This window comes from Myxocyprinus asiaticus, chromosome 6 (genome assembly GCF_019703515.2).
Source record: "Myxocyprinus asiaticus isolate MX2 ecotype Aquarium Trade chromosome 6, UBuf_Myxa_2, whole genome shotgun sequence".
NCBI lineage: Eukaryota > Metazoa > Chordata > Actinopteri > Cypriniformes > Catostomidae > Myxocyprinus > Myxocyprinus asiaticus.
The window spans coordinates 31,987,625-32,059,713 of NC_059349.1; the positions used below are offsets into that span (position 1 = coordinate 31,987,625).

At 37.9% G+C, this 72,089-nt stretch overlaps 4 protein-coding genes across 5 annotated transcripts in view; all 4 read left to right on the forward strand.

The window, feature by feature from the left end:
• Window positions 1-7,325: 7,325 nt before the first annotated feature.
• Window positions 7,326-20,518, forward strand: LOC127442314 (neuropilin and tolloid-like protein 1). The gene is made up of 9 exons (XM_051700238.1): window positions 7,326-7,540; window positions 9,233-9,298; window positions 9,428-9,562; window positions 9,650-9,898; window positions 12,692-12,733; window positions 12,825-12,952; window positions 15,401-15,629; window positions 15,832-15,945; window positions 19,267-20,518. The coding sequence occupies exons 1-9, from the start codon at window positions 7,513-7,515 to the stop codon at window positions 19,845-19,847; spliced, it is 1,572 nt and encodes a 523-aa protein (XP_051556198.1). The 5' UTR covers window positions 7,326-7,512; the 3' UTR covers window positions 19,848-20,518.
• A 1,216-nt stretch (window positions 20,519-21,734) lies between these two features.
• Window positions 21,735-23,320, forward strand: atpsckmt (fATP synthase c subunit lysine N-methyltransferase). The gene is made up of 4 exons (XM_051700239.1): window positions 21,735-22,256; window positions 22,556-22,693; window positions 22,819-22,869; window positions 22,988-23,320. The coding sequence occupies exons 1-4, from the start codon at window positions 21,969-21,971 to the stop codon at window positions 23,165-23,167; spliced, it is 657 nt and encodes a 218-aa protein (XP_051556199.1). The 5' UTR covers window positions 21,735-21,968; the 3' UTR covers window positions 23,168-23,320.
• Window positions 23,321-26,167: 2,847 nt separating this feature from the next.
• On the forward strand, window positions 26,168-56,629 carry marchf6 (membrane-associated ring finger (C3HC4) 6). 2 transcript variants are annotated; one of them, XM_051701596.1, is made up of 27 exons: window positions 26,168-26,423; window positions 27,240-27,339; window positions 28,737-28,880; window positions 29,685-29,758; window positions 31,361-31,504; window positions 31,617-31,689; window positions 31,882-32,050; window positions 33,350-33,542; window positions 33,699-33,760; window positions 33,849-33,881; window positions 34,289-34,340; window positions 34,486-34,544; window positions 34,673-34,753; window positions 34,941-35,009; window positions 35,859-35,933; window positions 36,054-36,188; window positions 36,282-36,401; window positions 36,850-36,950; window positions 42,978-43,115; window positions 43,342-43,546; window positions 43,668-43,737; window positions 46,373-46,554; window positions 46,933-47,067; window positions 47,668-47,757; window positions 47,868-48,000; window positions 55,975-56,110; window positions 56,212-56,629. In XM_051701596.1, the coding sequence occupies exons 5-27, from the start codon at window positions 31,375-31,377 to the stop codon at window positions 56,297-56,299; spliced, it is 2,529 nt and encodes an 842-aa protein (XP_051557556.1). In that variant the 5' UTR covers window positions 26,168-26,423; window positions 27,240-27,339; window positions 28,737-28,880; window positions 29,685-29,758; window positions 31,361-31,374; the 3' UTR covers window positions 56,300-56,629. The 2 variants fall into 2 exon arrangements, with proteins under 2 accessions (XP_051557556.1, XP_051557555.1); XM_051701595.1 differs by lacking the exon at window positions 28,737-28,880.
• A 1,862-nt stretch (window positions 56,630-58,491) lies between these two features.
• LOC127443095 (ankyrin repeat domain-containing protein 33B-like) overlaps window positions 58,492-72,089 on the forward strand; it is a 19,454-nt gene continuing 5,856 nt past the window's right edge. The window contains exons 1-2 of the mRNA XM_051701601.1: window positions 58,492-61,620; window positions 68,815-68,944. Of these exons, the coding sequence (XP_051557561.1) occupies window positions 61,171-61,620; window positions 68,815-68,944 (580 nt within the window). The 5' untranslated portion in view covers window positions 58,492-61,170. The remainder of the gene's footprint in view (window positions 61,621-68,814; window positions 68,945-72,089) is intronic.

Sequence of the window (72,089 nt, forward strand, 5' to 3'; positions counted from 1 at the left end):
TTAACAACTGGAGTCGTATGGATTACTTTTATGTGGTCTTTATGTGATTTCTGGAGCTTCAAAGTTCTGGCCACCATTCACTTGCATTGTACACTCAGGTTTGCAGGTTGTTCAAGTAATTAAAATGAACTAAAGCAACACAATTCTAGAACATTTTGTCTTAAATTCATTATGCTAAAGTCAATTAAATTTGTAAAATTTAAGTTTACTTAATCCATTTGAGTAACATGAATATTTTTTGGTATTTCGATTTTTCCCAGGGTATTTCGATTTCCCAGTATGCTTCGCAGGGGACAATTGGACTACAAATCCCACAACCCACATATCTGGTCTGATTACACACACACCTGTTCCCCATTTCAAGGACTATTTAAGCACTGAGCAGTATCCATGAGAAGTCTTGTTTTGCCACAGCTACATTACTGAGTGTTTGCCCACTGTCTACTGCCTGCTTTCTGACCCTGGTTTGTTTATCGGGATATTGTTGTTACCTGCCTAACCTGACCTTTTGCCTGTTACTGACCACGATTATTGCCCTGTCTTCATTGCTGTTGCTGTTCCTGGTATTTCAAACCACACCTGTTTTCACTCTGATAATTCTGTTGTCTAATAAACCGCACATGGATCTTCATTCCAGTTCTTCCGAGTTATTGTTACAAAGACACAAATGCTGTCGATTGTGCTTATCTTGTACTGAATCCGGAATATTCCTTTAAGTCTAATCAGTGGAAAAACTGTGTTAATTTGTGCATTGAATGAATAATACTCCCAACAAAATCCAAAGTGTAATGCACTAGACTGTAGATCTAATGTAGCCTACTGTAATGTAACTGAATTAACAGTTACACTGCTTTATTTATTTGGAAAAGCAGCTAACATGTCTGTTTAGCATTTATTGATGTCAAAATGAAATGTAACTGGTCAATGGCTTTCCACTGGTGACATTCTATTGTTTGGGGTTGAGGTGTCTCAGCAAAGAATATGATGTGCTATTGCTCCATCCAGTGGTTGTGACGTGATATTAAGCATTCTGTCAAAAAACAAAACGGGAGGAAGATTTAAGAATAATTAAAACAATACCATATATTTTTTTTTATTTTTATTTTTAAATCCATTATTTACTCACTGCAGGGGCGGACTGGGACAAAAAAGTGGCCCTGGACTTTCTGGCCCAGAGCGGCCCACCAAACCCGGCCAGCAACACACCGGCTAACTGATTTAATTTTCTGGCTCAATTTAAAATTTTTGTGTTAAAAGAAGACATTTCTATTGACTGCTAGTCATGACAATGGGCCCCACAGTGCAAAAATTGTCATAACTTTAAAACATGTAAAACCACTGTAAATGTGATGAGTGGATTTTTTTTTTAGAGAAAGCACTAAAATAAGCACTTTATAGCTCAGACAAATAACATGTCCGAAAACTCTTTTCCCAACATACAGATGTTAGGTAGTGTGTATTTTAGGTGCTGTGACATGTCAGCATTTCTTCAAAGTTTTAAAGATCTTAATCACCTTTCAACTTTTTTCTAGAAGTGCAAATAAACTATTGTCTTAGTTAATATGAGGTTGTGGTATATATATATATATATATATATATATATATATATATACACACACACACACACACACACGCACACACACGATCATAAAATGTTGTTTAAAATAGTTAGACGAAGAAAGTGTCACACAGCAGGACACTGATGACAATGCTTAAAATGTAATGTAAATTACTCACATAAATGTGTAAATGTTTATTTAAAAAAAAAATCAATGAAAACAAATTTGGCCAGAAAATGTACATATATAAATATATGTAAAACAAAATAAACCTACCTCTTAAAGTGTAGAATTTTGCAGGTATTTTGCAGATTAATTGCTCATATTTTCACTGTATGTGAGTTTGTTGCGTCTTTATCTCTGCAGTGTTTTAATTCCTTCCCCAGATTATTCTTGAGAAAAAGTGAAAAGCCCTATGCTTTGATAAGCACTGTTTCTGCTGTCCTTTAAACAATGTAAGCCTCAAAGACTCAATTAGCCACAAAGTAATATTTTTCATGACTTATTTTCAACATTTTTATCAGGCGTGAGCATTATTCAGCAAGCCACACTTCAGCTCTCTGCGGTATGAATAAATTATGCAAATGACTATTTACTGGTCATAGCTTTACTGTTTGCAGATTTTATCCACCCTTTTCCTGGGGGTCTTACAGGGGAAACAAATGTGGGTGGGACTTCCGCTGGAAGTCATTCTATAGCATTCCCTAGCTCTGGCTGCAATCATTTTAGACTCTGTTTACAGCTGGTAATAAGACGAGTTTCGGATGATCCGATCACAAAATGGTCATTGCTAAATATATTCGTAAACGGGTTGCAAAGTGTTTTGTGATTGGATAACAAAAACACATACAGAGGTAGTCAAAAACCACATCGCATTTGAGGTTTAAAATGCCGTCCTGCTGCATCCCGGATGTCAGCGAAGCACCACCTCTCACCAATCAAACACCCACCAAACAAAAGTTTAAACTTACTTGTAGATTTAAAAGGAAATAACCATCCAATCAGAAAAATTGAAAAAGCAATTACATACCCAAGGATGAGAACTTCACGGCTCTTCCTCAGTGTGTCTGTCTGATTGGAACATGCAGGGTGACATGATAACAAGTACACACATCTGAAGCTGAACTAACACAGGTACTACACTGAAACAATCGATAATTTTGCTTGAAATGTTGCGTTTGTGCTTAGATTAAATCTCAACTGCATCTGGGAGAAACAGCGTGCCGGTTTTGTTCGCGCTTTGTTTTTCTGACTTTTTGCAGTTTATTATCATTCAGTAACACACTGATATAGTGATTGATATATGTCGTCACGAGATCAGACACACTTTCCTCAAAATTCCAACACTGCAATGAAAGAATGAATGGATGTATGCCGCAACAACAGCTGTGTTTACTTGACAACAGAAGTAACGCCCATATTTTTCGCTAAGCATCATGGGATTTTAGGAAAAAGGTGGATATATGCTGCTGTTATTGTATTTGTTCTAACTTGCAGTTATTTGTCATTTTGTGATTATTCAGAGCTCATCTTATACTTAATATGTTGTCTTTGGTTGTCACCATTATTGTGATTTATAGATATGTCAAATAATGTCAAATAATGCAGTCCATGCTAGGTACGGAGTTATTGCATATGTGTGGAAATGTACTACGATGTGTAAGTACTTTCAAAATAAAAGTAATTTCAGTTCTTCGAATTAAAAGCCATTGTATTGGCTTTACCTTGCATAATATTTTGAATGTTCACTCTGTAAGGGTCCACGCGGGCATGTTGGAGCCCAGGGCGGCTATCTATATCGCCTGTAGAACCTAGGATGGGCCGGTACTTGTTCAGCAATGAGTCCGCCCAAATTACCCAGCGGCCCACCGGGAAAACACCTGGTGCTTCCGACGGCCAGTCCGCCCCGACCCACTGTCATGTTGTTCCAACCCTGTATGGCTGAAAACATTCTGAATTATGTAAAAATGCACATGTTGCAGAATATCAAAGAAATGTAGTATGGTTAATGAAATTGACAATACCAGGGTCAGAAATTAACCTTTTTATGATGGGGCAATATTTGCCCCCACAATCTGATTCTTAGTGGCATTTTTGATCAATATAGAGGCATTAAAAAACTGTATTTCATCCTTTTATGTAAAATACTTTATCAATTTATATAATTCCAAATTAATTCCATAAGGCTGTTACCTAGAAATGTAAATTAGCATTATGTTTTGTGCCCCCATTAATTTCTGACCCTGGACAATACGTTATTACATTTCTGCATGCAGCTACACTTGCATAAAATTCTGTACACTTGCGTTGTTGTCAATCTCGTCCTTGAACCTAAATAACGTGTATTGGTAATAGACTAAATTATAAAAAGTGTAACAGTTTGCACAGATTTGTAGAACTATGCTGCAAGTTGTTCAGAATAGTCAGATGACACTTTGGCATTTAATTTCAATTGATACATGACTCGTATGATCTGGCAGGGACTAAAAACGAAATATTTTTCATTTCGTTTCATCCTGAGCAGAAACTGTTTTTTTGTTTTTGTTTTTTTTTCTCTCATTCATGCTTCCTTTCCAGTTGGTAACCGGTTAGAACAAAATAAAAGAACGGTTAATAACTTTCTTTTTAAAATGACAGTACTCTGTGCTAAGGGTGGGTGATACATATGCAGTGTTGCCTGATCTCGCAAGAAAAAACAAGCTCAAAATAAGCAAAAAATTTATATTTTTCCCCCATGTGGGGGAATTAACAGCATAGAAATTATAAAAAGCAATTTATACAGTAGCCTATATAAAATAACCTGAATCTCTCTTTCCTGCATACACGCACACACTGTGTGGGCACATTTGGACTAAAAGTCTCTTATGCAAATTATTTTACTTTAATTATTTTTTATTTTTTTATTTTAATGATTTGTTGTAGTTGCAGATCTGCTTCACCTTCAAAACCCAATAGCATCACATCTGTATCAGTGCACCATAGCTAACAAAAATTCAGTTATGACTTGGAAACAACTGAGAAATATACTTTTTACCTCAATATTTTTCCGTGCATCTGGATTAATTGGGCATGTACAGGTGCATCTCAATAAATTAGAATGTCGTGGAAAAGTTCATTTATTTCAGTAATTCAACTCAAATTGTGAAACTCGTGTATTAAATAAATTCAATGCACAGACTGAAGTAGTTTAAGTCTTTGGTTCTTTTAATTGTGATGATTTTGGCTCACATTTAACAAAAACCCACCAATTTACTATCTCAAAAAATTAGAATACATCATAAGACCAATAAAAAAAACATTTTTAGTGAATTGTTGGCCTTCTGGAAAGTATGTTCATTTACTGTATATGTACTCAATACTTGGTAGGGGCTCCTTTTGCTTTAATTACTGCCTCAATTCGGCATGACATGGAGGTGATCAGTTTGTGGCACTGCTGAGGTGGTATGGAAGCCCAGGTTTCTTTGACAGTGGCCTTCAGCTCATCTGCATTTTTTGGTCTCTTGATTCTCATTTTCCTCTTGACAATACCCCATAGATTCTCTATGGGGTTCAGGTTTGGTGAGTTTGCTGGCCAGTCAAGCACACCAACACCATGATCATTTAACCAACTTTTGGTGCTTTTGGCAGTGTGGGCAGGTGCCAAATCCTGCTGGAAAATGAAATCAGCATCTTTAAAAAGCTGGTCAGCAGAAGGAAGCATGAAGTGCTCCAAAATTTCTTGGTAAACGGGTGCAGTGACTTTGGTTTTCAAAAAACACAATGGACCAACACCAGCAGATGACATTGCACCCCAAATCATCACAGACTGTGGAAACTTAACACTGGACTTCAAGCAACTTGGGCTATGAGCTTCTCCACCCTTCCTCCAGACTCTAGGACCTTGGTTTCCAAATGAAATACAAAACTTGCTCTCATCTGAAAAGAGGACTTTGGACCACTGGGCAACAGTCCAGTTTTTCCTTCTCCTTAGCCCAGGTAAGATGCCTCTGATGTTGTCTGTGGTTCAGGAGTGGCTTAACAAGAGGAATACGACAACTGTAGTCAAATTCCTTGACATGTCTGTGTGTGGTTGATGCCTTGACACCAGCCTCAGTCCATTCCTTGTGAAGTTCACCCAAATTCTTGAATTGATTTTGCTTGACAATCCTCATAAGGCTGCGGTTCTCTCGGTTGGTTGTGCATCTTTTTCTTCCACACTTTTTCCTTCCACTCAACTTTCTGTTAACATGCTTGAATACAGCACTCTGTGAACAGCCAGCTTCTTTGGCAATGAATGTTTGTGGCTTACCCTCCTTGTGAAGGGTGTCAATGATTGTCTTCTGGACAACTGTCAGATCAGCAGTCTTCCCCATGATTGTGTAGCCTAGTGAACCAAACTGAGAGACCATTTTGAAGGCTCAGGAAACCTTTACAGGTGTTTTGAGTTGATTAGCTGATTGGCATGTCACCATATTCTAATTTTTTGAGATAGTGAATTGGTGGGTTTTTGTTAAATGTGAGCCAAAATCATCACAATTAAAAGAACCAAAGACTTAAACTACGTCAGTCTGTGTGCATTGAATTTATTTAATACACAAGTTTCACAATTTGAGTTGAATTACTGAAATAAATGAACTTTTCCACGACATTCTAATTTATTGAGATGCACCTGTATATGTAGTTATTATATATAGTTGCCAAAAAGGTCTTAAGCATGTCTTGGAAGGCTACATCTTTAAGGCAAAGACCTGTGTGATGCAGCAGTTTCCTTCAGAATCAAAGCACATGCTTATCTTCTACTAAACGAGTGAAGCCTGTTTGGGCAACAAGAAGTGGTGTTATTCTGAAAATGTATTGTAATAAACCAATTAGTCTTTGGTTTCCATGAAAAAAAAAAAAAATTATCGGAACAAAATTAACCGGTTATTAACCGGTTACCAGCATTTAAAAATAAAATTTTATACACCGGAACTATTAAAAGGGACTTTGTTCTTGTTTTCGGTTTTCGTTTTCATTCCTTGAACTGTTTTCTGTCCTTGGTTATAGGACAGTGCCCTCATTGGATCAATGTCCTGCTCCCAACTTTTTTAGCTCACTGCAGCATGTTCTCTTGCAGAATTTCCCTGTTTTTGTTTTGTTTTTTCCATTTTTCTTCCTTGTATATTAACAAGATGCTGATGAAAAGCAGCCCCATAGAGAATGTCTGTAAAGCAGAATACACCTGGGATCATATTAGTGTCTTATTTTTTGCTTTTTTCCTCCCAATTTCTCTGCATCTTGTTTCTAGTTTAAACACTGTATTGTTATTAGGTGCATCTAATGTGCTGCAATACAGTGAAAAGCTCAACAAAACATGGAAAAGGAACATTTTCTCCAGTTGCTACAGAACAAGTGGCAAATAAAAATCCATGTCTGTTCTAGTATCATAAACAGGAGGGAAACAATGAAGTAGGTATGCCCAATGACTAACTTTTAAACTTAGATTAACAGGATGCATGTTGTCAGACCATAAAGCTAATGACAAACACTTAAGAAAACAGTGCATGATAGTCACACATTTTTATTGTAGTTATGTTAAGTCAAACTAGCCTACACTGCTTAAGCATTAAACAAACTTCATCTACGGCATGGTATTACATTTAACGAATATTCACTATGATGGCTGACCAAATATGAGAGAAGAGATCCTCTAATCCACTCTTCGTTTCTGCAGGTCTTCAATTCGCTGAGGCGGATTACGCAGCTGAGTCAACCTGTTCAGTCAATCTACTCTGCAACTAGCAACGTTAGTTTGGGGACTCGCTGCAACAATCGTTTAAATGAACCTCACCAGATCTTCCTCTAACAGCCTCTTTAGCAGTCAAGATGGACTCTTGTTTAGATAGCAGTTACATATTCTCTCAAATTAATTGATCTCTTCACCACTCCAATCCGCATTTCATGGAATTCAAACTTGAAACCCTTGTGGAGAATCATGGTGCCGCGGGTGAAACTGCTTATTGGTGAGAAAATATCGTATTTTAGAAACCTAATGGGAATAATACATACTTGATTTACCTTAAAGTGTAAGGCTTTTATATCCTTCATGTTTATGCTTTGGCAGTGTTTTCAGGTTAAGATAAGTGTGTTAGTGACAATTACCTACTGTAAGCAGAAAAGGATAGCCTACAAATCAAATATATCGCTAAACCCTCAAGTGAAAGTTAGGCAGTACATTTGTAAACATGGCGGTGATAGAGTTGCAGTGCAAAAATTGTGTAGTCAACCTATTGTTTTTGATAAACAAGTGAATGCTTTTTCACTCTTTATTTATTTACACTTCAGTTCACATTGTATCCATAATGTCATAATTGGGGAACACTTCGCACTAATACTCTATATCTTTCATGAAGTAACAAAGAATAATGACTTTTCAAAGCATTTATTAACTTAGTGTTAATTGATCAAAATACTATAATTTGTTGTTTATGGAAGTTCATATTGCATTAACTAATGTCAACATGTACAACTTTTATACACATGTTGATTAATGATATTAAAGTGTTGTTCACTTTTATAACTGTGTCTATCCCCAGGGTTGGGAGGGTTACTTTTGAAATGTATTCCACTACAGATTACAGAATATATGCCGTAAAATGTCATTTGTAACATATTCCTTTAGATTACTCAAGGTCAGTAACTTATTCTAAATACTTTGGATTACTTCTTCAGCACTGGTAGATTTTTTCACTTGTTTTGACTATAAAAACTCTGCCAGTACAGTAAGACAAAATACACATTAAAAATACATTCTCTGAAAAACATAAATATCTTATGCAGTGTTGTTTCTAAAACAAGAAATCAAATTGATCTTGTTTTAAGGATTTTTAGATATTTTTACAGGAAAACAATACAAAAAATTATCATCAAGAATAAGATTTTTGCCCTAATATTAAAGGTCTTACTAGAAAGAGAAATTATGATCCAACATGAATTTTCTTGATAAAAAAAATATGGTATCGTGCATGTAAAATGGCTAGAAATAACATTTTATCTTCGCATAAAGCTGACAATTTACACAAGGTTTATTTCTATTTCTTCTGCCCCAAACTTACTTCAAACTTACTTCTCTGTCTGCTCGTATGAATGTAACACATCATAAGAAAGTGTTTCACCGCTGTTCAAACGCTCTTTGGATCGCACAATTTATATGTATAAAGGTTTTCCATCTGAAAGGACTAAATATTAAATTAAACAAATGACAAAATGCAAAGTAATCTCTTCAGTTATCAAAATACTTTTTGAATGTAACTGTATTCTAATTACCAATGATTTAAATTATAACTGTAGTGGAATACAGTTACTTATATTTTGTATTTTAAATACGTAATCCCATTACATGTATTCATTACTCCCAAACCCTGTCTATCCCTGGGATGGGAATGGTTGCAAAGGTACATCATTTCCTAATTGAATAGACCACTCTTAAATACACTGAAATAATAAAAAAAAATTCTTAACAACTTTCCCTTTGTTAAGGGTTTATATAAAGGAATTCGATAATGACTAGTAAGTAATTTTCAAATGCATTTATAAGTAATTTATATGCAAGTATCACAAGTGTTGAAATTGAGAAAACACCAAAAGCGTATGTTGGGTACAAATTTAACATGATGCATTAATTCAAGGCATAACTTCCCTATTCATTTTAAAAGTTGTTTCAAGTCTTATCAATCTTGGATTTTCTGGAGCACCAACAGCACCACCCAAGAGAGCTACAGGTAATTATATCTCCTCTTAAGTGGGCAAGAAGAGCATTGTGATAGTGTAATCTATATAGTGACCTCATAGTGATCTTCCTGTCTGTTTTCTGATGAAGTAATGCTGTATCTCTGGCACTTGAACTTCAGTTAAAAACAACTCAGGTGTAACCCCAGCGGGGCTGTGCGGTACCTGGGTCAAGGAACATGATGGAGGGCTTTTCACGTCTCCTAACTATCCTGAGAAATATCCTCCCGACCGAGAATGCATATACATAATTGAAGGTTAGCGAACTAAATTTTTGTCCATTGTTAATCAGTTTACATTTGCATATCTAACTAGAGGTGTTTGTGCATTTATTTGTGTCATAGCATCTCCGAGGCAATGCATCGACCTGTATTTTGATGAAAAGTATGCTATTGAGCCCTCGTGGGAGTGTAAGTTTGATCACATTGAAGTTAGGGATGGCCCCTTCAGCTTTTCTCCTATCATTGGCCGGTACTGTGGACAAAAGAGCCCGACCTATGTGAGGTCCAGTGGACGATACCTTTGGATAAAATTTGTAGCAGATGGTGAATTAGAGGCCACTGGATTTTCAGCTCGGTACAATTTCACCCAAGGTAAGGATTCTAATTTTATCAATAAACACATTACACTTACATATTTACAATGAATTCATTAGACGTCATTGCCATGTCTGCGATTCAGTGTTGTGACAAATTTTTTGGTTCTAAAAGTATATCATACATAGATCACTGTGCAGTTTCAGTCATTCCATTCATTTGTCTGCATCCACCAAGTATCAAAAAGTATACACCGTTTTATTTTTAGTTTCGTGCTGGGGATTTATTCTTAGTAAAATCCTCAGAACTCTATCCACATTTTGCTAAATGCCATGTTCTGTGCTCAGGTCAAATGGCCCTGCATTTGTAGTGCAAGCACACATGCTGCAGCTGAGTGGGGGAGATTTGTGATGTCTCTGATCCCAGTTAATGAAAGCTTGTCTTCAGAGGAGCACACTCTGTCTGCTCCATGTCCCGAGCTCTGTCCTCCTGCTTCAGCTTCACCAAATCTTATTGGGATTCAATGGAATGGCCAAAATAATTGCCAATGGTTGCAAAAAAGACGAAAGTCTTTAGTCACAATGTTATCGAATTCCTATTTCATCCAATTAATGTGAAAATGAAAAAGGAAATGAGTGTTGTCTGATCACTTGACTGAGGTTTGAGACAGGTGTGATGCCCATCTTGACTAAAGATGGCTGGAGTCCATGATTACGTGATGTTAGGGTAAACCTAAATTCTGATTACACCAGCCTTTACCACAGCTGCCTAATAAACACTGAGCAGGAATGCTAATCTCCTCTCAGCTCTAAATCCACTCAGTAGCGAAGGCATCCAGCATCACTACCATCCATGCATCACTACTAAAACTATGAGCACTGCATACTGCTGAAACCAAAACAGATTTTTAATTTACATTTATTTACTTGCCCTATACACTAACTGAGTACTTTATTAGGAACACTATGGTCCAAATAAAGTGCCCGACGTGGCCTTCTGCTGTTGTAACCCATCTGCCTCAAGTTTCAACGTGTTGTGCATTCTGAGATGCTATTCTGCTCACTACAATTGTACAGAGTGGTTATCAGAGTTACCGTAGCCTTTCTGTCAGCTCGAACCAGTCTGGCCATTCTCTGTTGACCTCTCTCATCAACAAGGCATTTCCTTCCGCAGAACTGCCGCTCACTGGATGTTTTTTGTTTTTGGCACCATTCTGAGTAAACTCTAGAGGCTGTTGTGTGTGAAAATCCCAGGAGATCAGCAGTTACAGAAATACTCAAACCAGCCCGTCTGGCACCAACAATCATGCCATGGTCTAAATCACTGAGATCACATTTTTTGAAGCTACTTCAGTAAAACTGAAATCTGCATGATTTTATGCATTTCACTGCTGCCACACGATTGGCTGATTAGATAATCAATGAATAAGTAGGTGTACAGGTGTTCCTAATAAAGTGTTAAGTGAGTGTATATTTCTAAACAAAATCTTTAACTTGAACCTCAAAAACCGAAAACTCGTGTTCATTGCATTACAATGAATGCTTCAGAGATTAAATATCTGTCTGAAATATTGTAAAATCTTTTGCACATCATAAATCCAATTAATCAGAGATCTACATACATACATGTTGTTATATCAGGGTAGAGAATATCTAAGCCAAACTGCACCAGAGGTAAGAAAACACGAGAGGATTACTAAGAATCCCTGACTGATTTTAGATTGAACCCTTAAAGGGCTCTGACATGTCCTAGAGAAAATTTGGGAAATTATAGATTAGAACTAGATAGATAGATAATCTGGCAATAGCCTACCAACTGTTTAAAATCAAAATACGATGCAAAATTTTAGGAAATACAAACAGGCTCCTGTAAACACACCTTAAAGTCCCACAATTTATTACTTTGCATCCTGTCGCACTGGACAGCCTAATCTATGTAAGGCTGGTACAGGGATTATTAATCCACGCACAATCATGACTTAAGCTTTGGGACATCATTCTTGTTCCCTAATCCTGTGTGGTTCAGATATTATTTAAAAGAAAATAAATGGTTGTTCTGGGACATTGGCAGAAGTTCTTCAAGGTCAGGGAGAAAAGTCAACCATGTGTTTGTTTTATCAGTGCTTGTTTTTTAAATCATCACAGAAATAAAATGCAATTTGCTTTTGAAATATTTCATATGTTCTCAGAAAAAGATGACGCAGTGTAAAGCTGACCCTTTTGATATTCAGAATCATATTTTATGTAAAGCATTACTGGGTTACTGTATATCAGTAGTTCTCAACTGGTTTTACTCTGAACATTAAGAGGCGACCCAACACTGTTCCAAAATTGTTTATCGTACAAAAGTAAACAAAAATGTCCTTAATATCAAACACTGAAATTTCTTACCATGAGTATAAGCCCAAAAATATGCAAATATGAGAATTTGCAAGTGAACCTGTATGTAATGTAGTCTGGGCTTCATTTTTTATTACCTAGCAAAGTTGAGTTTTTCAGAGAATGACAGCAGCATGTTATGCAACCTGTCCATTGACATATGCCTAATTTGGCCAGCTTCTACCAAGTGACAGATGAATGTGTGCCAAAAATACCATAGAGTTTGATAGGACGCACAGCCTTTGACGTCAACAGCAGAAGATATTTTAAAAGTGGATACGCCTGTCTATTTTGCCATCCTTACAATAGTTATATAGTTGGATTTTATTATTTACATTTAGTATTGTTGTTGTTTTTCACATGCTGTCATATATGACCTATTTTTGGGTTATATGACCTTGTAAGCTTGTAAATGAAACAGATTAAGACACATAGATCCTTAATCACTCACTCTCCTCTGTTTATCTTGCAGATCCTGAATTCAAAGACCTCAAAGCTCCACCAACTCTTCCAAGTGAGCGAAGTGTTATTTAATTACCTACAGATACCTACCAATCAAATCCAGTACACAATGACGATTACTGTTCTGTGTTTTCTTGGTGCAGTTTGTGAGTTTGATATGAGTGGGCCAGAGGGATTTGTGGAGTCTGTAATGGTTGCGAAGGAGGGAAAGGCGCTGCAGTCAGAGGCTGTAGACTGCTGGTGGTACATAAGGGCTCCGCCTGGCTTTAAGGTAAACTTTATTCAGAAGATACCTGCTGTTGGTTATGCCATTCTTTTTCTAGGTGACATGTAAATTCTGCACTACTAAGAGCACCAAAAGGAATTACAAACATCATGATTGTTTCCAAAAAGGTTTCCCAAACACTACTACCACCCCTTTCGCCCTGCCTCCCATTTTCCAATGTTCAAAAACAGGTAGTCCCACACAAAACTCTCGCAGAAGTCCGAAACTGACATGTCGAATAACTTATAGTTGGAATAGTTTACACAAAAATGAAAAATTGGTCATCATTTACTCACCCTTGTGTCATTCCGAACCAGTATAACTTTCTTTCTTCTATGGAACACAAAAAGAGATGTTAGGCAGAATGACTCAGTCACCATTCACTTTCATTGTATGGAAGAAAGATGCAATGAAAGTGAATGGCGACTGAGACTGATATCTCCTTTTGTTTATTACACGTACCGCGCCAGTTCCGAGGTGAAATGTGCACTGTTGGGCACTAACAGTGAGTTAAATTTTCTCCCAAACAGGTTTTTAATGTTAATGAGTTTAAACAAACATAACCTACCTCCCAACCCTAAATTTGAACCTAAACCTAACTGAAAGTGTCATAAAAAGCAAACGTGACATGAAAAATAGATGAGGTTTTGAAAGTTAATGCTCTGTCCAGTTTTAAATCAACAAAACCGAACTCCCTATAGGCCTTAAACCTAAACCCTTTCAGCTCATGTGTCGACTTGCATGCTCTACAAGATTCGTACCTTGGTCCTTTGCATTAAAAAAGCAATGTGAAATCTAATTGTTTGTGGTTGAACAACCTTATACACTCACTGAGCACTTTATTAGGAACACTATGGTCCTAATAAAGTTCCTGACTTGGTCTTCTGCTTTTGTAGCCCATTCACCTCAAGGTTCAACGTGTTGTGCATTCTGAGATGCTATTCTGCTCACTGCAATTGTAATGAGTTGTTATCAATTGTAAAGAGTGGTTACCATAGTCTTTCTGTCAGCTCTGGACATTCTCCGTTGACCTCTCTCTTCAACAAGGCATTTCCATCTAGAGAAAAGTTTTTTTGTTTTTGGCACCATTCGGAGTAAACTCTAGAGACTGTTGTGTGTGAAAAATCCCAGGAGATCAGCAGTTACAGAAATACTCAAACCAGCCCATCTGCCACCAATTATGCCACGGTCAAAATCACTGATATAACATTAGTTACACCATTCTGATGGTTGATGTGAACATTAACTGAAGCTCCTGACCCGTATCTGCATGATTTTATGCATTGCAGTGCTGCCGCTCAATTGGCTGATTAAATAATCGCATGAATAAGTAGGTGTACAGGTCTTCCTAATAAAGTTCTCAGTGAGTGTAAATGTAGTTATGTAAAGCAAACTTTAAAATGTAATGTCTTACAAGTCATGCACTAAAGTAAATATGTTTAGATGCCCTAAAATAGCATTGTGTGAGGAAAAGGTCAAAAAGTAAGAGTTTATGAACTGATAATCTGCCCTTTAACTCATGATTAGTGTGAAAGGGAATAAAAGTCATTGTTGTTGATGTTTCATCAGGAAAGTGCCACGATTGGTACAACGAGCTGTGTAAAAATCAGTTTGCAGAAATGTAGGTATAGTAACATGATTCTATGAGTCCAGTTTGGAATTACCTAGAGTAGTTGTCTCTGCACATTAAAGATTTTAACATTGAAAAAAAAACAAACAAAAAAAACTTTTAAGTGAAATTAAAATTAATAAAAATGTTTGTAATAATTCCCATACTATTTCATTCTTTCACCGCTCTGTGCACTATACTGTGCGTCACTTTGTTGAGATGTTGGACGAAGCACTCATGTGGATGTTCAAATCTGGCCTGTGATGTACCTAGAATCTAGATCCCATTCCCCCTTTCTCTCCCCAATAATATACAGTAATAATGTTAATATACAGTACTGTGCAAAAGTTTTAGGCACTTAAGATGTTTCACAAAAACATTTGTCTTAAGATGGTTATTTTTATCTTCAGCTTTAGTGTGTCAATAGGATAAATACACTTTAGACTCCCAAACATTACTTCTGCAAACAGGGCATTGCCCCCACAGAGCCCCCCACTGAACATCGGGTCAGTCTGGGATTACATGAAGAGACAGAAGCAATTGAGACTAAATAGATAGAAGAACTGTGGCAAATTCTCCAAGAAGCTTGGAACATCCTATCTGCTAACAAACAAGAAAAACTGTGTCCAGGTGTACCTAGGAGAATTGGGGCTGTTTTAAAGGCAAAGGTGGCCACACCAAATATTGATTTAGCTTTTTTATGTTTACTGGACTTTGTATGATGTTAATTGATAAATTAAAACTACTTATGGCATTATTTTTGAAGACATCCTCACTATGCAACATTTTCCACAAGTGCCTAAAACTTTTGCACAGTGCTGTAATTATGGCTCTACTTGCCACAGATCTACTTGCGTTTCCTGGATTATGAGATGCAGAACTCAAATGAGTGCAAGCGGAACTTTGTGGCAGTGTATGATGGGAGCAGCTCGGTGGAGCACCTGAAGAATAAATTCTGCAGCACAGTGGCCAACGACGTGATGCTGGTGACTTCATTAGGTGTAATTCGCATGTGGGCTGATGAGACCAGTCGAAGGAGCCGATTCCGCATCCTCTTCACCACCTTCCAAGAGCGTGAGTCATTCAACCATTTTTTTCCCCCCGTCTTGACACATTTCAGTAGCACATAGAGCCTGCTTACAGTATAGTATTACAGTCATCCTTAGTGCCTCACTTAGTCACTTTGGTATTTTAAACCAAGTGGTCTGGAAGCATCTCATTTTGTAGCATTGTGTGTGTTCTTTTATAATTATTATCATTTCGCTCTGTTCTGCAGCTCCATGTTTAGGAGACACGTTCTTCTGTCATAGCAACATGTGCATCAACCACACACTGGTGTGCAATGGAATTCAAAACTGCGTCTATCCCTGGGATGAGAATGGTTGTAAAGGTACATAATTTCCTGACTGTATAGAATACTCTAAAATACAATTTAAATAAAAATGTTGCAAAAAAATTGGTAACAGTTTACATCAATGTCCCCTTTGTTAAGGGTTTATAAAGGTATTCATCAATGACTAATAAGTCATTTACAAATGCATTTATAAATAATGTATGTGCCGTTATAGCAACATGCATAAAAAGGCCAACTTTTATCCAATACTTGCCGAAAAGGGAGCATTTAAATTACATGTTATAAATGCTTAATTAATACATTTATATTAAAGAAGTCATGAAATGCTGTTTTTTTTATAGTTTCATTATCTTCCCTGTGGTCCAATGATAATGTTAGTAAAGTTTTTTTTTTTTCACCAAAACAGTCATAATTTAGTAATATATGATCATTTTCCACTCTGTTTTTGGCCCTCTGTCTGAAATGCTCGATTTTAGCCGAAGCGCCTCCTTAAAACTTCAACATAAACACCCACTGTTATGATTGGCTAACATCAGCCATTTTTGAAACTCATTCAGAAGAGAATGAACAAGCACCAAAACATTATACATTTCACGATTTACATATAATGCACATCCAACACATTGCATCAGAATATATCAAACTGTTCGTCTGAAGCACAACTGTTAACACTCACACCCTGTCTACACTGGATGCGAGAGTCACATCTAAAGCAATAGAAGAACCCATTATAATCAATGATGCTGTCTACCATGGAAGCATCCTTTGCGGCACGTCACGGCAACAGTAAACAGGTGTCCCATTCCATTTTGTGTTGGCGCTACTACAGCCGTTCCCAACAACACAAAGAAACATTTTATGTTAACGAGCCCGGTGTAGACAGCCTCAAGCCATTGTGTTACGTCGCATCAACGGACACGCCCGGTGTCAACAACCATGACATTTGAAATATTAATGAATGGAACTGTTTACTTACATTTTTGATCTGGTTCAATAGTGTATTTAACTGCCCTATATCCTTCAGTGACAATTCCTTGGCAAAGCTTGACTTGTTTTATGACTGCTTCACAAACGCAGTTGAAGCAACAAAACAACAAGCGGCAGAAGCTGATGAAACCTCGTCTTCTCTTCAGAGTTGAAACTTGACATTGCGTCTTTTAAAAGCATGCCAGAGACATGACAACAGTCAAAGTCTGTATAGGGTATGCTCATATACAAAAATAACTCAAAAAAGTCCAGATGGGTCCCATTTGGCGTTCAGGAGTAGTGAGGCCACAGTAGGCCTTTTGTCCTTCTCCCTGTCTCTCTGTTTACGAAGTGAGCACCAGTGGGCGGGGCCATGGGTGTGATGATTTTAAAGTAGGCGTTGATATTGTTGCTGTAGAGGTGGTCATGAATTAATGAGTACCCTTTGTGACATCACTAATATACGGATGTAGAGAACAAGGCGTTTTGGCAGTTTGGTTTCTTTTATTGCATTGGGGATTACGTTTTGAATTCTGAAATTTACAGTATGTTTTTATAGTATAAAGACCACTTTTATGTCAAAATATCAAGGAAAATTTGTTTCCTCATGACATGAACCCTTTTATAAAAAATGAAAATAATGCCCTAATTCAAGGTCTATATCACAATGTAGTAAAATAGACTATGATATTGATATTAAAATGAGAGATCATATAATTGTTTTTAGTCCGTTTTGTGTTTATATTAATTACCATGATGTCTTAACTCACTTGTGTTGTCACTTTAAAGCTAAAAGAATGGTGCTATTCTAATTAGTGGCCTAACTTACCCAATCTTAGTTACCTGAAGTCCTCTGCAAAAACACTTTTCAGGTCTCTATGCTCATTCACAGCATATATTATAAAATAAGCCTGATGACCATTAAACCATACTGAACATTTATGTACAGGTTTCTAATGTTGGCAACACCTTATAGGGATACTTCACCCAAAAATGAAAATTCTTTCATCATTTACTCACCCTCATGCCATTCCAGATGTGTATGACTTTGTTTCTTCTGCTGAACACAAACAAAGATTTTTAGAAGAATATCTCAGCTCTGAAGGTTCATAAAATGCAAGTGAATGGTGACCAGAACTCCAAAAGCTCCAAAAAGCACATAAAGTCAGCATAAACATAATCCATCAGACTCCAGTGGTTTAATAAATGTCTTCTGAAGCGATCCAGTTGGTTTTGGGTGAGAACAGACCAGAATGTAACTCCTTTTTCACTGTACATCTTGACAGCAGTCTCCTTGATGATCGTGATTTCAAGCTCGATTACACTTCCTATAGCGCCATCTAGCGCTCTGTGCATGCATCAAGCACTAGGAAGTTTAATCGAGCTTGAAATCATGATCGCCAAGGAGACACAAGTAATCTTGTGGATTACTTTTATGCTGACTTTATGTGATTTTTGGAGCTTTTAGAGTTCTGGTCACCATTCACTTGTATTGTATGTACCTACAGAGCTGAGATATTCTTCTAAAAATCGTTTGTGTTTAGCAGAAGAAAGAAAGTCATACACATCTGGGATGGCATGTGGGTGAGTTAATGATGATGGGAATTTTCATTTTTGGGTGAACTATCCCTTTATGAAATGCTTCACATGTTTCCACTTTACATTAAGGTACATTATCATAAGTTACTAATGTTGAATAAGTGTATATGCAGTTATATCATGTGAGGTAAAATTGCTTAATGTTTGGCAGGTGTTGCTTGAAAGTCACTCAATGATTTATAATGCAATTGTTAATGAATTATGTGTCATTAATGAACTCCTTTATAATCCTTTAACAAAGGGAACATTAATGTAGAGTGTTACCAAAATTGCTTTCCAAAGCTATACAAATGTATTCACTTATTAAAAGTACTGTGAGCAATTTTATTTATTTTTTCGGACACACATGATTTCTGCTTGCCAGTCATTGTAAGTGTTTGGGTTTGTTGATATTGGGTTGCTGACATGTTTTTGGAGGGTGAAGTTTTGAGAGAGGGCATGTGTTTGAATGGATCAAGGTGGTATAATTTAGTGTCTGGTCATTTAAAGTCTGGCAGAAGCAAACAAAATGGCTGAAATCGCTTACAGTACCTTTTAGTGTAAAGTTAAGGACATAAAGTACCTTACTCAAGGTCAGGATAATGAAAAACAATATAGAGATCTCAGAAAGTCTTCTGAGTTTCAATTCTGGGATTTTGTCTACTTAGGATGGAACCTGCAACTATTACAGTAGGCTACCTCACTCCATGTATTTGCCATATTTGCCTTTTGTAAATTCAGTATTAGCTCTTTAGTTTTGTAAATTAAGAACAGTGTGCCTTAATATTTATGCTCCTGTTGATATTCTTACAGAAAAACGAAAAACAACTATCCTGGACAACCTTGACAATACCAATGTGACCATTATTGGTGTGACCTGTGGATTGGTGATTATCCTGCTCACTGTGTCAATAATCATTCAGATAAAACAGCCCCGCAAGAAGTACATAAGTCGCAGGGACGACTTTGACCCCACCTTGCTGCATGAGGCCTTTGAACCCCCCCACTATGAGCTGTGCACAATACGGCAAGTGGCCTCAACTGATGAGGTTTTACCAGAGGACTTCCCCAGACTGCAACGTACCTCTTCCAAATGCATCCATGGCCACCACTGTGGCTCCCAGGTGTCCAGCACTCGAGGGAGTCACAGTGATCTCAGCATGCGAGAAGCAGCAGACATTCTCTCGGAAATGCAGGTGGCTGCACAACCACCGTTCCCCCGGCAAGCTACCCCCACTGGCCACAGGAATATTCTAGTGATGAAGCACAGCTACTCACATGATGGGGCTGAAGAGTGCGATCTGGATGATGAACTAGATTATGGACCCACTACCAGTCATGGGCGAGCTGCATTGGAGAGAACTGTGCATCGGTCAATATCTAATGACTTTTAATGGTTTTCCATGCATGTGAGACTCACATATCAGCCCAGCTTTTGGATAAGTTGTTTCTTTACTGTTTAAAGTCTCTGTGTTGTATTTGTGGTAGTCATGCACTATGTTTATTTTGTATGTTCTAAGTTTGTTAACAGACTAAATTTCCTTGTCTAGTCACTTCATACATATGTTGACTGTTTTGCATGTATGGTTACAAATCTATAAAGGAATATCAATAAAAATGGATGTACATACTACATACAGTATATGTATACATGAACCATTACACTGAATTACTATCTGTTTTCTTTTCCTGTTTTGCATATGATTGCTCGCTTAATTTTATGCACTTTTACGCATTCATTTGGATTTTAATTCCCTCCTAATATTGTAAAAGGATATTAGGACACAATCATTGCATATGATTGATTTAAATAAATATTTTATATTCATCCTGAATTTTATTTAAACATGACATAAAAATGGAATTTCATGTCATTGCTGCTGTTTAATCTCACTATTGAACTTTTTTTTGTTTTTGTAATGTAGAACCGGCTTCTCTCCTTCTTTGCGCTGTGTAGTTTAATTGTGTTTATGTGATTATTTATTTGTATTGTCATTGCTTTAAAGCCTATGTGAGAACATTTGTGGTACTTTTATACTTTATTACCCTTCATGCCCTTGTTTATCATCTCACATTACTGATAAATTTACAAACAAGTACAGTTGATATGCTGTCTCATTCTTTTGAACAAATTGAATTTCTGTTGGAACAAAAATTAATTATTTTTTATAATGAATTTTTTTTTAAAGGATTTTTCATAAGTTATGATTCATAATCACTATGTTCATTAACATGGCACCAAATTCATTGTGGGTCCATTTCTCTGTTTTACCCTTGAATCTTTTGCTGTAGTATCCATACTCTACTCCTAAATCTGCTTTGTACTGTAATAGTAAGTGTGCAACTGTGCACTTTCTGGCCTACATCAAATCCCAGCAAAACAGCTCTTCTTGCCATTATGAAAAGGCTTAAAGTAATATTACGGTTTCAATACAAGTTAAGCTCAATCGACAGCATTTGAGGCATAATATTGATTACCACAAAAATTAATTTTGACCCTCCCCTTTGACCCTTCAAAAATCTGCCAGTGTGGTACTTACAAGGGAAGAGAATGGGAGCCAACCCGTAAACATTAAAATACTCACTGTTTCAAAAGTATAGCCATAAGACATAAACTATATGTGTGTTAGCCTGATTTTAGTAAGATAAAATCACTTACTAACCTTTTCTGTGTAAAGTTATAGCCAATTGAACAACTTTGTTGCCATGATGATGTAAAGTCAACAAACCCTAAAATGACTGAAAAAGTGAGGATTTAAACAACTTTACAGCTCAAATTATACATGAGTTTTAACAGAACAATTAATGTAAGTGCTTTAATAAAATTATAAGCTTCACATTTCTATCTTTAATCCTCCAAAAGTTGGCCACATTCACTTCCATTGTAAGTGCCTCGCTGCAACTTCGATTGTTGCTTTTTTAAAGAAAAGGAGCGACGCATCGAAATTATTTATTGTGGCAATAAACATTATACCACAAATGCTGTCGACTGAGCTTAACTTCTATTGAACCCGGAATATTCCTTTAAAGTCTTATTGGTAACAATTTAGAATGGTTGTAAACGTTAAAGCATCGGTTCGCAAAGATAAATAATAACCATGTAAAAGACTACATTACCCGACTGTAAATATAGTTTGCTAGGTTTCTGCATGCCACAGTTATTATTATTTTCATGATCGTGAAAGAAGAGTAGTGCTTGTGTGCCTGCCTCTGGTAAGTGAGGGGTGCTTTGAGAGTGGAACTAATGACTCTGCAGTCGGTGTATCACGTTGGACAAATTAGTGGATACACCAGTTCTCATGTGTCTGGTTGGCTCTCTTGAAATAGCCTGATATTGAAGTTTTGTGATAGTTTTGAATCAACGACTTGACTATACATAGTCAGAAAGTTGTCTTTAACTTATTGAAATGCTTTGCTCATCACTAGAGTATCCGAACTCTTTTAAATGATCGGCTGTTAAAGACTGCAAGCTGTCATTGGACGGACAGTGAGGTCCAGCCTGTTCTCATTTCAGTATGTCTGACTTTGACGTAGGGTCAAATACTTTCACGGAGACTAATAGTAAGCAGGGATCAGGTGGTGAGGGTGCTTTTAAAAAACGACTCGGTATTATTGCAACTTGTGTCGTCGGAGGGTCATTGGTTGCTCTGTACGCAGTAACTGGACCATTTGTTGCACCAGCATTGAGGAAAATTTGTCTTCCATTCGTTCCTGCAACAAGGACACAAATTGAAAACGTCCTTAAGGTTTTGCAAACCAGATCAGGGTCCTTGGTGGATATTGGCAGCGGAGATGGACGGATAGTGAGTTGTTTCCAAACATGGATTTGCAAAAAAAACCATGGCATTTTACACCTGGTATTACCATGTTTTTGGACATGTGGCATGGTAGTACAACGACATTCAGTAACAGAACACAACTGCATTATCTGATACTATTAACGTACCATAGTGCAATTATGGTATTTTTGTAAGAGTGGATAACTACAGTAGAATTTGATAATAGCAGATCTCAGTATATTTCGATTTCAAAACTAAACGATCGTTGAACCAACGATTTCCCAAATCTTGCTTCTACAGTGTGTGTTTCTGGTTTGGTGTAGGTTATAGCTGCTGCAAAACGAGGCTTCAAGGCAGCTGGCTTTGAGCTGAACCCATGGCTGGTCTGGTACTCCCGTTACAAAGCCTGGAGGGAAGGTGTTCAACACAGCACATCTTTTTATATTTCAGACCTTTGGAAGGTGAGTAGGATGAGCTGGCTCTCCTTTCATGTGCTTTTTAATTGTTATAACCATTACAGATCTGCATGAAATCATGATACATGTGTTATGTGTCAATAGTCTCTTTGATTGTCCTTCTTTAACAGGTCAGCTTTTCAGAGTACTCCAATGTGGTCATCTTTGGTGTTCCTCAAATGGTAGGATTGTCTTCATCATCAGATGTTTGAAATTATAAACTAGATAGACACCATATTTGGCAATGAGTCTCCCTAATAATGTTGTATCTCATCTGCAATCTGTTCTCGTTTTTCACAGATGGAACAGCTTGAAGTCAAGCTCCAAACAGAGCTTCAGAGTTCAGCTAAAGTAGTAGCTTGTCGCTTTCCGTTTCCTACTTGGACCCCCGATGACGTAGCTGGCGAGGGAATTGATACTGTGTGGGTTTATGATGCCAAGACATTCAAACCTCTCAAAACAAACAAAAAAGTCTGTTAACTAGGCAGTGATGAAAGAAGATAACAAATGCAGCTTCCAGAGCACTGATGCACTGACAGACATTTTGTCTTTATCATACTGTATATACAGTGATCAGCCACAACATTAAAACCACCTGCCTAATATTGTGTAGGTCCCCGTTGTGCCACCAAAACAGGGCCAACCTGCATCTCAGAACAGTATTCTGAGATGCTATTCTTCTTACCACAATTGTACAGAGCAGTTGTCTTAGTTACCATAGACTTTGTCAGTTTGAACCAGTCTTGCCATTCTCTGTTGACCTCTCTCACAAACAAGGCATTTCCGTCCACAGAACTGCCGCTCACTGGATGTTTTTTGTTTTTGGCACAATTTAAAGTAAATTCTAGAGACTGTTGTGCTTGAAAATCCCTGGAGATCAGCAGTTACAGAAATACTCAAACCAGCCCAACTGGCACCAACAAACATCCATGCGATTAACTAATTAGCCAATCGTGGCAGAAGTGCAGTGCATAAAATCATACAGATAAGGTTCAGGAGCTTCAGTTAATGTTCACATCAACCATCAGAATGGTGAAAAAATGTGATCTCAGTGATTTGGACCATGGCATGATTGTTGGTGCCAGATGGGCTGGTTTGAGTATTTCTGTAACTGCTAATCTCCTGGGATTTTCACACACAACAGTCTCTAGAATTTACTAAGAATGGTGCCAAAAACAAAAAACATCCAGTGAGTGGCAGTTCTGTGGACGGAAATGCCTTGATTGTGAGAGAGATCAGCAGAGAATGGCCAGACTGGTTCGAACTGACAAAGTCTACGGTAACCCAGATAACCGCACTGTACAATTGTGGTGAGAAGATTAGTATTTCAGAATGCAGTTCTGAGATGCGGGTTGGTGATGTTTTGGCGGCACGAGGGGGACCGACACAATGTTAGGCAGGTGGTTTTAATGTTGTGGCTGATCAGTGTGTATATATATATATATATATATATATATATATATATATATATATATATATATATATTTTTAGCTGACTTAGATTTATTTTTGTTGCCTGATGTTTTTTATTCTAATCACATGTCCCTTTGTTTTAGTAAAGAGGAAAAAAAACAAATTGTTTTTCTTTTCTTTTTTTTGTTATATGTCAAAGACTGGTTTTATGTATTTTCTCAGAGACGTGAAGTAGTAGCCGTATTCCAATAAGAACAGTATTTTTAATGTTCTTGTTTAAAGGTTCCCCCATTTATCATACAAAGAAGGTTAGGTATGTGTAAAGTTCTGAGCACAAATTGATTCAAATGCTCTTGCAGTTCTTGAATAGAGCTATTTTAACCCAAATTATTCATTTGAATAATACACATTTACTTGAATGGGAATGTAGTTTTATACCAATAAAAGAGCCAGGCATGTACATATAAAAAGCATAACCAATTTAATTTCTATTTAACAACCCTGTTTAAATTTTACTTGTAAATTTAGCATCACAATCCTTAATTCACATCACATATACACAAAGTTTGTGTGTGTGTTTGCACATGACTCTGGAATGTCAAGATTCACACCTCCACCCCCATAAAGGGATAGTTAACCCAAAAATAAAAATTTTCTCATCATGCCATCACAGATGTTTATGACTTTCTTTTTGCTGCAGAACACAAATTTAGATTTTTAAAATAATATTTTCGGCTCTGTTGGTCCTCACATTGCAAGTGAATGGTGACCAGAACTTAAAAGGTTCAAAAAGGACAAGAAGGCATCATAAAAGTAATCCATATGATTCCAGTGATTAAATGAATGTCTTCGGAAGTGATATGATAGGTGTGGGTGAGAAACAGATCAATATTTAAGTCTTTTTTTTTTTTTTTTTGTTATACAGTAAATGTACACTTTCAAATTCAGCCCCCTACTGGTTGTGGCTGGTCAAAGGTGAAGATTTATAGTAAAAAAAAAAAAAAGGACTTAAAGGGATAGTTCACCCAAAAATGAAAATTCTCTCATTTACGCACCCTCATGCCATCACAGATGTGTATGACTTTCTTCTGCTGAACACAAACAAATATTTTTAGAAGAATATCTCAACTCTGTAGGTCCATACAATACAAATGAATGGTGGCCAGAACTTTGAAGGTTCAAAAAGCACATAAAGGCTGCATAAAAGTAATCCATATGACTGCAGTGTTTAAACCATATCTTCAGAAGCGATATGATAAGTGTGTATGAGAAACAAATCCATATTTTATATATCAATCAATATAATTTTACTATAAATTCTCCTCCCTGCCCAGTAGGTGGCGATATGGATGAAGAACGCGAATTGACAAACAAAAGAAGAATGGAAAAGTGGAGATTTATAGTGAAAAATGACTTAATGTTGATCTGTTTTTCACACACACCTATTATATCACCTATGTAGATATGGATTTAACCACTGGAGTCATATGGATTACTTTTATGCTGCCTTTATATGCTTTTTGGACCTTCAAAGTTCTGACCACCATTTACTTGCATTGTATGGACCAACAGAAATTAGGTATTCATCTAAAAGTATTCGTTTGTGTTTTGCAGAAGAAAGTCAAACACATCTGGGATGGCATGAGGGCAAGTAAGTGATTAGATAATTTTCATTTTTGGGTGAACTGTCCCTATAAATATTCCCTTTTAAATGTTGATAGGCACATAGTCCACTTAAAATATGCATTTTATAATAATTTAAACGTCAGCAGTTTCAAGTTTAACAGCACTTTATGGTATATTCCAACAATGCACGAAAATGAATTTGTATTGCATTCATCATAGAGTAGGATTCAATTACATGGGTATTAATCATATTGTTACATAATGCTTAACAGTAAAAGCTGTCTTCATGTAAGCTATTATTCGAACAAGCCCTTTACAGTCAAACACATTGCTGTTTCTCATTTACAATTCAGCGTAGTCATCACCACCTGAAAGTGCTTGAAGTGTCGAGCTCTCTGCGCGTGCGTGCTGATCTGCCGTAAATCGGAACTTTAGCCGCAAATGCTTTGGCAGCAGCAGCAGCGGATCCAGAGAGGCCACAAACATGTTCGGCCGAGCCGCGATAGTCGACCAACAAGTAGCTTGATCAACGCTATCTGTGAGCACGACGCGAAAAGGAGGATCCCATTCGTCATGCTGTATTTTAGTGTCGTTGTGAGCTAGCTCATTGTGTGTTTTGTTCCGCGGTGTGTGTGTGTTATGTATTGACTGTGAAAAGGACAGTGCGTCACCGTACAAGATGGACACTGCCGAAGAAGGTAAGCTGTCTAGACCCGGCAGCACACTGGTCGCTGTCTGTTTGCGTGATGTTTGTTTTTAAATGTACATTGGCACCATGTACATTGTACGAAAGAATGTTTATCACTACATGATGTTTTAGTTTGGGTGCTTAACCAGATAGCCAGCTGTAATCGTTTTATTATAATTTCTGGCCCCCTGCAAGCTAACGAGCTAAAGTGTTTACTGCCAGACGTATCTTTAGTATACCTGTCATCCTTCAAGCAGATCTAAATAAAGATAACAATATGGGCCAACTTGATTTTGGCCTTACAGCATGTCGAGCAGCGTGTTATAGCATTATAAAGCTTGTTAGTCTAGTTTTAGCCACCATCATGAAATGAGCAACTATAATATCCTAGATATATTATATTACATAACTATTAATATAACTAATATATATTGGTAAATTACTGTCAACTCCAAGTATACCAGCTGCGAAACACTGCCTACAGTGAGGACTCATTGATTTTTGAACTTTGTGTGCCATTGTGACCCTTTATTTTTTTCTAGGTTGGGTTTATATTATTATAACTATAGGGCAAAAGATAATCACATGATTGAGTGGTAGAATAGTAGGCAATGGGCTAATCTTGCATGTATTTACACAGTTTTGCCAACGTAAATCGAAAGTCATAAAACCTTATAACCAATAAAGCTGCATAACCTGCACCCATATGGATTTCGTTACAACATTTATATGAGCAGGGAATCCCCTGCTGTGAATGACAATAATTTTGCTCTTAACAGAGATAACATCTGATTTTAATGTGTATTTTGCCCATCTTTTCTGGCAGCTGATATATGTAGGGTGTGTCGATCTGAGGGAACTCAAGACAAACCTCTCTACCATCCATGTGTTTGTACTGGAAGTATTAAGTTCATCCACCAAGAATGGTAAGAGCTTGTTTCATCAGTGATGATTTAAGCAATAGCTAACCATAATATGTATCTTGATGCATTGGAACTACAGTTTGAGGGAATATTAAAGATGTTAAAATGACCTCCAAATGATCAGATTTACAGTTTCCATTGATAATTAGACTTAGAAATTAAATATTAGAGATGGGATGACCGTAATTTAAAACGCAGGTTTAACATTTAGTCTACGTACACCACATGACAACAGTGGCTTGAATCGTGCCTAAAGGCACGTTGTACATTTTAAGTCAGAAGTTTACATGTACCTTAACCAAGTACATTTAAACTCAGTTTTTCACAGTTCCTGACATTTAATCGTAGAAAACATTCCCTGTCTTAGGTCAGTTAGGATCACTACTATATTTTAAGAATGTCAAAGTAGTAGAGAGAATAATTTATTTCAGCTTTTATTTCTTTCATCACATTCCCAGTGGGTCAGAAGTTTACTTAATCTTTGTTAGTATTTGGTAGCATTGCCTTTTTAAAAGATAAAATTGTTTATCTTGGGTCAAACATTTTGGGTAGCCTTCCACAAGCTTCTCACGATAAATTGCTGGAAATTTGGCTTATTCCTCTAGAGAGAACTGGTGTAACTGAGTCAGGTTTGTAGGCCTCCTTGCTCGAACACGCTTTTTCAGTTCTGCCCACAAATTTTCTATCGGACTGAGTTCAGGACTTTGTGATGGCCACTCCAATACATTGACTTTGTTGTCCTTAAGCCATTTTGCCACAACTTTGGAGGTATGCTTGGGGTCATTGTCCATTTGGAAGACCCATTTTTGACCGAGCTTTAACTTCCTGGCTGATGTCTTGAGATGTTGCTTCAATATATCAACATAATTCCTCATGATGCCATCTATTTTGTGAAGTGCACCAGTCCCTCCTGCAGTAAAGCACCCCTACAACATGATGCTGCCAACCCCACGCTTCACAGTTGGGATGGTGTTCTTCTGCTTCCAAGCCTCACCCTTTTTCCTCCAAACATAACGTTGGTCATTATGGCCAAACAATTTTATTTTTTTTATTTCAACAGACCAGAGGACATTTCTCCAAAATGTAAGATCTTTGTCCCCATGTGCACTTGTAAACTGTAGTCTGGTTTGTTATGGTGGTTTTGGAGCAGTGGATTCTTCCTTGCTGAGCATCCTTTCAGGTTATGTCGATATAGGACTTGTTTTACTGTGGCTATAGATACTTGTCTACCTGTTTCCTTCAGCTTCTTCACAAGGTCCTATGCTGTTGTTCTGGGATTGAATTGCACTTTCCGCACCAAACAACATTAATCTCTAGGAGACAGAATGCATCTCCTTCCTGAGCAGTATGATGGCTGCGCGGCCTATGTTGTTTATACTTGCATACTATTGTTTATACAGATGAACGTGGTACCTTCAGGCATTTGGAAATTGCTCCCAAGAATGAACCAGACTTGTGGAGGACCACAACTTTTTTTTCTGAGGTCTTGGATGATTTATTTAGATTTTTCCATGATGTCAAGCAAAGAGGCACTGAGTTTGAAGGTAGGCCTTAAAATACATCCACAGGTACACCTCCAATTGACTCCAATCAGCCAATTAGCATATCAGAAGCTAATTTCCTAAAGGCTTGACATAATTTTCTGGAATTTTCCAAGCTGTTTAAAGGCACAGTTAACTTAGTGTATGTAAACTTCTGACCCACTGGAATTGTGATATAGTCAATTAATAGTGAAACAATCTGTCTGTAAACAATTGTTGAAAAAATTACTCATGTCATGCACAAAGTAGATGTCCTAAACAACTTGCCAAAACTATAGTTTGCTAATATGAATTCTGTGGAGTGGTTAAAAAAATGAGTTTTAATGACTACAATTTAAGTGTATGTAAACTTCTTACTTCAACTGTAGTTAGTTTACTGCGTCTACTGTAAAATTGACAGATGGTGTAGGCTAATTATAGCAGTTAAATACACAGAATGCGATGCCTAGTGTAATATATATATTACACCAGGCATCGCGTTATATGTCAGTGGAGTATTGCTTCTGATATCATAATATAGTTAACCTTTCTTTTGGGACCAGCTATTTTTGTAGTTTTGTGCTCATTGTTTTATGTGTGCTTTGCCCAAGCTGGATGGAAAGAAGCGGCAACAACTTACGTTTTAAATGCCTGAGTTGCACTAAGACAAGCTAACTTATTGCCTTTTGTCCTTGTAATGGAGACCAGCTGTGGAATGTCATCTTTGTCGTCTTCCCTTGTGAAAATGAAGCAGGATTTTCTGTGCTTTACCACACTTCGGATCACTCACCCTCACCCCTTTCCGTCCACCCTCTTGTGTTTTTGCAGCTTGGTGCAGTGGCTTAAACACAGCAGAAAAGAGTACTGCGAATTATGCAAGCACAGATTTGCTTTCACGCCAAGTAAGTAACCCATTCTCATTACATTCTTCAGGGGAGGTATTACTGTGAAAGGGCTCTATACAGCAACAAAAGCTTTGAACGGCCTGTTCAGTAAAAGCAATTGTGAGCTTTAGTGGTATAGGGTTGTGTGGAGTCATGTGATTTTAAAAGCACTTGTGTTGTTTGATATTGATGCTCTGTACTGGGGTGAAATGAGGTTTTTACAACATCCAAAGTGAGTCATTGGAGCATGACCTCCACTACAGTGTGAGATAAAGGTGTTTCATATTATTTTATTTTTTTTAACTGGCTATGCTTTTCAAAAAGTATTTGGAGAAATGTAAACACCAGCCAGTTGTAAAGCATTACTTTCAGTGCGTGGAATACCTAATATGCTACTGCCCGTGATGCATAACTTTGCTTTGATGTAAAGGCTGCATCCTTGTTTACATTTGTTGTTTGGTATCTGTGTTTATGTAAACAAAAATTGTTTTGATAATTAGATTTTATTTTTTTTTTGAGAATATGCTTAAGATGCACTTCTACCATGTGTTTTTAGTTTTTGTTCTACTGTAGTTGTACTAAAAGCTTTTACATTTAAAAGGATAGTTCACCCAAAAATTTAAATTCTCATTTACTCACCCTCATGCCATCCCAGATGTGTATGACTTTCTTTCTTCTGCAGAACACAAACGAAGATTTTAAGAAGAATAATTCAGCTCTGTAGGTCCACAAAATGCAAGTGAATGGTGGGCAGAACTTTGAAGGTTCAAAAAGCATATAAAGGCAGCATAAAGTTATCCAGTGGTTAAATTCAAATCTTTTGAAGCAATATGATCAGTGTGGGTGAGAAACAGATCAATATTTAATACATTGTTACTTTAAATCTACACTTTCACCAGCCCTCCTATGTGTGTTCACGAGAAGAGTTCTTCTTTGTGCATATCGGCACCTACTGTGCAGGGAGGAGAAAATAAAATAAAATGGAGGGATAAAACAAAGGAAAAAAATAAATCATATTTGCACAATAGCCCAGTAGGTGGCGATATGCATGAACAATGTGAATCGGCAAACAAACAGAAGAACAACTCCCGTGAAGGTGCATAGTAGGGCTGTTTGACAGTAGATTTATAGTAAAAAGGGGCCTTCTTACCCACACCTATCATATCGCTTCTGAAGATATGGATTTAACCACTGGAGTCATATGGATTATTTTTTGCTGCCTTTATATGCTTTTTGGACCTTCAAAGTTGGCCACCATTCACTTGCATTGAAAGGACCTTCAGAGCTGAGATATTCTACTAAAAATTTTTGTGTTCAGCAGAAGAAAAAAGTTATACACATCTAGGATGTTATGAAGTGAGTATGAGATTTTTCATTTTTGGTTGAACAATTATTCCTTTAAGGCATTTCAGAGCCATTATATTGGAACAGGATATAGGCCAATATTAACTGTGAAAATAATCCTAATAAGGGTAATTTTAACCAATTGTTAATTTGATGAAAGTCCCCAGTTCTCCCACTGAGTGCTTCTTTGCCATTAACTAATGAAAATACCACAGATGTTTGTCTGTGATATTTTTATATTAGTTGTAGTGAATTCCTCATCTCTTTTCCTCCTAGTTTACTCTCCAGACATGCCTTCACGGCTCCCAGTGCAGGACATTTTCGCCGGACTGGTCACCAGTATAGGCACGGCCATACGATACTGGTTTCATTACACACTTGTTGCCTTCGCCTGGCTGGGGGTTGTACCTCTAACAGCATGTAAGTGATGCTCTAAAGTTCACAATCTGATACGCTGTGAGTAGTCTGTCTTTATTCCCATGCTGTGCATTTTATACTATGTTGATTACGTAATGTTCTCCTTTTCCAACAGGTCGCATCTATAAGTGTTTGTTCACTGGTTCAGTAAGCTCCCTCCTGACTCTACCATTAGACATGCTCTCCACGTACGTACTAGACAGGAAAGCGCTCAAGTTTTCTCCTTGACATATTCATTTACTTTGTGCACTCTAAGCATAATGGGTTATTTCATTCCTCACCATGGTCTCAGGTTCAGCTGTGGCCAGATTTGTGTGGTGCTTTGTAATGGTAGGATATTTCAGAGGTGATGATCGGTGCTCAATGTTCATCCCCTGCAGAGAGAACTTGCTGGCCGACTGCCTGCAGGGTTGCTTTGTGGTGACCTGCACTCTTTGCGCCTTCATCAGTTTGGTGTGGCTGCGGGAGCAGATTGTTCATGGTGGAGCCCCTTTATGGTTGGAGCAGAATCAGCAGCAACCTGCCAATGCAGCAGGACCACCCAATGAGGTATAATATGAATGTTAGCACTAGGGATGGGGAATATGCCTCTATATACTGTGTGACAATAGAAATGTATAAACCAGCAGAGATTTTGCTATACCATTTATACTGCTGTAGATATTTATGCATAGCTATTGGTGAGCAATTGTTGCTTTACGTTATTTACATGAGAGAGCGATGAACATTAAGTAATGCAAAAAAATCAGAGCAGGTTGTGTCCCAAACGAGCCAAGACAAGGAAGAACCTATGAAGGGCTGTCCAAAAATTGGCCACATTCACTTCCATTGTAAGTGCCTCACTGTAACCTCGATTTTTGCTGGTGCTTTTTTTGAGGAAATAGAAGGGATGAGTCGAACAAATGCTGTTGGTTGAGCTTAACTTGAATTGAACCCAGAATATTCCTTTAAGCTCAGCGCATTGTGTAGTAGTTTATGGTTGCACATATAAAGAGGCTCCTATTTTGGCTATTTTGCAATGGTTTGGAATGTGTTGCATTTAATCACATTTTAGAGTCAGAACTATCCATTTTATAAAATAAGGTTTTCTGTTGTCAGTCTTCTGTTTTTTAACTCCCAAGTGCTACACAATGTGAAGCTGTTTTTGCACTAATGCCAGACCTTTTCATTTGTTATGAATAATCTTCCATCTGCTAGTTTTCATTTGTAAAGTATTTACTGGATTATTCAAAAATAGGCATTAATATGGTTATTTATTATATAAACCCTAAAAAAATTTCATACAATTTCCAGCAAAAAAATTATTATATGGTGTATATAGTTACCATTACCACATTATAACATTTTTATACTGTGATATAACATTTTTGTCATACTCCCTGCACCTAGTTTGCACACATCTAGACAGCACTGCGCTGCTTCTCATCAGACAAACCGGCACCGTTTGTTTACAAACAAATAGGCATATCCATACAGTTAAAAAGAAAACTTAGCATTTGTGGCTTATGTCAGCCATACTTCCTGTAGGTTGATATTCTTCAGAGACCAATTATGAAGTTGGTACCATGACCCTCTCTGTGTACTTTGCTTCCTACTCACTGTAATTATAATTTTGATTTGAACACAACACCATATTCTGCCTGACATTCTGACATCTTAAATTCCCTCATTATCCCCTGAATATCTATAGAGACTGTTCTTGAACCAGAGTAGCTGCTTGTTGTTCTTTGGATTGAACAACATACAATTTACTTCTTTACAAGCCCTTTTATCTAGACTGTATATAGTAGTTGACTTCACTCAGTGGGTAGTGTCAGCTACATTACTAATATATTGTCCTATCAATAGGCCCCTGGTCCAGGTAATGGAGGTGCTGAAAACCAGCCCATGCCAGCCCCGGCCGAACCCCCGGCGGAGAACGCTGCAGCGGCTGAGCCCCCAGACGTTCCCCCTGATCCAGCAGAAGAACTGGAGCTGGATAACGAAGATGAGGAGGACGGAGGAGCCGAAGATGTGGCAGATGCCAACAATGGAGCACAGGGTATTTCGCAACACAGCACAGCAGCTTTCCCTAAACTAATTTGTGGTGGAAAAATGAAACAATTTGAAAGCAAATTAGCAACTCTTCAAAGGGGATTGCAGTGGGGCAGTAAGCTCTAGAGAATAAGTTGTGGAAAGTTGTATATGTTCTTTACAGATGATATGAACTGGAATGCCCTGGAGTGGGATCGTGCCGCAGAGGAGCTCACATGGGAAAGGGTGAGGGCATGTGCTTTGTGTCACTAAATATTATAGTTTATTCAAATGCTTAGGAGAGAAAAAATAAAAATACCCTCCCTCTCTTCAGATGCTTGGACTTGATGGGTCTCTGGTTTTCCTGGTGAGTAAGTAATGTATTTACCCAAGTGTAACAATGCGTTAATCTGATCTGCCAACAAATATTTACCAAGTTATCCAGAGAACTTTAAACAGGGTCCCCATGATCGTGGAAAAGTTGGAAATGCAAGAGAATTTTAAAATGGTATTTTCCAGGTCTTGAAAAATTAAAATCTTCAGTAATGGAGAAGTCACAGAAATTTAAATGCAGAATGTACATTTTTGTAATTCTGCTCTTCTCTAAAATATTTCATTGGCTAGATATTGTTGTACTCTTTGCTTGCAAACATAGTCATTTAATTTGCAAATTGCGAACTTCTTTTGTCAAAAAGTGTGGGAACTGTGTTTAAAATGATCATGGTATCTTTTGGGGTGTGGTTTTGTCAGATGGATTTTGTTGTTTTGCTTTAGGAGCATGTCTTCTGGGTGGTCTCGCTCAACACACTCTTCATCCTGGTGTTTGGTAAGCATCGCTGTCCATTTGTTTAAACCAAATTATAAAGTGAACATGGTCACATTCAGTAACCCAATATGAAAATGTAAATATGCTTGATTTTTGTTTTTTTTGTTCTCCATTTACAAACAATCTCGTGATTATCTCTTTTTAGCTTTCTGCCCCTATCATATTGGCCATTTCTCAGTGGTTGGACTTGGTTTCGAAGAATATGTAAGTGCCAAATTATTTCAGTGATCATGTTTTGTTAATCTCTTTTAGTCTTCATTTACTAATTTGAACCTTGTTAATTGAATTTTACCTCTACAATGACAAATCTTAACTTTTATTTCTATTTCCAGGTTCGTGCCTCACACTTTGAGGGACTCATTACCACTATAGTTGGTTATGTCCTTTTAGCCATCACACTCATTGTATGCCATGTATCCTTCCAAACTCAAAAACACCCAAAGAAAAAACTTTCACAACTCTAGCCTGTATTGGATTTCTGGGACTGCATTTGTTTACTGGGTCTTCCAGAAATTACAGAACAAATCCGAGCTACATCTTTTTGAGTGAAATCAAAATCTTTTAGTGTTCGTTCGTTCCTTTCCTTAATTCAGATCTCAGGGATTAGCAGCACTGGTGAGATTTCAAAGATCACGTCGTTTGTTAGGAGTCTGCTACATTGTGGTAAAGGTCAGTTATTTGAAGTTTGCATATGGTGTTCTGTACAACCAGGTTTTCTAAACATTGAGTAATTAGAATGAGCAGAAACAATGGCTTAAAGCTGAAGTATGTAATTTCTGTGCCATTGTCAACACCATACGGAATTGCAAAAATAAGCATGGTTTTCAAAACAGCTTTCTGAAAATGCCCCCATCTGCCATTGATCAAACAAACAGATCCCCCAAATCACACCATTGGTCGATTCAATGTTATTGTCTCTCTGGAGGCTGGTCGCTCAAACACAAAACAGGAATTTAAAGCTGAATTATGTAATTTCTGCGACACTAGCACCACAGAATGGAATTGCAAAAATAAACAATGTTTTCAAAACAGCTTTCTGTATGCACCCCTCTCCTTCAGTTGTTCAGATAGTCCAGCCCCCAACTAACACCATTGGTTGAGTAACACTGTTGGGGCGGGTTGCTCAAAAGAAACAGTAATATTTATAGTGCCACAGAGAGAGTGTTTACAGTTTTTGAAAAATTTACCTATGAATGGCTTAGTTTTAGTTGTTTCCGCATTTTAAGCTGGGATAGAAGTATTTAACATCGAAAAAATTACATACTTCAGCTTTAAGATTGCTATTTGACACTAGTAAGAACTGGTTTTGCAAAAGAACTTTACTGTAAGAAACTTTTCATACGGATTTAGTGCAGTGTTTTAAGTCGCACTAATGCTATAATACGGTCACATTAACTGAACTTGTATTACAGACCTAGTGCTTTCTCTGTGGCATTATGTTGAGCATCAGGAGTTCTGTCAGTCAGTTATGTACTACTTTGAGTCTTGTATTAAATTAGCATGTTTTGATTCTTCCAGGTGTCCCTGTTAGTTGTCGTAGAGATTGGTGTGTTCCCCCTCATCTGTGGCTGGTGGCTTGATATCTGCTCTCTGGTATTTTGTTTTGTTCTATTAATCTAATTAATGCTAACCTTTGTACTTGTCATCCAGTAAAGTTGAACATATGTTTCACACCCTCTTCAAAGTCATATCCATTAATTTATTTTTTTGTAGGAAATGTTTGATGCGTCATTAAAAGATAGAGAGCTGAGTTTTGAATCGGCTCCAGGGACCACCATGTTCCTTCACTGGTTGGTGGGGATGGTCTACGTCTTCTACTTCGCCTCTTTTATTCTTCTTCTCAGAGAGGTGGGCATTTCTATGCATATGTTTAATCAGATTGGGATTTGTGCATCATTATTATATGAAATTAAATGTAAATGATGTCCTTGTGTCTTCCAGGTTCTTAGGCCTGGAGTCTTGTGGTTTCTCAGAAACCTAAACGATCCAGATTTCAACCCAGTGCAGGAAATGATTCACCTACCAATATACAGACACCTGAGACGATTCATACTATCAGTGGTAAGGAAATATTTACCTGTTTAATGTACAGTTGCAGGGAGAAGTTTGTGAAACTGGGTGATGCTTCTGGAGTGGGCCAGTCAGAGTTCTGTTATCAACCTGATTGAAATGCTTTGGCATAACCTTAAGAGAGAGCGATTTACACCAGACATCCCAAGAATATTTCTGAACTGAAACTGTTTTCTGAAAAGAGGTCCAAAACTCATCCTGAACATTGTAGAGGTCTGATCCGCAATTATAGGAAACATTTGGTAGAGGTTAATTCTGTCACTGGAGGGTCAGCCAGTCATTGTGTTAAGTAGACCGTGTTGGTCTATAGTTTATCAGATCTTGGTAAATCCAGTGGTTTACATACTTATTCCTGCAACCCTATGCTGAAACCCTTTTTCAGACACTTATTTGATGTATACTTTGAATTTAAAAGGCTTTTATTTATTTTGTCTGTCAGGTCGTGTTTGGCTCAATTGTTCTCCTCATGTTGTGGCTTCCGATCCGGATAATCAAACACATCTTCCCATCATTTCTTCCCTACAATGTGATGCTTTATAGGTAAATAAACTGTATTACCACCTCATTCTGTTAGTCTTAAAATGAATGGTCCTTGTTATTATTGTATGCACTATGTAAACCAATTCAGAGCTCTAAGATGAGGGTTGTTTGGATTTGCTCATTTTCCTGTATGAATCTGGTCAGCGATAACAAGCAGAAGTAGCAAAGTTCTTTCTTGATGTGACATCATGGCTAAAAGGGCTGTTAATATGAAGTGCTAATTATTGTTGTCATGGCAGACCTTTGCATCGTTACCTAGTGAGTGTCAGGACTCTGTAATGTCTGGTGGGCTGTTGCATCATTTGGCAGGTGTGTTACACCTGATGTCATCATTCCCAGCAGAGTATTACTATAGTCTGATCCTGCAGAGAGCTAAAGAGTTATTATAGTGTCCACAACAATTAATGCCATTTAAGGTCCCTTCACTCCTCACCACACTTCAGACAAGCCTGTTTTGTCTCTATGTTTCCCAGCCTAGTTACTCTATATAACCATGCTGGCTTCAAAGCAGTGCACAGCTTTGTTCATCACTATGAGAGTACTTTGAACAGTTGGGGGCACTGACTCTCACTTCTATGGAAAGAGGCCTTCAAATAAGGGTGGTTAAATAAGGGTTACATAAGGGTAGAGAACTTTTAAATATTGTTCTGATAGCAGAGAAGGATGGTGGTTGGACTTTAATGGAAAATGCAGACAAAGATACAGTGTGTATGTATGTGTATATATATGTGTGTGTATGTGTATATATAATACACCGATCAGCCACAACAATAAAACCACCTGCCTAAAATTGTGTAGGTCCCCCTCGTGCCACCAAAACAGCACCAACCCGCATCTCAGAATAACATTTTGAGATGCCATTCTTCTCACCACAATCGTACGGTGCGGTTATCTGAGTTACCGTAGACTTTGTCAGTTCGAACCAGTCTGGCCATTTTCTGTTGACCTCTCTCATCAAACAAGGCATTTCCATCCACAGAACTGCCACTCACTGGATGTATATTGTTTTTGGCACCATTCTTAATAAATTCTAGAGACTGTTGTGCTTGAAAGTCCCAGGAGATCAGCAGTTACAGAAATACTCAAACCAACCAATCTGGCGCCAACAATCATGCCACGGTCCAAATCATTGAGGTCACATTTTTTCCCCCATTCTGATGGTTGATGTGAACATTAACTGAAGCTCCTGACCCGTATCTGCATAATTTTATGCACTGCACTGCTGCCACACGATTGGCTGATCAGATAATCGCATGGATGATTGTTGGTGTGAGTTTGAGTATTTCTGTAACTGCTGTTCTCCAGTGATTTTCCTACACAACAGTCTTTAGAATTTACTCCGAATGGTGCCAAAAGCAAAAAACATTCAGTGAGTGGCAGTTCTGTGGATGGAAATGCCTTGATGACAGAGGTCAATAGAGAATGGCCAGACTGGTTCGAACTGACAATGTCTAAGGTAACCGCTCAGTACAATTGTGGTGAGAAGAATAACATCTCAGAATGCTACTCTGAGATTCGGGTTGGCACTGTTTTGGTGGCACGAGGGGGATCTACACAATATTAGGTAGGTGGTTTTATTTATATATATATATATATATATATATATATATATATATATATATATATATATATATATATATATATATTCTAGTCTATTACAATTTTTAATCGCATAATTTTTTGTAGTTAATCGCAATTAAACGCAGATTTTGAATGAGCTGAAATTTGACTAAATATACTTATTTTCCTGTAAAAATGCATTTATTTCCTTCTTAGGAAAGAAAACAAAACAATATGTAACAATATAATCTTTTATTAACATTTTCCAAACATAGCTTTCCAGTGTAAAGATAGAAATGCACTAAAACAGCACCAATTCAAGTAACATTAAACGTAAAAACTGGAATTTGAAATACTCTTCCTGGGGATTTCATGTTACAGGTACCAAATGTGGGTGACATCATGCCAAGACATTGATGATGCTAAATTGCGAACGGATTGATATACAGTTGAAGTCAGAAGTTTACACACACCTTAGCCAAATACATTTAAACTCAGTTTTTCACAATTCCTGACATTTAATCGTAGAAAACATTCCCTGTCTTAGGTCAGTTAGAATCACTATTTTATTTTAAGAAAGTGAAATGTCAGAATAATAGTAGAGAGTATGATTTATTTCAGCTTTTATTTCTTTCATCACATTCCCAGTGGGTCAGAAGTTTACATACACTTCGTTAGTAATTGGTAGCATTGCCTTTAAATTGTTGAACTTCGGTCAAATGTTTTGGGTAACCTTCCACATGCTTCACATAATAAGTTGCTGGAATTTTAGCCCATTCCTCCAGACAAAACTGGTGTAACGGAGTCAGGTTTGTAGACTTCCTTGCTCGCACACACTTTTTCAGTTCTGCCCACAGATTGGATTGAGGTCAGGGCTTTGTGATGGGCACTCCAGTACCTTGACTTTGTTGTCCTTAAGCCATTTTGCCACAACTTTGGAGGTATTCTTGGGGTCATTGTCCATTTCGAAGGCCGATTTGTGACCAAGTTTTAACTTCCTGGCTGATGTCTTGATGTTGCTTCAGTATATCCACATAATTTTCCTTCCTCATGATGCTATCTGTTTTGTGAAGTGCACCACACCCTCCTGCAGCAAAGCACCCCACAACCTGATGCTGCCACCCCCATGCTTCAAGGTTGGGATGGTGTTCTTCGGCTTGCAAGCCTCAACCTTTTTCCTCCAAACATAACGATGGTCATTATGACCAAACAGTTCAGTTTTGTTTCATCAGACCAGGGGACATTTCTCCAAAAAGTAAGATCTTTGTCCCCACATGCACTTGCAAACTGTAGTCTGGCTTTTTTATGGTGGTTTTGGAGCAGTGACTTCTTCCTTGCTGAGCAGCCTTTCAGGTTATGTCAATATAGGACTTGTTTTATTGTGGATATATATACTTGTCTACCTGTTTCCTCCAGCATCTTCACAAGGTCCTTTGCTGTTGTTCTGGGATTGATTTGCACTTTTCACATCAAACTAATTTAATCTCTAGGAGACAGAATGCATCTCTTTCCTGAACGGTATGATGGCGGCGTGGTCCCATGTTGATTGTACTTGCGTACTATTGTTTGTACAGATGAACGTTGTACCTTCAGGCATTTGGAAATTGCTCCCCAGGATGAACCAGACTTGTGGAGGTCCACAATTTTTTTCTGAGGTCTTGGCTGATTTCTATAGATTTTCCCATGATGTCAAGCAAAGAGGCACTGAGTTTGAAGGTAGGTCTTAAAATATATTCACAGGTACACCTCCAATTGATTCCAGTTAGCCAATTAGCCTATCAGAAGCTAATTGCCTAAAGGCTTGACATCATTTTCCAAGCTGCTTAAAGGCACAGTTAACTTGGTGTATGTAAACTTTTGACTCACTGGAATTGTGATAGTCAATTTAAAGTGAAATAATCTGTCTGTAAACAATTGTTGGAAAAATTACTTGCATCATGCACAAAGTAGATGTTCTAAATGACTTGCCAAAACTGTTATTTGCTAATATGAAATCTGTGGAGTGGTTAAAAAATTTGTTTTAATGACCTAAGTGTATGTAAACTTGTGACTTCAACTGTATCGAATGGTGTTGCCATGGCATCGCGATAAAGTAACGTCAAAAAATGGGGAAAAGGAAGTGTCTCATATCTTCTACATATATCGTGTGATGTACATCAAAATTGAGGTGTATGTTTGGCCTTGTGGGCTGATCACATTGATGTGGCTATTGTGGGTCACGGTCGTAGTGCCACTAACTGACGGAAGGAAGTGTGGCACTTTTAACAGACTTTGAAATATCCCTCTTATTTTTATCTGAATTGCTTAAAAAAATTTCAGTAATGTCAAGACAGTGCCGATTTAAAATTCTGAAGGAATTCTTGATAGCTTAAATAGTGTTGCCATGGCAACACATTAAACATCATTATTCCTTTTTATGTATATTCACTTGTTTTTGAGGTATGTGGCATGCTTGAATTTTCATGATATTTTGCACTCACATCAGTGTTGTCAGCCATTAGGCCTGGGCAAAAGTTAACACATGGGCGTGGCTGGGGAGCTCTGTAGCACCACATTTTGACAAAAGTGGTGGGGTCAGTTTCTACTACGGTCACCAAACTTGTTACATATATTGTTCTCATCAAGCCAGTGTCATGATAAATTGAGTCCGCCCAGTAAATCGAGTCGCCATGGGGGTAACCGTTTGTAATGCTCGAGCAAAAACCTATCATGTTGTCATGATAGCATGTCATTGAAGTCTAGGCTAACTGAAAAACACAAACAACGACAACTTTAATTTCACAATCTATAACTTTGGTTATATATTATGTGTAACATAGGATTTAAAAGACGTTAAATGTAGTATTTACATAGTTAAAACTGCATATACAATAAAGTGAATTTGTAAGATTTTTAATCAAGCACTGAAAAGTACCCATTACTAGCTCTTTTAGCCAATGGAATTGCTGTGATGTCTTATGGGGACTCAATTTACCGGGCGGACTCAGTTTATCATGACGCCAGACAACTTTAAAAATTAGAGTCATTATCTCCTTCCAACAGGAAGTCGGCCATTTTGGATTGAATGTGTATTTTTGGAAAATTGCAGGCCCTGAACTTTTGAATACTCCTAGGGGATTCATGTGACTGGCACCAAATTTAGGCAACCTTATGCCAAGACATTGTATATGCTAAATTGTGAACGGATTTTTGATATTTTGAATGGTGTCGCCATGGCGAATTAATAATTTATGGCAAAAAATGAGAAACAGGAAGTGCCTTATATCTTCTGCGTGCATTGTGTGATTTTGATGAAAATTCAGCTGTATGTTGGTAATGGGGGCTGATCACATGGATGCAACTATTATAGGTCACGGTCATAGCGCCACCAACTGGCAGCAGGAAGTATGGCACTTTTAACAGACTTTGAAATAGCCTTCTTCTGTTTACATGAATTGCTTAATTCATTAGAATAATGTAAAGACACTGCTAATGTAAAAAAGAGATATTTGATATCTTAAATAGTGCTCACATGGCAACACAATTGTTATTCCTTCCTACGTCTGGGTCCTTTTGAGGCACTTGGCATGCTTAAAATTTCATGAAATTTTGTACACGCATCAGAGTTGTTGGCCATTAGGGCTGTAATGTTTACAGGTGGGGGGGTGGGGGGGCTCTCTTTATATTGGCTGTGTAATACGGCCTCTGTAGCACCCCCATTTTCATCTGCAGTCACCAAAATTGGTACATGGATAGTTCTCATCAAGCCGGACAACTTTCATAATTATAGTTATTAGCTCCGCCCAACAGGAAGTCGGCTATTTTGGATTTTATTTTAATATTGCAGTCTCTGAACTTTTAAATTCTCCTCCTAGGGGATTCATGAGACTGTTACCACATTTATACAACATTATTCCAAGACATTGAAGATACTAAATTATGAACAGATTTTTGATATATCGAACGGTGTTGCTGTGGCAGGAAGTGTCTCATCTTCTGTGTGCAATGTGTGATTTAAATAAAAATTTAGAAGTATGTTTAGTCTTGGGGGCTAATCACATGGATGTGACTATTTTGGTCATGCTCATAGCACCACTACCTGACAGCAGGAAGTGTGGCTCTTACAACAGATTTTAAAATACTCTTATATTTACCCAGATTGTTTAGAATAATGCCAAATGCCTATGTCCACCTTGCATTGTTTTCTGAAAGCCACCAGGTATAAATGGACCTATGGTGCTTGGGCCCATCATCACTGCTTGCAGCTATATTTATAATTATTTTTCTATGCTGGAAATGAGATACGAAAGATACAAAATACTCTTTGTGTGTGTGTGTGAGTGCGTGGCTTAATTTTGTAATCAACATCTTGTTCTGTACTTGTTCCTTGTTCAAAATCCTTTACAATTGCTGAAGATAAACCGCAAAAATATTTGTTTATACAAAAATGAAAATACTTCCTTATTCTCTCTCCGTTTTTTTTCTCAGTGATGCTCCAGTCAGTGAGTTATCTCTGGAGTTGCTGTTGCTGCAGGTTGTTCTTCCTGCTTTGTTGGAACAGGGACATACACGGCAGTGGCTGAAAGGTCTGGTTAGAGCCTGGACAGTAACCGCAGGCTACTTACTGTGAGTCTTTAATGCTTTTTTCTCTAACAACTACTCTTTGCATCTGTGATACTCCATAAACTGAAAGTGTATATAAATGAATTTTAAAACTTTCCTTCTAAGTTATATATTTCTTATGTTAGACAGCTGCACATAACGCATTGGAAAAGGAGTTGATTATTTCTTAATTTTTCCCTTAAAAAAAGCATTTTATTGTTGAAACTGCATTTCGTTCCACAACTTTCAGAGACTTGCACTCTTATTTGCTGGGAGACCAGGAAGACAACGAAAACAATGCCAACCAGCAGGCCAACAACAACCAGCAACAGCCCCGTAACAATGCCATCCCATTGGTGGGAGAGGGGCTGCATGCTGCCCATCAGGCCATACTGCAGCAGGGTGGCCCAGTAGGCTTTCAGCCCTATCACCGCCCCATGAAATTCCCTCTAAGGGTATCACTCTCAGTCTTAGTCTTTTATTCTTCAGCCAACATTCCGGATATAAAAGTGGAATATCTCGTAATGTTTTCAACTTGATGGTGTTTAAAAATGTTCTTTATTTTGCTCCTTGTAGATTGTATTGCTAATACTGTTCATGTGTGTGACGCTGCTTTTGGCCAGCTCAGTGTGTCTCACATTACCAGGTGAGAGATCAACAAATATAGATATATATACTTTTTTTTTTTTTTTTTCTTCTTTTAAGATCTTGACTTGCAGACTAATTAACCTATTTAAAATGGTCTAGGCATGGCATCGATGCCTTTTTCACGCATTATCGATAATCGGAAGATTTTCCAGATGATTATCGATATATGTATATATAGGAATTTTTTCAGATATAAACCGTTGCACAATAGTCTTTGTGTTTTCAAACATATTTCTCAACACAACTTTGGTAAAGAATGAGCACCAGGATAAATTAAAGGGGGTTGCACACCGGACCGACTGGCGGAGGACATGGCACGTTCTAAAATTCGAAATAATTATTTTCTATGAAGGTACATGCAGTGTAACTCTCATAGTTTTCCATTAAATTCAACCCAGTATATTATCAAAGGAGAAGGATTAGTTACTTTAGCCATCAGTGGATGATATATTGTGTTTGTGAATCTTTCATATAGCCTACACAATGTATTTTCAGTTACAAGTATGTCTTTTTGTGGTTTGACAGCTTGAATTAAACCTCTTCAAAGATACATACAGGGAAATTGCATAATTTGTAATCATTCAGTTTTCGCAGTTAAACCAGTTTCATATCCTAACCTGCGAACTCATTAATGTAACTTTCATTCTTGAAGAAGAACGTTTGTGTGTATGTGTCCTGTGCAAGGAGCTCTAAAATACCTTACCATACCATACAATACCATAGTCTTGCGATCTGCTTCAGTAAATGTTATATCACCCCCTTGTGGTCTTCCGACGTTATTACGCCAGACATTCAACAGAAGCCCAACTGGGTGAATTGGAAAACACGCAAATTAAACTTCTAATTTAGATGTCTGTTAATGTTAACATATCGATGCCTTAAAAATATAGTGTTGTGTAAAAGTATTTGCCCCCATTCTGATTTGTTCTGTTTATGTATTTTTCATACTAAATTGTTTTAGATCTTCAAATGAGATGTAACATAAAACAAAGGCAACCTGTGAAATACAGTTTTCAAAAACATTTTTTTTTTTTTTTTTTTTTAAAGCAAAAAAGTTATCCAAGACCTATATCACCCATGTGAAAAACGAATTTCCCCCTTAAACTTAAAAGCTGGTTGTGCCACCATTAGCAGAAACAACTACAACTAAACGCTTCCGATAACTGGAGATCAGTCTGACAACGCTGTGGTGGAATTCTGGCCCACTCTTCTTTGCAGAACTGCTTTAGTTCAGCCACATTGGAGGGTTTTTGAGCATGAACTGCCTGTTTAAAGTCCTGCCACAGCATCTCAATTGGGTTCAAGTCAGGACTTTCACTAGACCACTCCAAAACTTTAATTTTGCTCCTTTTGAGCTATTCAGAGGTGGACTAATTCCTATGCTTTAGATCATTGTCTTGCTGCATAATTCAGTTGCGCATGAGCTTCAAATCTTGGACTGATGACCGGACATTCTCCTTTAGGATTTTCTGTTAGAGAGCAGAATTCATGTTTCCCTCAATTAGTCACTCTGGCCCTGAAGCAGCAAAGCATCGCCACACCATCACACTACCACCATTCTTGACTGTAGGTATGGTTTTCTGTTTGTGGAATTCTGTGTTTTATATCTGATTTATGCCAGATGGGACCCCTGTCTTCCAAACAGTCCTACTTTCGACTCATCAGTCCACAGAACATTCTCCTAAAAGGTTTGAGGATCATCAAGGTGTGTTTTTGCAAAATTCATATGAGCCTTAATGTTCTTCTGGGTTAGCAGTGGTTTTCGCCTCGCCACACTTCCATGGATGCCATTTTTGCCCAGTGTATTTCTGATAGTGGAGTCGTGAACAGTGACCTTTCTTGATGCGGGAGAGGCCTGCAGTTCCTTGAATGTTATCCTTGGCTTTTTTGTGACTTCCTGGATGAGTTGTCACTGTGCTCTTAGAGGAATGTTTAAAGGTCGGCCACTTCTGGGAAGGTTCACTACTGTGCCAAGTTTTCTCCATTTGGAGATAATGGCTCTCACTGTGGTTTTTTGGAGTCCCAGAGCCTTTGAAATAGCTTTGTAACCCTTCCCACACTGATGTATTTCAATCACCTTTTTCCTCATTTCTGGAATTTCTTTCGACCTTGGCATAGTGTGCTACTGGGTGAGACCTTTTAGCCAACTTTATGCTGCTGAAAAAGTTCTATTTAGGTATTGATTTGATTGAACAGGGCTGGCAGTAATCAGGCCTGGGTGTGTCTAGTCCAGCTGAATGCCATTATGAATGCAGTTTCATAGATTTGGGGATTTAGTAACTAAGGACAAATACTTCTTCACACAGGCCCTGTTGGTATTTGACAACTTAGTAAATAACATGATCATTTAAAAACTGTATTTTGTGTTTACTTAGATTGCCTTTGTTTTATGTTAGATTTTGTTTGAATTTTTGAAACAATTTAATATGAGATATACACACATACATAAGAAATCAGGATGGGGGCAAATACTTCACAGCACTGTATCAATTATTGATATATCACTATTTTATGACATGCTTGGTTAACACCTACATTTTTTGCTTTATTTCCATTTTGAGGTGTATGCTTTCAGATGGAGATTCCCCTTACTGCCTCACAAATTTTAACTGCTGTTCATCTATATATCTCAGTGTTCACCGGCCGCTGGCTGATGTCCTTCTGGACGGGCAGTGCGAAGATCCATGAGCTGTACACTGCAGCATGTGGGCTGTATGTGTGCTGGCTGTCCATCAGAGCGATCACTGTGCTGCTGGCTTGGATGCCTCAGGGCCGCAGAATCATCCTACTGAAAGTTCAGGAGTGGACTCTTATGGTACTGAATGCAATTCAGTTCTCTTTGTGGCTGTAGAATTTCTCCTGAGTTTTGCGATTTGATTTACCACTATTTAAACTTTGAGGAATGTTTATTTTCAGCCTATATCATTTACTCACCCTGCTCATTTTCATATAATGAAAAAGAATGGGGACTGTGAGGACAAGACTAAAAAAAGTTATTGGCTGAAAATCTTTACTTTTAGCAGTAGCTTATTCACTTGCGGGTATATTTAAATATGTCACACCAGGTTTAATGGCAGCAATAGTCACTTTTATGGTGCTTTTTGGTCTTTTTTTTTTTTAATTTATTTTTTTACTTATGATATGAAATGCAAAGCTGAGCCCTGTTGCTGACTTATTGTTTGTGTCAATTCAGATCATGAAGACACTGATTGTGGCTGTGCTGCTTGCTGGAGTGATTCCTCTGCTCTTGGGACTACTTTTTGAGCTGGTGATTGTAGCTCCTCTTAGAGTGCCGCTGGATCAGACACCTCTCTACTACCCCTGGCAGGTAAAGCACAATTATTAGGTACTGCTTGTCATGTTGTTGGAGGAAATTTTTGATGATTACAATGAATAAATTCTGATTCACTCTTTTGAGCCAGTTCTTTTAATAAATTGTTCAAAACACCAACTCATGAGTTATCGGTTTTCCATCTAGTTGTGGGTGCTTCGCAGCTGCAAAAAAAGAATTGTGTAGGAAATACTGTTTACATCACTTATGTGGCCTGTCAATCAACAGATGTTTATCACTAGTGTTGGTTCTCCCTTATCCACAAATACAGTTTAAAAATAACATTGACTGAGATACATTATTCTCAACTGACATGTCTGCTGTGTGTCAGTATTGATCTGACCTAGCTTTCCTTTTTGTGCTTGAACTGTGCTCTGTTTGAGCTAATGAGGAATGTCAATGATGTACTGGAAAACAGACTTTGCTTGGATTTACAACAGCCAAGCCAACAGCAAACACATTCTTAAAAACTGACATTGCCCTGCAAATCAAATCCTTGCTTGGTAAATTATTTCCAAAAGCATTAAGTGGGGCATAAAGGTATGACCATGTCATAGGAGGACAGCAAGAGTATTGACTTTTTTTTGCATCATTAAGGACTGGGCCTTAGGAGTGCTACATGCCAAAATCATTGCTGCCATCACCCTCATGGGTCCCCAATGGTGGCTGAAGACAGTTATTGAGCAGGTTAGTTGACTATCATGGTTCTCAAAATCCATGGTTTTATTACCCATCTGGAGAGGTTCACTGTAGACAGATGCACATGCTAAATGGATGATTTTTCCACTCTTCTCCAGGTGTATGCCAATGGAATCCGGAACATTGACCTTCATTTCATCATCAGGAAGCTGGCTGCGCCGGTCATCGCTGTGCTGCTGCTTTCTCTCTGCATCCCCTATGTGATCGCTGTAGGCATCGTTCCCCTCCTTGGTAAGTGTTTGTTAGAGCTCTTAGTCTCAATTTTTGTCTATCCTTGTAAACATCTATTTCTAGCGTTTGATGAAGAACTAAGTCTGAATTAACAGTTGGTAACGAAATCCTTATCATGCAAGGGTTAATATTCATGCATCCTAAACCCATTTTTGAACCCTTTTTTACAGCCTTAGTCCAAACCATGCAACACATCATATCAGAATCCTGTAACGACATTGTTCGACCTTTGATAACCTCAGATCTTTATTAACTGAACAGATATTAATGGAACTAATGTAAGAGCAGCTACCCATGTTAGCCTATATTTTACCAGTCATAATTAAAGAACTTGATTAACCCTTTCTACCATGCCTGTCCTGTCCAAGACAATGCAAATAGCACTGAATCCCTTGAAGTTTACAAACCTCTTGACTACCTGAACAGTAAAACATGTGCCCTGATCTGAATCGATATTGTGTAGCATTCCCATTTGGGAATAATGTCTCAAACCAGTAGATTAGCAATAAATTAGCAATGCCTTACTAGTCTTTTCCCCTGCAATTTTCTTGGCTTTTCTTAGTGATTTTTCAAGTTGTGTTTTCAACCTTCTTTAAAAACTAGTCAACAATGACCAAAACACTTGAAGTTTGAATTTACATTGCATTTCAAAGAACTATTCCAGAGAACAGCACTGAGAACGATTCCCAAAATTAGCCTATCAGAAGCTAATTACCTAAAGGCTTGACATCATTTTTTGGAATTTTCCAAGCTGCTTAAAGGCACAGTTAACTTATTGTATGTAAACTTCTGACCCACTGGAATTGGATATAGTCAATTAAAAGCGAAACAATCTGTCTGTAAGCAACTGTTGGAAAAATTACTCATGTCATGCACAAAGTAGATGTCCTAAACGACTTGCCAAAACTATAGTTTGCTAATATGAAATCTGTGGAGTGGTTAAAAAATGAGTTGTAATGACTTCAACTGAAGTGTATGTAAATTTCTGACTTCAACTGTACATGCATCTAGAACCTTCAACTCTTTAACAAAACACAAACTTTACTTTTCTTTCTCAACACTCTTTACATTTCAGTACAACTTACTTTAGCCTTCTCTTCAAGCTGAGCTTTAAATTTCTCACACTTATCTTTTAGCACCTATCATCTTATTAGTATTTCTCTGTTGATTCTTTGGATTTTTGCCCATGCTTTTCAAATGTAATTAGGTCCCCCCCCCCCCCCCCAAAAAAAACCTTTCCACACTTTGACCTTAAATTTCCTTTACGCAACTGTTTTTCAACTATTACTGCCACTGCTTTTACTGATCTTAAAACAATTCTGTTATCTGATCTTCAAAATCGCAAATTTTTATTTAGCTCAACCTCTGAATCATTCATGGCTGCAGAAGTGCTATCAACTGATGGATGGTTAGTAGCCATGCTACTTAAAGTTGTGGTTAGCAATTTTAACCATTGGATAAGCCACGGCCCCTCTTTCCAAAACCTCCAAAGATACCAAATGAGCTTTATTGACATCGACATCAGGCAGAAACGGTTGTCAAAAACAACAGCAGCAGAATAGTGCCCTCAACTGACAACTATTATGAGCAAAATGGCATAAAAATGGTATTACGCCTCAATAATTCACTGCAACTACAATACTATGAGAACGCAAAGAATGATTGGAAGGCAAAAATCATCCGAGACCGCGGACACATTTTTGTTTGCTGTTTACAGGATCTAGTGCTGTCACAGAGACTGGTGAGATATCTCACGACACTTAATTGCTTAATATCTTTAAGGGAGTAGGACATATTTTGCATACTTTTTCATGAAAAAATCACTTACAGCACCTTTAAGTTAGAGTCAGTTCTATAAAACCACACCACGTATAAAATGAATGTAAAGAATTAAATAAATATGTAAGTAATATGAAAGAGTTAAAGAAACAACACAGATGTATGTTTTCTCTCTTGAAGTCACAAACACTCAGGTTGCCATTTAAAAACTCAAATTAGATCTTTAGATCCTTCATATCCAAAAGGATGTAGAAGACTCCACTTGACTACAGGCATAACACATTGTGTCTTTTTCTGGCCAAGAAAAAAAAATATATGGTTAAGAGTTCCTTTCTCCATCACTTGATCATTGACACGGAATAGCTGTGGTGTGTTTGTATGTGGTGTGCGTCAGTGTAATAATGTCCCTGGACACAGCCAAAGGTTCTGCCCTATTCCAACCAGTGTTTAGAATTCACACAGGGCTAAATAAAATGTCAGAATTTAATGTCAAATTGATCAATGCGTTAATCGTGTAAAAAAAAAAAAAAAAAAAAAAAAATGAACACGTTAAACGTTTAATTAATCGCATGTGTTAACGCGTTTATTTCGACAGCTCTAGATTAAAATAATATTTTTTGATATGATTTCTGGTATTTTATTTTTTATTCATGATATGATGTATCTAAAAAAACCTATAGGAGTTCTCTGTTAGGGATGTGACGACATGGTTATCACACAATTCGGTTCGATATACAATATGAGGTTCACAATTCGATGTAATCTCGATTCGATACACATAAATAACCAAATATTACAGAAATCTTTTTATTTTCTGAAACAATGTTTTAGCAAAATGCTCATTTCTCATCAAAATAAAGTTCTTTAATACACAATATAAATGCTTATATACCTTTCTCTATAAGAAAAGATCACAATTTAAATAAGCTTTCAAAATTAGTGGGCTACATTCAGGCTGATCAGGTGCTGAACAAGCAATAGAACTGAACAAAACTTCTACATTAAATATTCTACATTATATTAATATTATATCATGAAATTGTATATGTAAAATAATGATATGAGCTATCACTGTTTGAAATAATGTGTACAGTTTACAAGTAAAAACATTGAGTTTACATTCATTTGTATAAGGAACACTAAAAAGGTTACTGTCACTTTAAGGGTTTAATGAGCAGCTCACAGTGTTCCAGTTCAGTGAACATCAACGAGAACATCTCTCGGTTTCTTTAGCACATCCATGCTGTGTGAGATTAATATTATTTTATATTTTATCTGACTGTAAAGAACAGAAAGGATATTAAGACACATTATTCATTTAAAGTGGAGTTCCCCTCACCTTTGATGGACACACATTACACAGAGGAAACAATCCGCATTAACCTTGTGCGACCCCGCGTCCACGTGTGAACGTTGTATTTTGACTTCGCTATACGCAATGCATAATTTAAATGAATAAAAACCGACTGGATAATGTTCACAAGACTCTAGACCAGGGGCCATTTTTTTTATTTTCCTGGTTAATGTCTGTGCCCCCCGCCAAAAATAAAATATATATACAGCTCTGGAAAAAATTAAGAGACCACTCCAAATGTTCAGTTTCTCTGGATTTACTATTTATAGGTACACTATATTGCCAAAAGTATTCGCTCACCCATCCAAATAATTGAATTCAGGTGTTCCAATCACTTCCATGGCCACAGGTGTATAAAATGAAGCACCTAGGCATGCAGACTGCTTCTACAAACATTTGTGAAAGAATGGGCCGCTCTCAGGAGCTCAGTAAATTCCAGTGTGGTACTGTGATAGGATGCCACCTGTGCAACAAGTCCAGTCGTGAAATTTCCTTGCTACTAAATATTCCACAGTCAACTGTCAGTGGTATTATAACAAAGTGGAAGTGATTGGGAATGACAGCAACTCAGCCACGAAGTGGTAGGCCAAGTAAAATGACAGAGCGGGGTCAGCGGATGCTGAGGCGCATAGTGCACAGAGGTCGCCAACTTTCTGCAGAGTCAAACGCTACAGACCTCCAAAGTTCATGTGGCCTTCAGATTAGCTCAAGAACAGTGCGTAGAGAGCTTCATGGAATGGGTTTCCATGGCCGAGCAGCTGCATCCAAGCCATACATCACCAAGTGCAATGCAAAGCGTCGGATGCAGTGGTGTAAAGCACGCCGCCACTGGACTCTAGAGCAGTGGAGACGCGTTCTCTGGAGTGACGAATCACGCTTCTCCATCTGGCAATCTGATGGACGAGTCTGGGTTTGGCGGTTGCCAGGAGAACGGTACTTGTCTGACTGCATTGTGCCAACTGTGAAGTTTGGTGGAGGAGGGATTATGGTGTGGGGTTGTTTTTCAGGAGCTGGGCTTGGCCCCTTAGTTCCAGTGAAAGGAACTCTGAATGCTTCAGCATACCAAGAGATTTTGGACAATTCCATGCTTCCAACTTTGTGGGAACAGTTTGGGGATGGCCCCTTCCTGTTCCAACATGACTGCGCACCAGTGCACAAAGCAAGGTCCATAAAGACATGGATGAGCGAGTTTGGTGTGGAAGAACTTGACTGGCCTGCACAGAGTCCTGACCTCAACCCGTTAGAGCACCTTTGGGATGAATTTGAGCGAAGACTGTGAGCCAGGCCTTCTCGTCCAACATCAGTGTCTGACCTCACAAATGCGCTTCTTGAAGAATGGTCAAAAATTCCCATAAACACACTCCTAAACCTTGTGGAAAGCCTTCCCAGAATAGTTGAAGCTGTTATAGCTGCAAAGGGTGGGCTGACGTCATATTAAACCCTATGGATTAAGAATGGGATGTCACTTAAGTTCATATGCGTCTAAAGGCAGGTGAGCGAATACTTTTGGCAATATAGTGTATGTGTTTGAGTAAAATGAAAATATTTGTTTTATTCTGTAAACTACTGACAACATTTCTCCCAATTCCAAATAAAAATATTGTCATTTAGGCTATGTTCAGACTGCAGGCAAATCGGATTTTCTCAAAGCAGAACTTTTCAGGCAGACTGTTCGCACTATTAATTGCAAGTGATCAAATCAGATTTGCGCGTTCAACCTATCTGCATGGGTTGCTTTTGTAACGACGTAGGCATACCCACATGACGATGCTTTTAAAACAGATGCGGGGAAAAATGGAGGTGCATCATCTCGCTCTTCAAATAAGCGCCCTGTCCAGTCGCGGTGCAGAACTCCTCTGTCGCACAAGAAAAACTCAGCAATGGAGGAGACTGGTAAATATTGTGATGTTCCGTTCTGCAGTCACCGATTTTTGACGTCATCATTTTGTGTCGCGTTGAGAGTGACGCAAAATACCATTTGAAATCCGATTTGAGCAGCCAGAGCGTCCGGACCGAGATGCATCTGAAAAAATCTAATTTCAATCGCATTTGAAACCACCTCCCGATGTGGTTTGAAACAGATTCGGAAAAATCTGATTTCATGTGGGGGTTTTTTGCTGTCCAGACTATCAGAAACTCATCTGGATACAATCTGGATATGCAAAAAATCTGATTTTTAGTGGCAGTCTGAACAAGGCCTAAGAGCAGTTATTTGCAGAAAATGACAACTGGTCAAAATAACAAAGATGCAGTGTTTTCAGACCTCGAATAATGCAAAGAAAACAAGTTCATATTCATTTTTAAACAACACAATACTAATGTTTTAACTTGGGAAGAGTTCAGAAATCAATATTTGGTTGAATAACCCTGATTTTCAATCGCAGTGCATTCATGCATATTTGCACACTTTCCACAAGTCTTTCACATTGCTGTTGGGTGACTTTATGCCTCTCCTGGCGCAAAGATTCAAGCAGGAATTCAACAAACACTTGAATGGAATGGCTGCCATACATGTAGAGATGCTTATTTAAGAAACATTTGGAGTGGTCTCTTAATTTTTTCCAGAGCTGTATATATATGTGCATGTATGTGATTTTCCGAAGTTTGAGTCCACTTGTGAAAATGTTTCTATTTTGCGTTTTTCTAATTGAATCATTTATTTTTTATTACAAATTATATTATCAGCATAATAGTTTGAGTGAAAAATGTGTGCAAAACTCAATGATTTATAATATGATCCTGCATGTGAATTTTCACAGAGCATCTTGTGAAAGTGCTTTAATGAAAGAACCTGTCCTTTTGTACAAAATGAGTTAAAGTTAATGTCACAAATGTGCTTATTTGCTTACTGATCACGAAATTGTGTGGAATCTTAAATATTTCTTAAATTGTCATACAATTTTTAAAATCGCACAGAGGGGTAATTAGTAGTACGCAAGCAACAGCGAGAGATGAGCAGGCTATTTTTTCGCACCTGCATTCCAATCTACATCTTGATGTAATCCTCATGATCATGCAGTGTGTTTTCAGCAGCTGAATGGGCGGCTAAATAAAAAGTTAAAATGTGACGTGAATCGCACCTGCAAAAACCTAAAATTTTATTTCCTGGTTTAATTTATCTTTTGAATAGACTCAGATTTGTATGTTTTCTCATTTAATTGTTTAATGTCATTTTGAGTGTGACTGTGGTTTAAGGAGGGTGTACCTGTATGCTGGGTTGGAAATCTCAAGGATTAATAGTGGTGTTTTTCTTATTGCATTACGTGTTGTTCTGAAAACAAAAAGAAACAAATGAAACATGGAATGTGGCTGTCATCCGCGCAGCCTGACCGTTGGAAAGTGGGCGCGTTTTAACTTGCGCGATTAACTGAAAGTGAAGAGCTGATGGCTCGTGATGCGCGAATGGCTTGCACACACTGCATGAGTCAGTTGGGCATACTGCAGTCTCGTCACATTTTAACTTTTTGTTTAGCCTCCCATTCAGCTGATGAAAACACGCTGCATGATCAAGGGGAAGGATTACATCAAGATGCAAACTGGAATGCAGGTGCGGAATCTATATAAATAAAATAGTCTACTCCTCTCTCGCCGTTGCTGGCGTGCCAGTGATTACCCCTCCGCGTAGACTGTAATTTAAAGGATTAAAATTCTACCGCACTGAGACATGTGACACAACAGCATGCCGTCGATTTCCTTGAAGCGTTCCTACCGATGAAGCGCCAACAAAAGTGCCTCTGGTAAGAAATCTCTACGTTTTTTCATTGAAACCTGTTTGGTTGTATAGAGGAGAGCCTCTAGTTTGATATGCCGCATTAACAAATCTGTTCATTTTTCGCACGGCAGTGGCACTGATAAACATGAGTCCACATGTGGAAACTCGTACCGCATTTCCTCAAAAGCAGAAAAAACATGTTAGTTATTTTGAATAACTTTCAACACATCTGTGGGTCATTTTGCTTCATTTTAATATACATTTTGTTATAATACAATTCTATTCATTAACGTTAGTAAATACATTCCTGTATGTTCACTGTGTATTTTCATTGTGAGAATAAATTGTTTTATCCAAAAGCTGTAATGTCTCTAAAACATGAATAACCAACACTCCTGGAAACAAACAGTTTGATGAAAAAATCTTTCTATAGCTTAGTGTTATTTAAAAGGTCACAACTTAGTCTTGTTGTCCACATATGTGGACATTAATTTTTAGGAAATCTATTTGCTCTAGACATTTTTATTTTATTTTTTGGCTTGTTTATTAGGTGCAACTAGTTACAAATCAAAAAGGGAAATGGAAAATGCACACAGCAGTCACTCGGGGGGTCTCTTGAGGTTTATCTCAAGCACTTTTCATCAAAACAAGGCGATTTTCCAGGTATTCCAGTACTTACATTTCCAAAAGCTAAATTCAAGCACTTTGAATTTCAAGGACCTTGTGTGAACCCTTTAGAAAAAAAGTGCAGTAGGGATAAAATCAAGCGATAGAGAGATTATGATGTTTGACAGGTCATGTTGCAAATTTCGAAATATTGAGTTATGCCACGATATAGCTCATCATTTTTTTGGTTTGCGATATACAGAAATTTGATATATCGTCCCATCCCTATTCTCTATGTAGTGAGTCAGTAGTTTTGGAAAGTATATAGATGAATGTTTAAATTGCCTCAGTCTCTTTCATTTTCTCATGATGGAGAGGCAAAATTTCCAACATCCTGTTGTTGTATGAAAACTTTACCACTTTGATGTACAATATGCATTAGTTGGTCTGTGAATGGTCTGTGCGTGTGCCATCTGAGGCTGAAAACACAACTTTTTTTTTTTTTTTTTTTTTTTTTTTTTAGGGGTCACTATGGAGATGCACAATCTGGTGCAGAGGAGAATCTATCCCTTCCTCCTGATGGTAGTGGTGCTGATGGGAATCCTCTCTTTTCAAATCCGACAATTCAAGCGCCTTTATGAGCACATCAAGAATGACAAGTGAGTCCTGAGTTTGGTTTAACTCTTACAAGCATAAGATCTATTTTATATAACTTAGCACTGATTGCCTTGTTTATCTTGTTCTTTCTTTGTCCGTGCAGGTACCTTGTTGGACAGAGACTTGTAAACTATGAACGCAAAGCTGGCAAGCCCAGCACTACCACACTCAGCAGTTCAGTGCAGGAGTAAAAGCTTGGGAATGCTTTGGAGTCACTGTTTTTGTGTTTGACTGAGCGAGCATGTGTTGCGTGAATGACTGAATGGGCCTTCCTCTCCTGCTCTCTCTGCTTACCCCTGATGTGTGTGTCTATACATCTGTCACGTCCACTAAGACTCTAAAAACTGACCTCTGGCCTCTCTGACCCTGCCAGCAAAATGGGGCAAAAGAGCCATGTATATAAATGTGGAGAAAAGAGTGAAACCTTAAAGCCAACCAACTATGGATTAAAAAGAATGTCACTCTAAAAAAAGATAAGATTAAGTTTATGTATTAATTTATTAAATCTAGTTGTTACCTTATTTGTGGAGTTTTGTTCATTGGTAAGACAACCCATATGGTTCTTTTCATTACCCTTAAGGAGAGGCCAGTCAGACTTCAGGGATGAAATGTCTCTCAGATGAACGTCTGGGTCACAATGGAGCTGCGATGTCACATTAGTACATTTTTTTTTTTTTTATTTATTAGTTGTGATTTTTCAATGGAATATGATTTTGACGTTTTTGAATGAGAGTCTTGCTTGATTTGATGCTTTCAGTAGTGTGTCTTACCCTAACTTCTCAGTGCTTTAAAGGGATCCTTCTCCCAAAAAGGAAAATGGAATCATTATTTACTCACCCTCATGTTGTTCCACAGTCACCATTGACTTTCACTGTATGGAAAAAGATGCAATGAAAGTGAATGGTGATAAAGGCTACCATTCTGCCTTACATCTCCTTTTCTGTTCCACGGAAGACAGAAAAGTCATATGGTTTGGAACAACTTGAGGGTGAGTAAATTGTGTCCCTTAAACCTACCTAATTTTATGTGCATAGACGAAGTTGGTGGTGGCTTTAAAGGTTATGCCTCTAGACCCACTAATCCTTGTAAATGTGGGAAAGAGGGAATTTTGTTTCAAAAACAGTTTGCGCAGGACACTGTCGGACTGTTGTTGATGTACTCAAGAACATACAAGCACAGAGTCAGTAGCTAGTTGCTGAAGCTGAGTTTGATGGTAGTGTTTATGGCTCACAATGAGCTACAAAGCCTACCTCTGCCTAATAGTTCTTCTCAGCTCTGAAAAGTCCTTTTCTGGTAACTTTGAAGACCATTTAGAGTGCTAATTGCATTAGTGGTTGAGCTAGCATATTTGTTTGCTGTTCAAGTTGTAAGATATCGACTGTTGTATGTCCGTCTCGTGCTCAGCATGGCCTAGCAACACTTTCTCATAGTAACTCTGGCACGTACACAAGTCGTTGCATTTTTTTAAAGAAAGCGTTGAAATGTCTTTTAAGAGCAGCAATAGTTTTGAAACCCTTTAGACCAAATTTTTTAACCCTTATTCATATGTGATTTCACCATAATTTATCAAACTGATAAAATTTTGAACTAACATGTATGATTTATGACTTGCTGCAGTTTGGTAGAAGGGAAGTCTGTTTTGTGTCAAGGAGGAGCCTGGCGTGTTTTGTAAATAGTGTAACTTTCAATTATTCTGGATCATTTTTCGTAGTATGTTTTCTCTATTTCAGATTTGCTACGTCTGTTACAAGTTCATGATTTCAAAAGTTATCAGCTGAATTTGTCTAAGACGACATTAGAGATGGTGTTAATCAGTGCTGTGATACTATAAGTGACCTTACAGTATCTTATTACACTGAAACTGGATACTGTATGCTTCATCGTTTAAGCTCCTCTGAATTGCAAAATGTTCTATTTTTATATGTGCAACTAGTGACACCGATTTGATGTTTAATCAGCCAGGTGATTCGATTTCCTCTAAAGGTTTTTTTTTTAATTTTTTTTTTTTTTAGTTTGGCTAGAATCCAGGTAAAATTAGTGGCCCAGATCTGAAGACCATTGTGTGTCTGGTTCACTAAGCCTTTCCTTTTCATAGCATGTTTGTGTGAGAAGTATTCAGTATTCTGAATGTTTTAAAACCTCCTGCCAGGAGGCTCTCGCTGTAACAATTACATCCTCATGACAATTTATTTTATTTTTTTTTTCTTTTTTGTTGAAGGCTTTTATTACAAATATTAAATCACAAAGTGTGGTACTATGGTGCTTTTGTCTCTTTGATCAAACTTCATGTTATGTGTGTAATGTGGAATCATTCACTGTCCTATTTTTACACAACAGTTTTTACGTTTACAGTCATGGTTTCAAGGTTGAAAATGGTTGTGCCAATTCGAATGAAATATTCATCATATTCCGTGGCGGAAGTGTGATGATATAAAGATGTTTAGTAGGATGATGGCTCAGTATATCACCCCTTGATTCATCACAATAATGAGTCTGGAACATCTGGCTTGGTGGAAGGGAATTAATTATCAGAGTTATACAAGACTTAAATGCAAAATTTAAAGAACTTGATTGATAGCTAAGGGTACGTTTACACCACAAAGATGTACTAAAAACGAAAAAGTTTTTCCTTTGCGTTTTTGAAAAGTTTCGCGTACAGACGACAACATTGTCAAAACGATCCCCGTTCACCCAGATCCGCGAAAACGACTAAAAACGCTGTATTATGCATTCCACTTTGTAAAGAAACACTACGCGTCTGCGCACAAGCATTCTTCCACAGAGCGGTGAATACAAACAATGAAGATGGCGAAAGCATCGAGCAATTTTGTCTGGACGGACGATGAGGCTGCTTTATTACTACAATTACTTTGCTGGAGAAGCGTCAATAAACTCAAAATCTTGAGCAGCACAAACACAGTCCTGTAGTCCGCCATTGTAGTTTTGAATGTCTCGCGCGTTGTTTTAAAGTACTCGCGCACATGCCTATAGACTGAACACGTAATACGCATGCGCATGACGTCATCGTTTTCACAAATATCGTTTTTGTATGTTTACACGGAGACGATAACAGCATCGTTTTCAAAAACGTGCACTTTGAGACCCGTTTTCAAAAGTTTGCGTTTTCAGGCTCCAAAACGCCGTTGTCGTGTAAACGAACATCCAAAACGCATAAAAAGTTTTTCCGTTTTAGTTGAAAACGTTGTCGTGTAAACGGCCCCTAATATTCCAATTTTAGATCTAGGATTTGATTAGAATATTGTTTTGCTATATCCATGTATTTATTAGTAAAACAGTGATCTAGACAAGGACCAAATGACCCCAAGCCATTATTTCATCTTATTTTAATATAAACCATGATAGAAATCGCAATGACACTATTACTTGGACATGTATATTGGCCCATGTTTTTTCAATGATAAGTAATTTGTATATGTATCAACCACAAATCATTTTACATGATGACTTGTATCACCCAAATTTACTGAGCTCTTGGGCTTCTGGGTATCATCATTCAGTACTAGACATATTCCAGTAATTTGCCCTAGTCCATGTCACTGTCATTTTGTCCTTTTGACCTTCACTGTATGATAATGGCATCGTGTGTTCAAAGACTCCAATTAAAGTTCAGGACCTTAGCAATATTAATATACAGTATATTGTGGGTTAGTCACATAAGCTCTCACAGTGCACAGTTATGCAACATAGAGTGTCATGTCAAAATTAGAGAAAGAACTGGCTTCTGTTCTCGGTTAGCAGCACTCACAATGGCTATAAGATCTAGAGGCAACCCTAATGCACAAATTATATTATTCAACCACTGGAATAGTGCTAAACACTATTACTATTATAACTTTGGGAATTTATCTAATATGAATAGGACTAATAAAACAGCCTAATAAGTACATATATGCAACATCTGTATATTTAGGAATGAACCATTATGGCATTAAGATATCAAAGTGGCCGGCAGGTTTTAGTGGCTAATTTTTCCTGAGTAATTTATCCAAATGTCCTCTAGGATGTGCTGTTTCTGATGTTGTTTGATCGAAAGTATTAGTAAAAGTGTTTGTTTAAATTGGCAATATCCACATAAGCCATGGATTATATAGCAAGAAAGCAACAATCTTAGTGTGACCAAAAACACAAAGTTAAAGTTGTTTAGGTATCTTTGTTATCAGTGTTTTTAAAAAAGGAAACGAGAGAACATCTTGTCCGCAAGAGCATGTTATTCCTACTGCATCCAATTAACCTTCCACTGATCCCATGATTAGGCTCGTGGAGCCATGGATTATGGTCAGATATAGGCAATCAAAGTGCAGAAAGTCACTGTGAATGTCCTTGTATCAAAGTCATTTAAAAATAAAAGTGATGAGTAATAATGTTGTAAGTTGCAAGTGTCTTTGTTGCATGATCAGACTTCAGCTGTGTAAGCCAAGTGTAGCACTATTGTTCATTAAACTGTTACACATTCTTGGATGCAAATTGTTGCAGCATTAGTTGGAAAATATACAGCACTGATTCCTTGGACAGTAAGATTACTGTTCTGCACATGTAACTGTGAAGGGGGAGGGGGGAGAGAGAGACCGACAGACTAAGGAGATTATGAAACTTGTCTCTAAACTGTGCTCTTGCCCATGCCAGACACAGCATTCTCCAATGGAAGTCCTTCATCCTCACATTGAACTTTGGGTGAATTCTCCAACTAGAGTCTGCATCCACAGATGGGATCACACAGAGCAAGTCAAGTGAAGAAAAAATGGGATAATTGACCTAAAAATGATCTTGGCTTTGCATACTGTATAATAATTGTGGAAACCAATGGTGGACATGGAACAAGGTTATCCAGTTCTTGAGGATCAGATGATATGGAAAAGATGACCACACAAGGTCTTTGACTTTTGGTGTTCAGTGCTTGGCAAAGTGCGAGTCACTCCATTTAATACCATTACTCATGTCAAGAACAAGTGCCGAGGATTACCACTCGCTATGTGAATCTCTGTGAATTCTGCAAGATTTTTGCTTTCATATTCCACCTGCCAGATCTAAAGCCACATGTTAAATGGTTCTAATAATTGAGAATGGGGTTGCTGGAGGTCTACTTCTGGTCAAAGATCGCCAAAATTTCTCCAGTGACAACCAAGTAAGAGGCTGCAATAATGAAGAGTCCTCGATACAGAGTTCCATTTTTGTGCAGCCCACAGAGGACTCTTATTTTGCAGATGATGAAGAGCACCATCATTATGATGAAGATGATGATGATGATGATGTCTACCAAGAATTTGAGGAGTTGGACTTTTCAAAACTGCCAGACACCAAGAGCATCGCATCAGATGATTCCTTCTACCCACCTGATGATTCATTCAACTATGAGAAATGTCCAAGCCCAGAGAGTCCTGAGCCACTCAGCTTCTTCAAGGCATGCTGCACTAACAATGCCATCATTGTCAAGATCATGATAAGGCAAGGTGTGACACAGGATGAGGTACGAGAGGTGGACAAAAATAACAGAGTAAGTTTTTATAAGATTTTATAAGAATATTATTTTCTGCAGTGTGTTATGTGGAACAAGTTTTCACTGAATTTTGATGCTCAGATCCAGTTCAAAGAAGTTTGATACAGCATGGATACATTTAAGCGAGATCTTGACTTACAACTATCTAGTTTAACTTTGGCCTTTTCCATATCGAGCAGCACAAGTGATTGAAACATTATTGATCATAAACATTCTAATGCAGCTAGAATTATACCCAACAGGTAGTTTAGGATAATCTGTGTTTAATATTACCGCCTAACATAATGCATTTTCTGGATACTGGCATAATAAACATATTACTTTCCAGGAGTAATTTATAAAAACGATGTGTTTAAAGAGTGACATTTTTGACTGGAGGAAGGCCCTTTCACTCCCCTTAGCCCCGAGAGGCTTACAGTTATGACAGTGTGGGTGAAAACGGTGTCATGTTTATGCAAGTCCATTATCATATCAAAGAGCCTTTAAGCATGCACGATCCTCGGAACGCTCCTCTGGGAATGGGCTCGTGCTGCTGCTGTCTCCTTCCTTCATAAATATCCACTTTGTGCAGAAATAAGGTCAAGACATTCATCTATACATGAATATGACATTAAATGCAGAATCTTAAAGGGAAGACATCTCCAATTTCCCTGATCCAGTTAGACGTTAAAATATTGTCAAACATTTTGGCTAACCGATTAAGTTATGACATCTCTTATACATATAGATCAGGTGGGGTTTATTCAGGGCTGCAGCTCTTCTGATGACATTAGGCGTTTCATCAATATCATGTGGTCAGTGGCGAATGATCAGTCTCCGGTCACTGCATCTCACTTGATGCTGAAAAGGCGTTTGATATGGTAGAATGGGATTATATTTTTACGCATTTGGAAATGTACGGGTTCAGGAATACTTTTATTGGTTGGATTAAGTTACTTTATAGACACTCGGTAGCGGCGTTACATACGAATGGATTAATTTCAGTTTATTTTACTCTGGATAGGGGCACCTGGCAGGGTTGCCCTCTTTCCTCATTATTGTTCTGTCTTGCCCTGGAACCATTAGCAGCCACGATAAGAAAGGAGGATGATTTTCCAGGGGTAATGGCAGGTGGTGTGGCGCATAAGCTTTTGCTTTACGCAGATGATATTTTATTATTTGTCTCCGACCCTACAAGATCTGTGCCTTGCCTCCACAGAATCATTTCCTTTTCTAAGTTCTCGGGATACAGAGTTAATTGGTCTAAATCCGAAGCTTTGGCTCTGACAGCGTACTGCCCGCTAATGGCTTTTAGGGCGAGTTGCCTTCCAGTGGCCCAAACAGGGCATAAGTATTTGGGTATTTTATTCCCAGCAAATTTGTGATTTATTTAGAGTTAATTTTGACTCTTTAATAAAAAGTTTTTCGAGTGATGTGGGCAGGTTAATGTTATTAAAATGAGTTGTATTCCAGAATTCAACTACCTGCAACAGTCTCTCCCTATAGATGTCCCCCTCTCTTATTTCAAGCAATTTGATAGCATAGTGAAGTCCTTCATTTGGAATGGTAAACATCCCAGATTACATTTCAGTAAGTTGCAAATGCCGATTGACAAAGTTGGGCTAGGCCTATCCAAGATTTTGTTTTATTATTATGCATTCAGTCTCAGACATTTGGCTCATTGGTCACTGCCACCTGAGAGAGAGCCCCTCCCTGGTTTTGTATTGAACAGGAAGTTCTTGCCCCTATTTAGCCATTGCAAAACCTTTCTATCAAACTAATCGGAGAAGTGAAGTTACACCCCGTTATCTCGCATTTGCACTCGGTATGGACAAATGTGTCCAGAGTGTTTAATTCGGACGTTTATTTAAATGTTGCCTCGAGCATATGGCTGAACCCAAAATTATGTATTAATAAGTCCCCTTTCTGCTGGTCAGAGTGGATTGTGAGGGAGGTTAATACACTCGGTGACCTGTATGAGAGTGGATTGTTGAGATCCTTTGAAAATTTGGAGATCTCAGTTCTTTAGGTATTTACAGCTGCGCCACCTGCTCTGTACTATTTTTGGGAGTAGTATACACCCCGCTAAAGCAGCAGATACTCTGGGAGTGGTGATTACTGCTTTTGGAAAAGGTCATGAGGCATCAGTGTATTACTCCCTGTTAATTCAGAGTCTGGGGGATGGAACTTTAACTTCTGTCAAGAGATTATGGGAGAAAGATTTAAACTTGGTATTGGAGGAGGGAGTGTGGGCTAGGATTTAAAAAAAACGTCAAGTCTGCATCTAGAGATGCAAGGGTGCACCTTATGCAATTCAAGATTTTACATCGATTCTATTGGACCCCCTCTAGATTGTATAGGCTTGGTCTTAAAGACACACCCACCTGCTGGCGATGCCAATCAGAAGATGAAGACACAACCCATGTTTTGTGGTGGTGTGTTAAGATCCAAGAATTTTGGTTGAAGATTCAGAGTTTTATGTGTGATGTATTGGGCACTCAAATTTCATTTTGCCCCAGACTCTGTATTTTAGGCAATGGGACAGTCATCAGTATAGGGGATAAACTTACAAAAATTGGGTCCTAACCAGTGTTATGATTGGCAGACAAATTGTTTTAAGGGGATGGAAGTCAGCTGGAGCACCCTCATTTCAAGAATGGTGTACGGAGATGGGGAGGGTGGTGGCTTTCGAGGAAGTGTCATGTAGAAGGCTGGGGAATTGGGATTCATTTGATGGGAAATGGGGCAGGTATTTGGCATTTTTGGAGGGCTCTCGGGGAGGAGCAGTGGAGAGAAGTTTAGGTTTAAATATGTGTGTGATGATTATTAATTTTGTGTGTGTGTGTGTGTGTGTGTGTGTCTATAATCATGTGTGACCACAGGGATGTTGTTGAGGGTCAGGGTGGGGTTGGGGATTAGGAGGGGGAGAGGTAATAGTGGGGGTTAAATATTGATTCTGTGTATATTTGTTTTGCTTTTCTTTATCTATATGAATCAATAAAAAATGTTAATCAGAAAAAAAGGGAAGACATCTGGCTTGGATGGCAACTGTGAGCAGAACAAAACATAAACATATCATATTGCTTTATGCTACACATGATGTGCCACATCGTGACAAATAGTGGAACGGGGTATGTTTGGAAATAGCATACTACCACAGTGTATATAGTACGTATACTGTGCACAGTATGTACATTTTCTGTATGCATGGAATGCATGCCAAAATGTGCAGTATATAACGGAGTACACGGCATACATTACTGTATTCCACAATGTAATGTACTTGACTGGACATTTAAGTTTTCAGTGGGATGAATGAACCAGAAGTAATATCAGCCATGTTTTTTAACATCACTTTCTTGACTCTTTATTTCAACAGACCATCCAATTTTAAGTGGATGATATTGAAAATTGGATATTGGAAACAACCCTTTTTATTTCCAAGGTGATAACATGCAATGTGATGAGGCCATGAGACAACATAGAGTACTGTTTTTATGGAATAATGCCAACTGTTTCACTTACAATTTTCTATAGTACTAAATAGTACTATTATACAGTGTATTCTGTGCAGTATTCAGTAAGTAGTAAGTTAATGTTCCATTCTCAATATAATCCTGGTCTTCAGTACATAAATAATAGTTAATGTTGACATTTTCATTTGTGTTTGTCCACCCACTACACATTATGTACTTTAAAGTATTTTGTAGTTTAAATGGAAGGGTCATTGTGAATTTGTCTACTTTTGACAAATCTTTGTCCAGACTTGATGTCCAGCTGTGATCTGCTTCTGCTGAAATCTCAGGGGTGTGCATCCAGCCAGCTAAGCCCTAAAACAGATGGGAGTTTGGATTGCAGTTCGAGATCCAGCCCAAGCAGATCATAATCATGCCTGAGCTTTTAAAAGGCTCTCTAAAGGCCCAGGCATACTCCAGAGTTTTTCTTCGTTCTTTGCTCAGAGCCCAAAAAAAAGTTCAAAACAGCTGAGCAATGGTATACTTTTTGCGAACATTCAGACACTGGCCATGCCACTGTGGGAGGCGTTTAGAGGAGAATTTAAATGAGGATGCACAAGTCTACATGTAAAATCTTAACTAATGTTACATTAAAATGTGTTCTTCCTCATTCTATGAGTAGAATTCACACGAGATCAGTAAAAGAATCTGTTTTAACCACTTGATGATTTAAAGTTATATTTATGCCGTAGGTCAGGGGTGTCAAACTCGGTTCCTAGAGGGCCACAGCAGAATTTAGCTCCAACCCCAATTAAACGCACCTGAAGCAGCTAATCAAGGTCTTCAGGAGTGCTTGAAGATTACAAGGAGGCATTTTGGAGCAGGGCTGGAACTAAACTCTGCAGGGCTGTGGCCCTCCAGGAACTGAGTTTGACACCCCTGCCTTAGATAATGTGTAATTTGTCATGTTTACATTCTGAATTCCGTATACACGGCCATAATATGCACTGGTTAAACTCAGTAATTTAGGATGACACTGATACTACTGCAAAGATTGGGCATAAAAGAGTGTTAATGTTCAGAATACAGACAAAATGATAAGAGAGGCATATCTCAATTTGGGCAGATGTGTGAATGGCTTTCAGCTGCAGACAGCACGAGTGAATAGGCACTTAGAGTATTTGAGTAGATTTTATTAATTTTGTAGACTAATTAATAAAAATTACATGACATGTTCTTGTAAAATGTCTCTACGTAAAGAATCGCACTAGGTAAGTTTGCGCCAGCTCGCTAATAACTCCGTACGCCAGTGTGTTCGTGTTGTCTGAGCTCCAGGTCACACCTACCGATGATGTGGACAAATGGCAGTAAGGTGTTTAGTAGCCAGTACAAAGTTTTCCTGAAGTTCGTCCTGGCGAGCTGTTACAAACCACTGAAACGAATGCAAAAACACCTTCGTTTTGTCCAGATTTCTTTCTAAATGACACCACACCCGTTCGTTCTTCGCTTTTGTATGAAGTATGCCAGGGCCTTAAGACATCAAAATACTACAGGGCCCCACTTAGACAGCGATTTTTGGAGACTCATACGAGGGAAGAAACTCTAATTTGTCCATTTAGACAGAGAACCATAAATGTAAAGCATAATTCCACTCAAAAGAGTCTGACTGTAGGCCATAAAAGACTAAATTTGAATCCACCACCTACTGTCATACCAAATTATATGCGAGAACTGAGGTGACTTCCTTCCCCAATTAATCATTTTCACTTAAATTGCATTGACTGCTACTAAACGCATCTGTCTGCCTGAAAATAGAATCCTGTAATAAAACACTAAATGAAGCATTACCTATTGGCCCCTCATTTGTGCCTGCACAGTGCGTGCCAATAATGAAAAAGATACTCAGTCACACTTTGCCGCCTTGTACAAGCATTGAATGTATTAACAAACATCTTATTCAACTTGGGGGGAAAAAAAACTTGATTTACATTCTATCTAGGACTGTAGGCATGGTGTATGACTCACTTCTAACTAACACAGCATTGTTTGAAAAATAAATGTTCCGAAGACAGACAGAAAAAACACTTTAACGGAAACAAACGGTTACTCACACACACATAGAAAAGGCTCTTGTTTCCTAAAGATGCAGCTCTGTGGCAGTAAAAGACATGTCTTTTAAGATTCTATGGACCATTTGCATTTAAATGTCTTTCAACCAACACAGACCCTGATAATGTTTTAACCAAATCTTATTCTACTGCTATTAGCACATTAGCACAGCGCCATTAAGCTCCAGTATTTAATGATCCCGTTTATCAGTCTTAGGGGAAACCTTTTTCTAATGCTGATTATTACAACATGTCTACTTTGATTCAGGCCTGCTGTCTGTATTGAACAGTTTCAGATTTCACCTTTGAGTCTGTTTTCACCTTCACCATTCTGTTGATCCCTGGCAGGAGGGAGCTTTAGAAGGCTAGAGAAGCTTTCCTTTACAATCACCTAACGACAGTGTGACATTTCCCTTCCCTGTTTGGTGTAACCTCACGTGAGCCATACGAAGTGTCATTGGGATCTACCACTCTGTAGAAATCGCTACATATCATAATACTGGCTCTTTACCATTAATAACATTTTGTGTTGAGAGCTATATTAGTTCTTAAATTTTGTTTACAAGGCAGCTGCGGTGAGGTTCAATTGACCAAGAAAGAGAGAGACAACATGAAGTCCCAAATTGTTTAAAAAAACAACATATTTTTGTTTAGCTGTACATCACTTTAAAATTTTATGGCTATGATCATGTTAAGTTTCTTGATTTTCTGGAGCATAGCGCTATAAATGCCAGCAGACCAGCACTCTGAGCCCACAGGGAACTCCATACTAAATCTTAGCTAATAGTCTTAATGGGGCTTACCATCTGCCAGTAGTGCTCTATTATATCTCAGTCTGGAGACGCACAAGAAAAGGGAGCTGCTTTGTTGTTTGAGCAATGCCAATGACCTCATGCATTTGTTTTGATTTCCTCTTCACACACACACATGCTGATTTACTTTGTGGCATTGCATGTGACACTGCACTTTGATTTGTTTGTGTTTGTTCCATGTGTTAGGATGATAAATCACACTTCTGCTGTTGCTTATGCATCTACATCATTTAACATTTTTCTGTTCAACCCATGTCATGTTATTAATTTTGAATATTGTTGGGTCTATGCAGCTCATTATGATTTTAATAAATTTCAGTGTTCTGTTTACTTTTGTACCATGAACAATTTTGGTATAGTGTTGCGTTGCCACTTAAGGTTAAATGTTAATTTCCAGGCAAAACCAGTTGAAAACCACTGATCTAGACATTAAAAAGAAACAAATTTTAAATAATAGTTTTTTTAATACCCATAGAAATTTGTCTTGATTTTGTAGTAATATGCATGGTCTGATCTAACAATACACTTGCCAGTCCAAACATGTTTGTAAAGGACACCAAATGTTCTAATTGACTCATTATCTTGCTAAGGATTATAAGCTCATCTATCTCATAGGTAAGAGGATCAAACCCATGTGTCGGTGACCTCAACACCCCTTGATGGATGAGGAAACTTGCCCTGCAACAGTCTATGTCATTAAATGAACTGCTATATAGTAGGGTTCAATTGCTTCAGTGCCTCCATAAAACACCTTTTAAAGTAATAATGGACATTGAAGAAAATGACACTTCTAGACTGTTGAAGTGACTCATATTTTTCCTCTCCACTGCTTAACAGACAGGTCTGATAGTGGCATGCTACCAGGGCTTCGTGGATGTGGTCATTGCTCTTTCTCAGTGTGCACTTGTGGACGTGAACTGGCAGGATAACGAGGGGAATACAGCTCTTATGACTGCTGCACAAGCAGGTAGGGGAAGTGACCTCAATTCTGCTATCAAAGGCTATTGCTGCTGTTTCCAATCAAAATCCCCCAGTATTTTTCTAAATATGTACTCCTGTGTCTTGGTACACTTACAAGACAAATAATTATGTTGGATTGACAAAGTCAACGTGTAGTTATTGTACCACAATCTTGTTCAAAATCCAACAAAAATTCCACTGTCTTACAGTTGAAGTCAGAAGTTTACATGCACCTTAGCCAAATACATTTAAACTCAGTTTTTCACAAGTCCTGATGTTTAATCGTAGAAAACATTGCCTGTCTTAGGTCAGTTAGGATCACTACTTTATTTCAAGAATGTGAAATGTCAGGATAATAGTAGAGAGAATTATTTCAGCTTTTATTCCTTATGTACACTTTGTAAGTATTTGGTAGCATTGCTTTTAAATTGTTTAACTTGGGTCAAACATTTTGGGTAGCTTTCCACAAGCTTCTCACAATAAGTTGCTGGAATTTTGGCCCATTCCTCCAGGCAGAACTGGTGTAACTTAGTCAGGTTTGTAGGCCTCCTTGCTCACACACGCTTTTTCAGTTATGGCCACAAATTGTCTATCAGATTAATGTCAGGGCTTTGTGATGGCAACTCCAATACCTTGACTTGGTTATCCTTAAGCCATTTTGCCACAATTTTGGAGGTATGCTTGGGGTCATTGTCCATTTGGAAGACCAATTTGCGACTGAGCTTTAACTTCCTGGCTGATGTTTTGAGATGTTGCTTCAATATATCCACATAATTTTCCTTCCTCATGATGCCATCTATTTTGTGAAGTGCACCAGTCCCTCCTGCAGCAAAGCACCCCTACAACATGATGCTGCCACCCCCATGCTTCACGGCTGAGATGGTGTTCTTCGACTTGCAAGCTTCACCCTTTTTCCTCCAAACATAACAATGGTCATTATGGCCAAAAGGTTCATTTTAGTTTCATCAGATCAGAGTAAATTTCTCCAAAAAATAAGATCTTTGTCCCCATGTGCACTTGCAACTGTAGTCTGGCTTTATTTATGGCGGTTTTGGAGCAGTGGCTTCTTCCTTGCAGATCAGCCTTTCAAGTTATGTCGATATAGGACTCGTTTTACTGTGGATATAGATACATGTCTACCTGTTTCCACCAGCATCTTCACAAGGTCCTTTGCTGTTGTTCTGGGATTGATTTGCACTTTTTGCACCAAACTATGTTCATCTCTAGGAGACAGAATGTGTCTCCTGAGCGATATGATGGCTGCGTGGTCCCATGGTGTTTATACTTGTGTACTATTGTTTGTACAGATGAACATGGAACCTTCAGGTGTTTGGAAATTGCTCCCAAGGATGAACCAGACAAATTTTTTTCTGAGGTCTTGACTTTAACATGCATCTATCTATCTGTCTGTCTGTCTGTCTGTCTGTCTGTCAGGCTCGTGACCACAGATATAGGTGTGGCAGATCTTGCTTTTTTTTTTTTTTTTTTTTTTTTTTTTACATTATTCAACTCATTATTCAAACACAAATTCTAAATAAGCACGCTTTATCTTAAAATGTTGACTTGTTGCAGATCAAAATCTAAACAAATGCTATTTTATAATGTTAAGTGGTGTTAAAAAACTCCAGGGAGGAGAGAGAGAGAAACAAAACTATCTACCAGCCATTTACACATTTTCACAGTAATAAAAAACTAAATTTTTTATAATGATAATGTTTTAAATAATACTACATTTAAAACAAAGTTTCAAGAGCCAAGGCTTTTTGACACAGTTTGTTGTCATACAAAACATACAGTACCTTATCACCTACCCTTATATTTTGATTGCCAAACAATTTTTTTTATGTCTGGCTTGTTAGGACTAAGTTTGCAGTAGAAATTGCACGCTGTTACACACGTTTATCGCTAATGCTCGCCATATCTGTCACACTGCTGATGCGCACTAATACTAGAGTTAACTTTGGTTTGGCACTATGTTCATAGGCAGATTAATTTCTGCGCCAATGGTTCTCAGTGAGGGCTCATTGCAGTACCATATTTGACCACAAATTTCTGTTGGAGGGGCACTGTGGAGTTTGGGAGGACAGCAGACTCTCTGCCCCACATGCTTGTAAATCTATATAAAACACAGTATAACGCAGCTTTCAGCTACATTACGACTTAAAAATAGAACAAAAACGTATAGTAGGCCTGCTTCTAAATACATATATCAGCATTTTGAACACATTTATGGGCAAACAAATTACATTGTCGGCAGTTTATAAAACCCCAATTCCAAAAAAGTTGGGACAGTGTGAAAAATGCGAATAAAAATAAAAAGGAGTGATTTGTAAATTATATTCAGCCTTTGCTATATTGAAAGCACTTCAACTACACATTAGATGGTTTTACCTTGTGAATTTAATTTTTATTTTATTATTATTTTTTTTTTAAATGTACAGTAATTTCAAATCAGTTTATTGCAACATGCTCCAAAAAAGTTGAGACAGCGGCTGTTTAAGACTAATAACAATCTGACAAGTTGAAATAAGGCGCTGTGAAACAGGAGATGTTAAACAGATGAGGCAATTGTGTCATAGTAATGTATACTGTACAAGGAGCCTCCAAAAACAGCCTAGTCCTTCAAGAGCAAGGATCATTCAAGATTTGTCAATTTGCAAAGAGATGCTTCAGCAAATAATCCAGCACTTTGAGAACAGTGTTCACCAAAGACAAATTGGAAGGATTTGGGGCATTTCACCCTCTATAGTGCACAATATAGTTAAAAGATTTGAGGAATCTGATCAAATCTCTGTGTGTAAAGGGCAAGACGAAAACCATTTCTAAATGCGCGTGATTTCTGATCCCTCAGACATCACTGTCTTAAAAAACGGCATTCATCTGTAATGGATATCATGAACATGGGCTTGGGATAACTTTAGTAAACCTATGTTAGTCAACACCACTCGCCGCTGCATCCACAGATGCAAGTTAAGGCTTTACTATGCAAAGCAGAAGCCCTACATCAACACTGTCCTGAAGCGCTGCCGACTTCTCTGGTCTCGGTCTCATCTTAGATGGAAAGCAGAACAGTGTAACTGTGTTTTTTGGTCAGAAGAGTCCACATTTCAAAAAGTTTTTGAAAAACACAACCGTCGTGTTATCCGGGCCAA

Bases quoted from the DNA above. Each gene is read 5' to 3' on its own strand.
- LOC127442314 (XM_051700238.1), top strand. From the start codon at position 7,513: ATGGTGCCGCGGGTGAAACTGCTTATTG. The intron at 9,563-9,649 runs GTTAGCGAACTA...TTTGTGTCATAG, and splicing joins ATGCATATACATAATTGAAG to CATCTCCGAGGCAATGCATC. The intron at 15,946-19,266 runs GTACATAATTTC...ATATTCTTACAG, and splicing joins GGATGAGAATGGTTGTAAAG to AAAAACGAAAAACAACTATC.
- atpsckmt (XM_051700239.1), top strand. From the start codon at position 21,969: ATGTCTGACTTTGACGTAGGGTCAAATACTTTCACGGAGACTAATAGT. The intron at 22,694-22,818 runs GTGAGTAGGATG...CTTCTTTAACAG, and splicing joins ATATTTCAGACCTTTGGAAG to GTCAGCTTTTCAGAGTACTC. The intron at 22,870-22,987 runs GTAGGATTGTCT...CGTTTTTCACAG, and splicing joins TCTTTGGTGTTCCTCAAATG to ATGGAACAGCTTGAAGTCAA.
- marchf6 (XM_051701595.1), top strand. The intron at 27,340-29,684 runs GTAAGAGCTTGT...GTGTTTTTGCAG, and splicing joins AAGTTCATCCACCAAGAATG to CTTGGTGCAGTGGCTTAAAC. The intron at 47,068-47,667 runs GTAAAGCACAAT...TGCATCATTAAG, and splicing joins CTCTCTACTACCCCTGGCAG to GACTGGGCCTTAGGAGTGCT.